The sequence below is a fragment of the Oncorhynchus clarkii genome, chromosome 2, assembly GCF_045791955.1.
Source record: "Oncorhynchus clarkii lewisi isolate Uvic-CL-2024 chromosome 2, UVic_Ocla_1.0, whole genome shotgun sequence".
NCBI lineage: Eukaryota > Metazoa > Chordata > Actinopteri > Salmoniformes > Salmonidae > Oncorhynchus > Oncorhynchus clarkii.
The window spans coordinates 30,971,730-31,043,818 of NC_092148.1; the positions used below are offsets into that span (position 1 = coordinate 30,971,730).

At 42.6% G+C, this 72,089-nt stretch overlaps 3 protein-coding genes and 2 pseudogenes across 3 annotated transcripts; all 5 read right to left on the reverse strand.

Moving 5' to 3' along the window:
• Positions 1-1,594: 1,594 nt before the first annotated feature.
• Positions 1,595-27,219, reverse strand: LOC139366509 (serine/threonine-protein kinase 40-like). Its single transcript, XM_071104063.1, has 11 exons — positions 26,982-27,219; positions 22,851-22,977; positions 22,386-22,471; positions 21,354-21,497; positions 19,997-20,227; positions 19,294-19,346; positions 10,075-10,190; positions 7,969-8,113; positions 7,333-7,452; positions 7,021-7,105; positions 1,595-5,771 (listed from the first exon to the last, which is right to left on the reverse strand). The coding sequence occupies exons 2-11, from the start codon at positions 22,966-22,968 to the stop codon at positions 5,550-5,552; spliced, it is 1,320 nt and encodes a 439-aa protein (XP_070960164.1). The 5' UTR covers positions 22,969-22,977; positions 26,982-27,219; the 3' UTR covers positions 1,595-5,549.
• Positions 27,220-33,447: 6,228 nt separating this feature from the next.
• Positions 33,448-40,310, reverse strand: LOC139377206 (protein OSCP1-like; annotated as a pseudogene).
• A 260-nt stretch (positions 40,311-40,570) lies between these two features.
• On the reverse strand, positions 40,571-42,296 carry LOC139380901 (cornifelin-like). Its single transcript, XM_071124060.1, has 4 exons — positions 42,183-42,296; positions 41,441-41,581; positions 41,150-41,286; positions 40,571-40,880 (listed from the first exon to the last, which is right to left on the reverse strand). Exons 2-4 carry the CDS (start codon positions 41,550-41,552, stop codon positions 40,782-40,784), a joined length of 348 nt encoding a protein of 115 aa, XP_070980161.1. The 5' UTR covers positions 41,553-41,581; positions 42,183-42,296; the 3' UTR covers positions 40,571-40,781.
• Positions 42,297-43,145: 849 nt separating this feature from the next.
• LOC139380909 (small ribosomal subunit protein uS15m-like) lies at positions 43,146-48,613 on the reverse strand (annotated as a pseudogene).
• A 10,261-nt stretch (positions 48,614-58,874) lies between these two features.
• LOC139377216 (granulocyte colony-stimulating factor receptor-like) lies at positions 58,875-67,192 on the reverse strand. Its single transcript, XM_071120220.1, is given in 15 exon segments — positions 58,875-58,975; positions 59,156-59,296; positions 59,721-59,867; positions 60,240-60,323; positions 60,641-60,829; positions 61,354-61,384; positions 61,386-61,538; positions 61,654-61,736; positions 62,051-62,201; positions 62,365-62,528; positions 62,784-62,950; positions 63,288-63,417; positions 66,457-66,573; positions 66,612-66,825; positions 67,127-67,192. Coding segments are annotated over 15 exon segments (1,938 nt in total).
• Between the last annotated feature and the right edge of the window lie 4,897 nt (positions 67,193-72,089).

Here is a 72,089-nt window from a genome sequence, read left to right on the forward strand (position 1 = left end):
GGGTGACACACAGGACACATCAAAACTGGGATGTAAACGGAAGAAAATGTCCTGAAACAGGTTGGGACTACCTGAATCTGTCCAATAAGAAACGCTTGTTTTCGTTTTCAACGGTGTGCCCTAATCAATAGGACCCTGTAGTCAGTTAAGTCAATCATTCTAATCTAAACTACCTGACTGTTGATTTCCAACCTTGGACACTGAAGTGTTTACAATAGACTTTAACATGATCAGTTGTGGCATCTTTAAGACTCCGCAAAATGAGATCATCTTTGTTGACGTTGGAGTGGCATGAAAGCCAAACCCTTATGAGCTAAATCAGGACATCATGACAATGGCGAAGCCAAAGCGTAATGCCTTTTGTTCGGAGCCTGCCAGAGAATGCATCAGCCCAACAGGATCGACAGCTGAAACGCACCCACTTCAATTGAAACGCATCTGCATAGTGAAACATAAATTAATTACTAGAATGGAGGGATAAAAGATCTTCATTCAACAAATTTGGCTGCACCCTCAGAAGGTCCGCTTAAACGGGGACGTCCATTCAATTAATTATATTAATATGGTTGGTAGCTCAGAGCTATTGAGCCAACCCTTGTGGAGACCCCCCTTCTCCCCCAGCTAAGGAAAAAAAGGGTGGGGTACAGCCAAGCCTCCAGTGGCCAAGGCCCAGCCAACTATGACATACTCTAGTTTTAGGGGTCTCTGAGGGATGTGCAAGGCTCTGTAGCGTGTCAAACCCCTCGTCCGTCCACACATACATTGTGCCGTTGCTGAGAGAGTCACGGAGTGATGCGAGGTTTGGCAGGAGCTTAGGTGACCTCTGTTTCAAATCCCTCGGACGTCATCAGAGCAGTTGAAAGCAAAGCAGCCTCACGGCGGAGTTCTTGTACAGACAGGAACTGAAAAACATAAGCTATCCAATCAGTGTAATAATAATTGTCGTTGGAGTCTTTGGCCACAGCTTGCGGCCTATCCCAGAGAGACCAGCTCAGCCGCCACTATAAATAAGATACAAAAATAAGGCCCATCCATAACTCTAAATTATCTCACCAGAATCCATGTTACAGGACCGATCAGGAGCTTGTGTGCATTAGCAAATGCAAAGAAGTGTAAAGAAATTAATCCCCCGCTAGGATGTGTGTTTAAAGGGCTGAGGTGAGGCAGCGGAGTAGGGGCACATAACTGCGGTGCAGGGGGACCAGCAGGGGCCTTCCTGTTGGAGCAAATCTACCTTGGCCCATGGTCCAAAACTCCCTCAGAGAGAGAAAAGACACTGTTTCAATTGAGTATTACACACACACCTCTCTCTGCAGGGAGTCGATACACATTCTGTAACGGCATGAGAGACTGAAGAGTAATAACTACAGGAAGATAACCATTCCTTTCCATTTTGTGAACTGAATACATAGGGTTTCATTGACGATTTAGGATTCAACACTTGGGGTTATCATCATTACTACACAATATCTGGTGTTCTTGGTTATAGATAGATCAAATATAGTTATATTCTTTGAGAAAGTACTCCACCTACTGGCAATGACAGGAAGTATTGTCAACATTCAACGTTTCACATTAAATAAAATGGTAGGAATAGCGTACTTTTCCATATCAAAGTTTATTGCTGACATGCATGTAGAGATTAGATGAAGTACAAAAATATGTCTTTTATACAAACTTTTTTTTTTTCCATCTCTGTACAATTAGCCAGGTTTTTGTATTAGGTGCTCATATCCAACAAAGCAGCTTACAACAAATCCTGCTGGTTTTCAACCATTTTTTACCACCACATCATACACCATCTATTTTCCAGTTGTAATATTCAGCAAATCAAATACATCGTTAAACTGACAGATATTTCCAATATTTTTGAATTATAGTAAAAATGAAAACTTAAGTTGAATGTTCATTAAATGAAAAATCTGTTGTATTATGAAAAACATTAGGTTTTTCCTGTAAGACTCAAATTCCCAATTCTTCCTGGTTGGTTGATTTCAGGCAATTATAATTGTGGGACCACCTTGCAAGTAAAAAATAAAAATCATGCAAAATCACATTTTACAAAGAGCTCAAGATCATGCTTCGTATGGTGCTTTCAGTCCACAGAACATCTATGAAGGGGACAACTTTCATAGACAACTGGGACAAGTCCAACAGCCAAATGTGAACACTATCTTGATAATGCTTCAGATAATACATTACTATCAAGGGTCTTACCTAATAAACCTGCATATTTATATCCAATAGTGGGTTATGGTCACCCTCAAGTAAGACGGGATCACAAATTTGCCTTCAACTTCAGCAAGGGCTGTGGAGTTCACAAAATACCCTTTTCTCATGAACTACTGACACACTATCAACTACAATACTGCTTTTATACCCAGAAATTCACATTGAGGTGGGAAAAAAGCTAACATCTCAAAATCTCATTACATGTATTTATTTATTTTTCTCAAAAGGTGGTGGCTAGCATTGCATCTAATGCATGTCTATATATCATTTGTGTTAAAGCAGGGCTGTTCAAGAGTGTGCAATGTTACAAAACGTTCAGATGAAGATATGATTTCCTGTCATGTTGAATTTGGAATCATGTCAGTTCTATTCAACACATTCCTATCTGCAACATATCACCTTACTGAATGTACCCCTGACCAGAGCTGGTATCGTTCCACTAGATGGAAGCTCTACTGGTGTTGTCGCTGTAATGATGGTATTATATTTACATACTGACCAAAAGTCTGGTATGGGGCGATAAACAGTTGGCCTGGTCCCAGATCTGTTTGTGCTGGTCATTGTCAAGGAAACAGGAGTTGGCAAGTCTGCACAAACAGAACTGGGATCCGGGTAATAAACAGATCACTACCATAAATCATCATAATGCACGATTATTTGTGTAAAAAATAGAACTATGCAGAGTCAGTCTCATTATTAGTGTAGCTTAAATCGACCACGAGTGTGTGGCAATGGTAAAAGAAAATATAAAAAGAGATCTTTAATGAACATGGCTGATGGAGAGAAAAAACTGCAATGGCGGCTCAAGTTTGAATGTTTGGAGAAACAAATGAAACCAGAACACTTCTTGCTTAAAGCTAAAAATGGAAAATAGATTTGATGCCTGAAAATGGACAGTGAATAAATAACAAAATAAACATACATGAAATTGAGGAAAAAGACAATTTACAATGAAATAGGACAAAACTGACTCAAGTTTCTACTCAATGATCAGTGATCAATTTGGATATAAATAGGGTGAAGGTCTAAGCAATGCGAATACCCATAAAGATGGGCAAGCTTATGTGAACAGATGACTAATATTGTTCACGAGTTAGTAGCTTAGCAACATTGGCAGCTATTTTTTGACAACCTTTGCTAACAAATGACAACATTGCCATCTGTCTAAAGTAAATTTGCCGACATAATGGCAAACATTTTTCGTACTAAATATCTTCCTACTTTAGCAATGTCATCGTATTTCAAGGACACTAGTGTACTTTAGACGAAACAGCCGTTAGCGTCTGTGCAGAATGATTGGCTTGATCACGACGTTTGGCACCACTACGGCACCGCCAGCAGAGGGAGGCTTGAGAATGTGCACAACGCGACAGACAACCTCACTGTTGAGTTTTTCTATGAAATATTACACTATTCAATTATCACTATCAACACCATAGTAAGTCTTTCATGCTCAGCTACTACAATATAACTTACAACAGCTAAAAGGGAGAGCTACTATGATCATCACGGTTTCGTTTGATTTTAAACCTGGCTACGCACTAGAGCATTCACGACTAAGACCGGGGCAAAATGAGGGATGCCCATCTTTCATAGCGGACATGCAGTCCAGCCAGTCTTAGAAAAGCCTGTATGTTCTCAGTGTGTGCGAGCAACTGAGGCAGGCAAGATAAACAGATTTGGAAGGATGGTTAGTTTAAGGATCTGCACTGACTCACCGGGCTTCAATAACGTGGCTCTAGTCGGCACCTACCACTGAAAAGGCCCTGGCTTAGTCTAATACACCCCTGGCCCGAATCACACTTATCTACACAATGACAATCACTGGCATTACCATTCATTCAAATTCATGCCCAATACCTGTCTCACAATGATGATGTCACAGGATAAACCGGGAAGTTGAATACCTGGAAGTTGTTCAGTGGTGAACGAGGGGGAGGTATCATTTCCTTGGCTAACAATCAGTTAAGACGTGCCATGATTTCACCACCCCCCAAAAATTAGTGTCCACGTCGTGATTATTAACCAAAGATGCCAATTAGAAGAGCATTAACGGAAGAGGATCAAAATTAAACATCTAATAAACGTCGCCCCATCCAGCTCTTCCAGGTACTTGACACCTAAATGCAAAAAAATGGGGGTGAGAGCAAAAGCAAGAAAACAATATAATCTGCTAGACTTAAAGACAGAAGTAGTCGATTTGGCCACCCTTTGATAGTTAGCATTTTCAATGTAGAATAGATAGAAGGGTAAAATGCTACTTATTAGTCATTAGGAAAAAAGCTTATTCATATCCCACATTCCAAACCATTATGCACCAAAACATAGTAATGCTTTCTGTCTACGGTGACACTACCCCGACAATTCCTTGTTTTCCGAGAATGGTGGACATGGTTTAAAATGCACACAAAAAAATAAAAGTAAAGATTGAGAGAGGTAGATTTGAAGTCTTCAGCTTAGAGACGGGACTAGTCCAGATAATTTTGGTTATGAGGAAACTAAAGAGAGTGAATTACATCCATGATCAAGTGATCTTAGTTTGGAGAGTTGAGGAGAGGGAGGTTAGAGGAAGGTTGCTACATGGTCCTTTTGGCCCTGTATTGCTCAGGGTTTTCAAGAATAAATGGGGGTAGGTAGGAGGGCGATGGCCAGGTCTCAGCAGAGAGAAACAAATGGTGGGGGGGGGGGGGTTCCATGTCCAAACACACACATGCGTGTCTAGTATCCCCCTGGCCTGTACGAGTCCATATGTGCCCATAGCTGGCTGGCTGGCTGAGTCCATATGTGCCCATAGCTGGCTGGCTGGCTGAGTCCATATGTGCCCATAGCTGGCTGGCTGGCTGAGTCCATATGTGCCCATAGCTGGCTGGCTGGCTGGCTGGCTGAGTCCATATGTGCCCATAGCTGGCTGGCTGAGTCCATATGTGCCCATAGCTGGCTGGCTGAGTCCATATGTGCCCATAGCTGGCTGGCTGAGTCCATATGTGCCCATAGCTAGCTGGCTGGCTGAGGGTTCAGTGGGAGCCTTTGGTTGAGATCTTCAGATTCTCCAGCCATGTCATTCCTGTGCACACCACCGACACCCAGACTTGAAGTGTGAACACTATGAGAGGTTGTCAGGTGAGTGATCAGTTCTGCCCCTCAGTTCTGCTGCCCCCCCCCCTCCCGTCTGTTCCCACTCCACCTACCTAACTCTCCACAGATAGGGATCCCTCTACCCAAGGGAGGGTCGGGCTAAGCTCCCATAGATACAAGTTTCAGGGTACCTTCCCGACCCAACCCTTGTCCCCCAGAGGGCAAGGTGATGGGTGAAGGGGCTACTTCCGGAGGAAGCGCTGGGCCAGGATGGCTGCGTCCAGAGGGCTGACGGGTGTGGCATCGTGGCCCAGGCGCCGCACGGGCGGGATGGCGCTGAACTGGCGCTTGGCGAGGAAACTGGCCTTGGCCTCGTGAATAGTGTTCTTCTCCTCGGCCAGCAGCAGCTGCTGGCGCATGTAGTTCTCAAACTCGTACTGTGACGACTCCTCCGTCATTTTCACCTGGGATAGAGAGACAAATGCTTATTAGTTAGTTACACACTGGGTCGTGTTCATCAGGGCAGTGGTTTTCAAAAGTCTTCAGTGACCCCCAGACATTTTACAATTTTGTTATTGATTAGTTTAATCAGGTGTACTAGATCTGGTATAGCTCCAACACATGGAATGGCTGGGTGTCCCTGAGGAGAGGTTTGAAAACCCCTGCATTAGAGGACATGAAAAATGTCTTAAGACATTCCAACAGGTTGGACCAGGTCTACCAAGTCCAGGTAGTCCCTTCCCAGTTTGTTAGTCGTCTTCTGTTTAGTGCCCACTGAACACGACCCTGCTGTTACACAGAGATACTGTTACACAATAAACACAAGTTAGAGAGCCTGGTTAATGATCAAGAGATCAGCATCCTTGTCAAAACAGAGCTGATTAACTTACGCCACCATCCTCATCGACGGGGCTGTAGTGGAGCAGGTTGAGAGCTTCCAGTTCCTTGGTGTCCATGTCACCAACAAACTAACATGGCCCTCTATACCAGGCGGTGTCAGAGGAAGGCCCTAAATTGTCAAAGACTCCAGCCACCCTAGTCATAGACTGTTCTCTCTGCTACCGCAAGGCAAGCGGTACCGGAGCACTAAGTCTAGGTCCAAGAGGCTTCTAAACATCATCTACCCCCAAGCCATAAGACTTCTTTATTAGAACATCTAATCAAATGGTTACCCAGACTATTACACTGCTGCTACTCTGTTACTATCTATGCATAGTCACTTTAACTCTACCTATGTCCCCGCACATGGACTGTATATAGCCTCGCTATTGTTATTTTACAACTGCCCTTTTAATTATTTGTTACTTTTATTTATTATTCTATTTTTAAAAGTCTGCATTGTTGGTTAGGGCTTGTAAGCATTTCAATGTAAGGTCTACACCTGCTGCATTTGGCACGTGTGACAAATACAATTTGATTGTGATTTGAAAATACAGCTTTATGACTGAGAATGTTTGTCAAGCCACACCTGTATACACTTTTGTATTTCTTACAACACCTTTAGATTTAAAAAGACTGGATTCAAATGTGATGAAAGTGCTTGCCTCATGGTGGCACTGTGAGAACAAACACCAAGGCACCAGTCAGTAAGGGAGGAGCATTTGGCTCTGTTCCCCAGAAGGCTTTGGGTGAGCTGAAGTTCTGAGGATTAGCCATGCACTAATGCTAAAGGCTGAAGGAGGGTCAGGGGGTTGTTGACCACAGGGATCTCACCTCCTGGAGATGCTCTGGGTGGCTGACCTGGTCATCGATGTCCGGTACAACCTGAAGAGGACCGGTCAAAGAGGATACCGACTGCCTACAAAGCACACACACAAAAGACAGTTTATCGACACTGGTGATTCTATTGTGCAGCGTTTAAATTAACCTATTATGCTATGTTGCACCAAGTTAAACATCTTGATGGCATTATAGATGATATTCTCACACCAGATGAGAGTATATTGTTAAGCACTTTTTCAACCACAAACCACTACTGCCAATATTTACAGTTCTCTCCCTGTCCACCAGGAGGCCGTGACTCACCATGAGGCAATAATGCCGCTGAGGGACTCCAGGACCTCGGCAGCGGTCAGCCTCTGCTGGGGGTCTAGCACCAGCAGCTTCCGTATAAGACCCACAGTGTTCTCCGACACACGCCCGTCCCTGAGGGGAGAGGGAGGAAAAGGAAGAAAGAGAGAGGGAGAAAGGGGGAAGGGTTATATTTATGCCCTTCAGTACCAGAAGGAGAAACTGTTGAATAATACATAGGAGGAACCAACAAAAGCATGGTCCTCTGTAGCTCAGTTGGTATAGCGTAGCGTTTGCAACGCCAGGATAGTGGGTTCGAATTCCCAGGACCAACTGTACGTAAAATGTCACTTTGGATAAAAGCATCTGCTAAATGGCATATATTACTATTAGTTCAGAACTTTTACGCAAGTCTGCCAAAGTCCTTGAGTAGACCAACTGTCATAAGCATCATTGTAGCGTCTTCCAATTCACACCAACGCAGTATAAAAAGGGCCTTGAGCAACGCATGTGTGGCGCTGAATGGAATGGAAGGTGTCGTATGACATGTAGCACGCAACACTGTATGCATGGAACAATAATGCTTGTGTGGTTTTGTATGGGATGTGGTACTTCATTGGGTGGGGGGGGGGGGGTTGTATGTTGACCTACTCTGGGATGGAGTACTCTGCAGCCTTGATCTTGCGGAATAGCTCCTGAGGTATGCTGTCGTAGAAGGGGAACTGGCCGTAGAGCATGGTGAACAGCACCACGCCAAGGGCCCACATGTCACTGGGCTTTCCGTGGTATGGCCGGCCTGCAAAGGAAGACGTTGGATTAATTTAAAATGTTTCACGAGCTCGGTCTCTTTTCAATTGGCGACAGCCTACATGAGATTACTGTTCTGAACAAAAACAAAAATTGCGCAAGTTTTTGTCAAACGGCAGCCAAGCATCGACAACATTGACACGAGAATAAGACCCTTGATATTTATTGGAAAGGAGCATCAAGCACATTATGCACTTTCACCATCCTGTGAAGTTAATCATTTATTTCATCTGTAGCCTAATAAACTGCATGCTTTTGCATGCAGTCATTGTGGGAAGTCAGTGGGACCAAACAACGTCGTCGCCTGAGTCCAAGTTATCAATATGTTATTATATTAATGAGCATAAAAGCATTTCAACCAGCATTTCTCACATAATTAATTTTCCTGACAATTTTTTAAAAATTTTATTTTTTGTTTTGTCGACAATTCGAAAGTTTACCGTTTCCATCAGGCCGGTTGTCAGACACAAAGTGTCACATGTTCTCACATAAAAAGTTTGGATGGAAACCTGGTTAATGTTTGACGTTTTGCAACTGAGAAAATGACGCTTCCTTAAAAAAACATGTTTTGCATATAGGCTTACATATCATGTAACAGTATGGTGCATGTACATACATGCACCAGTACAATCACACTCAAATCTTAATTCAACCACAAACATCGTTTGTTGTTACTCCTCAACCCACTGTCCTCCTCTAAAACCATACGTAATACCCAGAATATCTCATTATCAACCACATAACGAATGATTAACCAATGGAACACAAACAGAAGACAATGTGACTACCACTCTCCAACTGCAGGTCTAGGCTTATCTTTCCCCAAAAAATTCCCAACCACATCTGGCAATACCGTACCGCCATTATTCTTAAACCTATGAAACAGTAAAAGCATGATGAGTCAGAAGCCAGTGATGGTAAGGGAGGAGCAATGAGCATGGTGCTCTGCTTTAAGAGCAGAGGCAAGTGTTGTTATAAAGAGGTGGCAGCAGTTGCTTCCCTCCCTCCGCCCATGGGGCAATAAAGGTAATGCAGTTGACACACACACACACAGGGGGGAGGGATTTGGAGTAGTTTCCCTCTCGGTGAGTCATCAGTGTGACTCACTAGAGGTCAGTTTCATTGTTCTGTTTTCAACTTGTCAATGTTCCGCTCATATATGCCGAGGTTGTGTGTTTTAATGGAGAGAGGGGAAGCAAACACCAGACAAATCTGCTCTTTTCACACATTTCCCGCCAATTGTGTCTAGACCGAAGGGCTGAGAATAACTTTGCAAATGGTTAGAACCTCAGTGTATGCATGACGTTCCTGCACAAACTACCGAGTGATGGAATATTGTTTGCCGTCTCTGCAGCAAGCGATTAAACTAAATAGCAAAATGTAGCACAGTAACATGTTTGCAATAAAAACCAAACAAATCAACACGTACCATAATACATGGCTTATCACGAGAGAACATCATGCAACAGATGATCAAGTCAATAAATGAAAAAAAAAAAAGCCTGGAGATACTTTCAGCCACTGTCAGCCTGCACTAAATGTTCCAAATTTGCAAAATAGGCGGTGTTGCCTAATAACCGGAAAAACCAACAGCGGACTGCCAAACATTACGCAAGCCTCCTGACTGACTCGCAGATTCCCAGCTCGACCCAGATTAAACTAGACTGACCCTTATTTTCAACCGAACAGTAAAATATAGAACAGGAGCTTATCAGTCAAACCACATTACAAAAATAACATGTGAATTACCCTTGGAAATCAATAGGCCTACATGATTTGCATCCTCTTGTTACATAAAGTAAGCACGGAGATATGGAAGTTTCAATTGAACTGTTATGCGGTTGTGTTTGGCATCAGTCAGTAGCATTCGTGACAGACTTAGAGAACTTCCTTCTCCTTTCCCCTTCACATGCCATCTGTGTGTGTGTGTGTGTGTGTGTGTCCTCTCACCACTCAGTACGTCAGGGCTGATGTAGGCTGGACTTCCTCGCTGGTCCTTCAGCAGGTCGTCCTCACTCACCAGGTGCTTGCCCAGGCAGAAGTTGGTGATGGTAATCCGGTGAGTCCTAGGGTACACAGAGAGACACCAACACACAGCAGGGTCATATTCAGTAGATGAATGAAACTGAGCGAAAGACCAAAATGCAGCACAGTATGCCCTAATGCAGGTATTCCCAAACAGGAGTACAAGTACCCGCAATGCCGTCAAGGGCACGCCAAATAAAAATATGATTCACATTTTATATTTTTTTATAAACAAAAATAAAACTCTTCACATTTTCAAACAGTCCATTTAAACATTCAAACAGCCTGAGTAGCCTCGTTTCACTGTCCAAAATAAAACCATCTAGTGTTCAGCGAAATAACAATGTCAAATACATGTAGTCTAGTCAAATAATTAACATCCTATCACATTAAACAGTCACTCTCTCGCGGGAATTCCACTAACAGTCCGTATGTAGCCAAACGTAGCTGCTGTTCATTCTGTTTGCGCAAAAAATTATAATGGTAAAAAATTTTTAAAATAAATAAAAAATAAAAAAACATTTAAGGCCCGCGTCCACCAGCTCTAATGGTAGTACTGCTACTACAAGCAGTATTACACCTGTTGACAACAAGTTGTTCTGCTTCCATGAGCACCTCCAATGCTAGCATCAGTAATTCTACATTTGTTGTTAGCCCAGCTAGCATGGACACCGACAGTTGCGAATCTGATGTAGCCGAGCTGCATCAATTCCTCCACCGAACAGACAGGGACGTTGGACCATCGAAGAGGTGCAAATATGAGAACTACATTGATTTGGGGTTCACTTATATTGGGAGTAGTGCCCTTCCTCAGCCACAGTGTGACTGTACAGTATACGCAAAAGTACTCTCAAAACATGAAACATTCACTCGTGCGCAGACATTTGAAAAATAAGCCCTGGGAGTTTGGATTGGATTCTCAGCCCTCACTAGCATGAAAACTAAATACAGGCACAGACTGTGGAAAATGATTTAAGACAGACTCTCTCCAAAAACCCAATATTGCAGTTATGTGCATCCTTTCAAGCACACCCTTCTCATTAACCTGTGGCGAGTCATTCACAATTTGGCTTACAATGACAGCAAAAAACAACATTTGAGAGTGCGTTAACCCTGGTGCTAGAGGGGGTAGACAGCTGGAGGTTCAATGTTTGAAGGGGTAGAGGACTATAACAAGTTTGGGAACCACTGCCCTTATATGACCCAGGAAACCACTTCACTTCCTGATTGTTAAAGTTTGCCTCATCATCACAAAAAAAAAAAAAGTGTTAGGTAGGCCTGGGAGACAAAGGGTGCTTCATGAAATAATTCAACAGATGCTGGCTGACGTGGGAGGCATAGTTCACTCACTGCTTAATTTGACCATCACAGTTATCTGACCATAGCATTATGGACTCTTTTGCATCATCTTAAAAGAAACCTAAGGAAGTTTAAAAGAAACGAGACAATACGATCACCACCAGCAGTTGAAGGGACAACTCCAAACCAGGAGGACAGTGATAACTCCAGACAGACAGTCTGGCGCTCAAGCACCGTTGCTAGGGTAAACTCCAGACAGTCTGGCGCTCAAGCACTGTTGCTAGGGACGTCATATTGGTTTCTGTGGAAACATCATAGGCCTATCAGATGTTTGCATGAGTCATCGTAGATAAACTGTTTGTGTGTGTGTGTGTGTGTGTGTGGGGGGGGGGGGCATGCAGGGTTTAAATGGTAGGCCTTCATACAGTATCTGTCCTTTCCAGAACATGGAGAGAAAGAGGAAATTTAAAAAAAGGCTACACTGACAAACATGTGAGTCAACCTGTGGTTTGGGATAATTATCTCGATGACTAATCCTGCATGCCATAGGGTTGACGAATGTGTATGCAAAGCACATAAGGAAAAGTGCACACACAGGCTTAAGTCCACCCACGCAAGCACGCACAGGCTACACAATCACAACTGCAATTTAGCACCATGGTCTACTCAAGATCATGGTCTCACCCACATCCCGTTTCTCCAAGGACCGAGGTCAATGCAGCTTCCCCTATTCTCTCTCACTTGCACACTGTATGCAGTTCACATTCTGCTCACACAGACAGAAGGCCACATTTGGGCTAAAGTTAATTGCTGTGAAGAAAATGCCACATTGTAAAAACATTTTTGAAGAGGAAACCTTTGTCTACAGTCTACCATTTGAGGCTGTTCAAAATGATGTGAAAATGAGCCGTCTATAATGAATTCACAATGACAGGAGGTGACGCTTGAAGGGCTCTCGATAAAAAGCTACTTTATGAAGGGGGCCTTTCTTTTGCCTGCATGCATCACACAACTGCGGTTGCTATTCTTACTCTGTATCCTCTCCATGAATGAGATAGCGTGTTCGCCTCGTGAGAGGGACCCTTAGGACTGGAGGGACCAAAAGAACCACACCGTCTCCACTTTCTGGTCATGTGATCCCAGGAGACAGGAAACCAGAAACCTCCACATCCCCAGTGACCCCCCCCCCCCATCCTGCCCAAAATAACTTGACTGATGGGAAAGGGGTTGAATATGGCATCCATTGGCTCCACACGAAGCTCAACAAATTGCACAAAAAAATAAAATAAATAAATAAATTCAGAAAGTGTCCCTCAATTGAAGCCATATTTGAGATTTAATTTTCAGAAAAACAGAACAGTTGTGAGGTCAAGGACTTCTCTCAAACATTTTGGGGATTTACCTGTGCATGACTTTTGTCCCATCAAACACAATTTACATTATAAAAAAGTCAGGTTTTATAATGTTTAAACACAGATGGACTTCGAAAATCTACTAAAAGATGTTCCTATTTTGGTAACGTTGCTTTTTTACTTATTTGTGAACCCGGCACCATCAACCAAACCCTTTTAAAAATTTGATTTGCAAAGTTTATTTCCAGCATAAGCAAATTCCTGACAATGAAACTGCACACTGAGCTTTGCAGGACGGGGAGAAGTTGGTGGAGGGAAGAAGATTGTACAGGTGTAAACTGATCTTCAGCACAGTCAGTGGGAATATATGCAGAGATGTTGATGTCACTGTCAAGTGTCAGCTGACTGACTGCATACTGACAAACAAGCACTATTCGCAACTCAGTCTAAAGACTGTGCAGAGACGGGAGAGAGAGAGAGATGACCTGACAAGTGCAGCCTCTAAATTCTAGTTTGCAATCAACCAAACATCTTACAAGCCTAAAGTACACCCGCAATGTAACAGTTCATTTAAAAATTACTAGCCTACAAAACACCAGCTATTTAAAACAACTTGCTGGCAAGATGCAATAACAGCCTCATTCCATCCATCCATTTCAAGCAGATAAATTACCTGAACTGCATTTCCTGATGGAAACAGGAAATGCAGGTACATTAAATGTTGGCATGCAATTTGTTTGTTCGACAAGGTTGGTTCTTTTTTGTGTCTAAAATTAATTATGGGAGAAATGGCAGCTTTTACGCACAAATATTTATATGATAGCAATCATATCGATGTAAACTTGGATTCACACGATGATAGGCTATGTTGTGTCGTCCTACCACTAGGACTGGGGAAAGCATGGAGTTTATTAGGCAACAGCTGAAATAAGTTATGAACTTCACAGGGTGGTAAAAGTGCACAGTGATCCAAGATCAAATAGGGGGTGCTTACATTTGTCCTGTTTCACACATGTACAAGTGTCTGGTGTAAAATGGTTTGTCGCATATCCCAAATCTGGGTGAGGCCTTCCTCCATACATCTCTATCCATCCAGCCCCCATACTGTATGCATGCACACTCAGCGAGGACACGTGAAACACGTAGAGCAAAGGCGAAAGACAAAAAAGGAAGACAATGACAAGGAATGGAAGAAAGGAATCGTGAAAAACAGAAAAGGGAGTAACGAGCAGAGTGTGTGAGAAAAAAAACGCTTCTGACAGACAGAGGGAGGGAAAGTAAATAGAGGGCTGGGTGTGTGTGTGAGAGAGAGAGAGAGTGAGTGAGTGAGTGAGAGACGTGTGTGTCCATGGTGAGTCAGCCCTGAGCTATGGAGGGCCTTTGGCAGGCCTCTCCTTTTGTCTCCAGCTGGGACAGTGTTCCACTCGTCTGCTCTGTTCAGCAGCCCCACCGGCCAGAACAAAACACTTTGTTTCATCACCACTACAGCTGCCGAATTGGTGCTCACTAGGGATGCACGATTAATATAAAATTGCGATATTGACATCCAAGTCGCAAGAGGCTGCGATATCGTTCTAGATTCACTATAGATGGGTTAGCTGACAACGTCACGAAAACGATGTGCACGCCTCCATAGTGCAGAAGTCAGCGTGTTGTTGAAATTCTGGATGGCCAGATTGCTAGAAAGAATAAGAAACGGCCATGTGGGGAATCGTAAGTGGCTTGTTTCATCTTGTTTTGGAGGTGTTTTGACTGATTTCATGTTAATGCTAATATGGTAAAAAAATAAAAAATAATCACTAGCTAGCTAACCAATAACTAACAATGTATTTGAGAGACAATTGCTCATGGTGCAAATGTTAATAAACAGATTAAATATAGCTTACATGTTGTCATTCCTAAGCCAACCCCTTCTATTCCCCCCTCCTTAGTTGCGCACGCCTTTATTTTGTTGCTAAACAACCAACCAATCTATGCATGCATTGACTGAACAGAAAGCTCTCAACAGATTTGTCCAAACATGAACGATGTAGCTATTCACTTATATAAAAATCCACATTTTCTATTATTCATTTGTGTAACTTGCTCTCTGCAAAACACTAGTTTGTTGGTCTTACCAAGCTGCTGAATTTAGCCAACTCCAAATCTTGCTAGCAAACTTTTGCTCTAATACAGCTTGATACCAGTGGGAGTAGATCAGCATTGGTTATACAACAGCTTGTTCTTAAAATCAGAGAGGAGAAGATAAAGAATATTAAATTCTTTGTGAATGTACCTATTGAAATCTAATTTGGGTCCCATGGGAAACCCTGACCAACACTTTGGTTCCTACTGTCATACCAACTCCTCCCCTTTTCCCATGAGTTTCATACCAAACAAAACTGCATTCCAAGTGCCCACTGTATTCCAACCACATAAATAGTATGGTCATTCTAAATTGTGTGATGCCAACAGCAGAGCCAAGTGTTTTAATCTATACAGCTCAAATAAAATAGCAATATATGGTACAAAAATTGCACTTTGATTTTTTTGCAGCGCTCACCATTACGGGCACAGTCCGGCTCAGTTCCCAGTGTGTACAGCAGTGTTTCCCAGTCCTGGTCCTGAGGATCCAAAAGGTTGACCACTTTTGTTTTGGCTTAATTCAACAAATCATCAAGCCTTAAATTGACCCGGATTGGGATGCACTGCTGCACAGTATGTTCGTGTGTAATGGGGGGGGAAAGAGAAAGAGAAGGAATTGAGGTAGTAAACACTTCCTTGCAGTGGCTAATATGATTTTAGGTGATGTATGGGCACTAGTATTTAGATATGAATGTATATACATGAATGAAACCCATTCAGACCCATGAATATGCCACTCTCAATTGTTTAATAGTCTACACATAGACATACTATGAGCACATGGAGCCAAGAGGAGGAATTGAAAAAGCCTGCACTCTGTTGATCAGTTACAAAACAGTCACTAGCATACTCCTACATTTCATGGGCCCAAGATAACAGCCAAAAACACATTCACTGTAAAAAAAGAAAAAGAAAAAAAGAAACCTGTGTCTTTAAAAACATACAACAACAAAAATAAAGAAATCCAGCAGGGTTTTGAGAGGCTCTGGGTGCACAATAAGGCTGGGATTTGACAGGGACCTCACAATACGATATTTAGGTGCCGATACGATATGTATTGCGAGTCAATACAGCGATTTTATTGTGATTCAATGCTCCAAACATATCTGCTACAGAGGGACAAGCGAGAGGATGAGTAAACAAGTTCTGATCAGCCATGGAAATAAGTGCTGAAAACAAATAGTCTCCCTATTCACAAAAAGGAGAACTAGCTATGAAGGAAAAATGATTCAGTTTTGGTGCAGGTACAGCAAACTAGCAAGAAAACAATATTGCCACGGTCAAAATGATACAATTACCGTCAAATATTTTGATATGGAAAGGGGGTTCAACTGAAATGTGTCTTCGATATGCAACTATTGATTTGTTCCCAGATCACTAGTGCACAACCCCCCACCGTCCTCACTAGCATGCACTCCGTTCACACACACACTCCGCGCATATGTGCCCCGATCACACAAGGCATTCAAAAGTTAAAAAAAAAAAAAATCAATATTCTCTTCTACATGCATTTTTGTTGTTGCAGAAATGCCTTTTTGAAAATGTGAACTTTCTTAATAAGAAACTTGTACGTAACCTGTAAAATCACGAAGCGTTTTCGCCCTGGAGAAAATACAGAATATTGCCTAGCCATGATTGGTTGAGATAAAGGGTGCGGGTCATTCCCAAGAAAGAGCAATTCTGTCACTCGAGGCTTCCCTGTCACATGGCACGTCCTCTCTGCTACCGCAGATATTTGTAAACTCCTTTGGATTAACTCATTTTCATCAATGACATGCAAAGTGTAGCTACAGCTTTAAATAACAGAGTGGTCCTGAATACAGCTGCTGGTCTCGACACAGCTCTTTCTTCTGTGGCAAAAGTCTACTTTAAAACAGAGTGGAAAGGATATATATTTTTTTATGTCTGTCATGAATCATATTCTAACAGTTAAGAGCTTACAGTTAAAACCAAGAGTTAGTCTCAACTGTATAAAAAAAGTCATTTACATTGTTAGCTAGCTAGACAGTTGCATACAGGTAACGTAATAGGCGGCTAGCTAGCTGAGATGGCCAGTTGCATTCTGCAGTTAGTCGATTGCTGATGTGCAAAGCCATGACGATAATATGCGTGTCAGTTTATTATGTTTAACTAGCTAGCTACCGAAAATAGCCACTGTGGTGCGAATGCTAATCGACTAGCAAGCTAATCAAACCCCAAGTTAAGTGACAGGGACACATTAAATGGCTAAATAACTAGCTATCTACACATGTTCAACTAGCTTAATACTAGCCTTGTTTAGAATTCGAGTGAAATAGTTACTCGTCTCTAACGTGTAGGCTCAGCATTCCCGAACAGTCCCATTAAAAAGTCAGAATGATGAACAAACTTTATTTCAACTTACTTTACCGGTTGTCCACCGATGTTGTCCCTATGTCAGAGGTAATTTGATGCAAAATATCCACAGGGAAGTGTTATCAACCCAACCTTTAGTACGCTGTCTGTATTTCCAGTTGTTATTTTCAAAACCGATGCAATTCGCACATGAAATACAAACCCCAAACACATCCAGCTGATTGTGAGGGAACGTGTCAAGAGGACAACATTCCGGTTACATTTGGTTATTGTTTACATAGTGTATCGCGTCAAGAGATTGAAAATGCAAGTGACAGAAACTACCGGCACAGCAAAAAGTCAAACTCCTATCAACAGCATATACAACCGGTAAAAGTGTAAATATAATTTCATTCAACATTCTGGCTTGTAGAGAATTGCATTGTTTTTTAGGGCGACTTCAGTCAGACAAAAAAATCCATGGAGTAACCATGGTAAGTCTGTTTAGGCAAGATGAATACCAGCCTACTGATAATTGTCTTGTAATGTCTGGAATGCCATTGTTAGGCTGGAAGCCGGTTGTGCGTGTACAGGGCATTTTAGTAACAGGCTATAGGAGGTGAATTAATTCGTTGTTTTTTTTACCTATTGTTCTGGAATTTGTCTTTCAGCAGTGTAAGGAGACGAACAAGCAGCACTTCAGGTATTTTTTCTTTGTACTTGATCTTATTGCTTGGGGTTCAAAGAATGTTATTGCTGGTATGCAAGGTTTTAATGCCTCATCTATTTGTGTCTGCCTTTCTCCTTTACAGCTTAAAATTGTCTGGAGCCTGGTGTTGTGGCCACGGAGCTTTCACTCTGATGGAACTAGGTTTCTGCTGCTGCGCAACAATGATGTCCTTCCTCCCAGAGATGAGCAAGCATCCCCTGGACTGGACACAACCAGGCAAAACATATTTTTGAGAAGATCAGGACTTTTGCAATGAAAAGGCCATAGACAAATACACGTCCTGCTCCAAAGAGCAAGACAGAAATTTGTTCAGTTTGTTCATAACATAACTTGAAAAAAAGTCACTCAAACGATCTCATGAGAAAAGCCTAGATACTGTTTTACCTAAGCCCTTGTGTTAAGTTCTCTAATTTTAGGCCTCTACCTTTAGCACTTGGAAGTTAATAAAGTATTTTAATCTTGAAATATTTTCAGTCACGTGTTGACGTGAATTCTTGGTTGGGTCTTAAGGCTTAACGGGTGTAAAACAAAGCAGCACTGTAGTTCAATGTGAAAGTTTTTTTTAATTACAACAATAGGCAATTTAATACTGTTAATGGTTTGCCTAATTAGGAAACTTGGTGAGATAATGTACAGAGAATTCATTTGGCAATTCGGTGAAAGTATTCCTTTTCTAAATATATGTTTTCCAAGGATTAATGTGGAGCACGTGAAGAATCGCAGCTAAATGTTTGAATGCCCTTCTCCTAAAGGGGATACGTTTATTTCTCCAACTACAGTGTATGATGTACCATTTTGAATCCCAGAGTCTGTACTTTTATTCAATGTAAAACACAACCTCAGATTTTGGGACATAAGACCGAAAGGGGGGGGTTGGTAAGGGGGCTTTATGGATAAGGAGCTGGCTGCATTCTGCAGGGTCTATCAGATCCCGGCAGCACAACACTGTGACCTGATGTGCACTCGAGCCAGAGTTCCAACCTCCAACCATGTGCGGTTCCACCCCCCCTCTCTTCCAGAGAGAACAAAGTAAGAGGGCACGTTCTTCGCACCCTCTTTTTCCTCGCTAGGTTCCCATCACTGCCTTCCAAAACCCGACCACAGGGAATGAGTCACTGACTCGTACGTGAGAGGGGGGGGAGAAAATGTAGAGAGCAAGAGAAAGAAAGAGGGGTGAAGGGGGACTGGGCTGGGATATCTCACTCTTCCTTGAGGCTGAGAGGACTTGACCCTGCTTGGGTTGAAGGCCAGTTGCACACTGGATACACACTGGATGGGGCATCTCGCATGGCTGAACCAAATATGAAAGCGTGACTGAGTCCTTACCGTTTGTTCAGCACCATGTTTCCAAGCTTCAGGTCTCGGTGCACAATGTTTTTCTGCAGGGTGAAAGAGGTAGAGACAGATCAGATATGTCACTATCAGACTGCTGTTGAATGAAGCACTGGTACAAAAGCAACTCAAGTCAATGCTGTTACTGCTCTATAGGAGCGGTTTAGCTTGGATGATGACTCATCGGAGGGGCTACATAACAAAAATGTAACAACATTTTGACTTGTCTGAACATGCCCAAGACTTAAGTTGGAGACCGTAAAGAAAACACACTTACATAATACATCTTTCAAAAACAAATTGTCAAAGCTATGCGTCATCTTGGCTCTCGATGACTATTCAGTCAAGTCAGTGACCAATTACTTGATCATGAAGGTCAGCCTGTGAAGGCAATAGGCACTGACCTGATAATCTGATCTACAAATCATTAAACTTCCAAAACAACTGGCCATCAGATAATGAAAAGTCTGCGAAATCTGCAAAGTACATAGCAGACTGAACCCTAGTCAAGAAGCAGATGGAACGTTCAAAACAGCTACATTGTAGTCGGACTGAGTTGAATCACTGATCTACAAATCCCCTCACATTCCAAATAATTAGGCATACGCATTGTGATCATGATTAGCGATTCTGCGTCTCATCTTCCTCAAACTGATCCCCTCAAACGTGCTGTACGTGTTTTGTTGGTCGGTCTCACCTTGTGCAGGGCCTCCACCACGCGCACCACGTCGTAGAAGATGACGATGGCCTCGCGCTCGCTCAGCCGCTTCTCCTTGATGACGTAGTGCTGCAGGTTGATGAGGTCCGCAGTCTTGTCGCTGAAGTCGTGCGCACAGAGGCAGTCCAGCACCAGGCAGATCCGCTTCTTCAGTCGGCGCACCTTGCCATTGTTGGCCTCCGGGTCCTCCACAATCTCGTACGCCCGGTCCTAAAGTGGACAGGGAAGAGAGCGGGTTGGTTAGGGTGATTAGAGAGGAGACTGTATCCTTTATCTGTGCGTGTTACAATCTGTTGATATGGGTAGTGTTCAGTAAACACAAAACAAAAAGCCACGAAACAGAATAAAATGTTGTCCAATAAAACGTTGGTTTTCTATTGCAAAACATTTTGCTACGGTGTGCCATGAACAATACAACTCTGAGGCATCTCCTTAGAAGCATGTAAGAAATAATATGGATTCTGACAAAAGACATGACAATTGAACGGCATCCAAATCGTATGTGTCATAAGCCATCACCTCTTCCATTGCCGAGTGAAATTCCACTCTGGCTTCAATCAGCTATGAGAGAGAGAGAGAACAGTGGAGGAGGAGATGACATAGGCTCAGTAATGTGTGCAACCATCCCATCTCCAATGTGAATAGAACAGTCTGGGGGGGGGGGGGGGGGGGGTTTAGATGAAAAACAAAGGTCATTCTTCTCTATTCACCTCAGAGCGAACCACTGTCCCCGTCCCCAATGGTATTGGTTTGTCCAGATTTAGATGGCTGGGCCTCTAAAGGCTTTCTGAGACAAATCATTATTAACTGGTCCGCTTGGAGGCGGAATTATAATAAACCAATCAATACCGTTGTTGAAGCCTTGAATGAATCATGCCGCAGCCTCACGGCCCAATGTAGCTATTTTAGTAAGAGCGTGTTGAGGAATAGGGTTGTGAAAGAGAGGCGACAGATGGAACAATAACAAAGTTATAAAGATATGGGAAGGGCGGGAGGGCTGAGTCACTGTGAGAGTGGATGGCTGGGAAAGTGACTGCTAGAAAAAAAAAAGTGTTTCAATATCTCTACAGAAGTATCTCTAAGCTCCACTGGACTTGGATCGTGCAGTGCGGTTGGTAGGGAGGGGGTGCGAATAGAATGTTTTTCCCTGAAGGGGTGTCTTTGGGTCGTTGGTAGAAAACTATGCAAGTCTCTCATCAGAAAGAATAATGTACAATCACAGTAATTCAGTACAGGTCTGTGAAGTTCTCAACATTGAAAGACATTACAATTGGCTGCAGCGGCAAGCGATGTACCTGAAAGTCTGTGGTGCACCAAGTAAACTCTTGCTATTTACCTGGAACAGGCCATGGTGGTGCACCACTCCATCCTGGTTATGGAGCAGCGAGAGGAGGGAGTACTCGGTGTGCAGCAGCATCTTCCCCTGCCTCTCCTCCTGGGTCTCCCCGGTCGCGTCTCCCCGCTCCTCCAGCGTCAGGATCTACAACAGAAAGCAGCAGCAAGGTCGTGTTCATTAGGAACTAAAAGGAAGAAAACTGACTGAAACAGGGAGGGTCTACCTATATTTGTCCAATAAGAAACACTTGGTTTTTGGTTTCCCATTGCAAAACATCTTACTACTGTGTCCCCTAATGAATTTGACCCCGAGGTCACGAGCACAGACGCTCTGGGACTGGGGAGAAATCCCTGAACAATGAACCACATGAAGTCGTCACCCCACAACAATGCCTAAAGACGTACCATAACAGCTGACCCTAGCAGCTGATCTAGGCCTTGGGAAAGAACTTAGGAAGAGGGGGTTGAGAGCCAGAGGGGACAAAACAGGCCTGCATATTTGGCACATCAAATCAAATTTTATTTGTCACGTGCCGAATACAACAGGTGTTTCACCTTACAGTGAAACTCTTACATACAAGCCCTTAAACAACAATGCAGTTAAGAAAACTTTTTTTTAAATGATAATTAAGTATTTACTAAAATAAACAAATGTTTTTTCATGATGGTTTCATTTTATCCAGCGCAAAAACACGTCCCTACATACTACGGTCAACACACTCAGGAGGCAGGCCACTTTTTCGCTCCTCCTCCTAAAACACCTTGTGTGTAAAACAGATTATTGGATTGCCCCAATAAACAAATTGCCTCTACAGTTTGTCTTCCGCCCAAGCACGAGCAGGCTGCTGCACTCAAATAGGGCCGTAAAGAAATAACTCAACACTAACAAAGATGTCTGTTTAGGAAGGTCAAAGTTTCAAAAGGCTATTGGGACACTGTAGCTAACTAGCTATTGTTTGAAGACACTAATTAATCTCCATCAAACAGTGAAAATAAATCATTCAAAAGAAACAGTCTGAGTGTGTCCACTCACCTTTAGCTGGTAGAAGTCATCCGTCCCATCCTTCCTGGCCAGACACTGCACTATGCTTGGCACGGGCGAGTTCCCCAAACGAGGCCCTGTAAGGAAGAAGTGGCAACAGCTGCATGACCAAAAGGTAAGGAGTGTGTGTGTCCTAATGCAAACCATTAGGAGGCATGCAAACTTCAACCCCCTGCTAACATAACATTATTTTACACGTCATCTAGCAGACAGCAGGAGAACTTATGCTAACGTTTAACAAAGTTAAGTTTACATTTTCTGAAAAGATTGAAGAAACAGCAACTTTGCTTAATAGATTCTGAGCCATCTACCCAATGTTAAAAATTATTCACATTCTTGCCTCAAGCTAACTGAATCCCCCCCCCCCCCCCCACCTCTTTCCTAGTTTCCTGCGCACACAGTTGTAAGAGGCCAACCGTTCCCCTTTTCTGCCCCTGCGTAAACCCCATCTCTTACCCAGGACAAAGGGACCTGCCCTCTTGGCGTTGCTTCCAGCAATTCCAGGACAGAGGAGCTTGCTGGCCCTGCCCGAGGTCTCTCCGGCCCCCCTCTCCAATGAGCGCCGCTTAGACATGCTGGAGCTCTGCAGGAAGAACACAGAGACAAAAAGCTAATCAGATAACATCAGATCAAGGTAGGCACATTAAGTGGTGTTGGGACAGAAATGTGACCATAGGGAAGCAAAACTCTCAAACTGATACGGTCTTGATGTTCTTCCAGGCCACTAGAAAAAAATACATCTTGAGTTGCATAATTCCAACACTAAGATTCTGACCAAAATTCTGTCAATGTGTCATACAGTAGAAAATACGTTAGTTCTCAATCATCCCTGAAACTGCATGACTATACCTGGGTCTCTCCAGAAGTTCTCTATTGACTTGGCTAATGCAGCAGACGGTCTTGTGGTATGAGAGAGGAGGGTTTAATCCCGCCCAACCACGTTAGAAAACCGCTCCCACAAGTTTACTAACACAGTGTGAATGGCTAGCCATTATAGGTTCATTCAGATGTCGTCTCTGGTGAGAGAGATGACACCTCAGCTTTAAATCCTCACAATGTGGCAAGCAAACAAAACATCCATGTATTGACATTGAATGACAAATGCCTCGATGCAGAACGCAGTAGGATTACTGCAACATCAAATCCTGCAAGGGTGGAATTCTGGTGAAATGCTAAAGATGGCAAAACATGTAATAGGGCTAGGCTGAATGCTATTTTGTGCATACATGCTTTTTCATTTTATCCTTTGCAATTACTTTCTGAAAATCCTGCTGCAGCTCTTTCACACAGGCGGTGTGAAAGGAAGGCACGGAAAATTGTTAGACTCCAGCCACCCAAGCTATAGATTGTCCTCTCTGCTTCCACACAGCAAGTGGTACCGGTGCATCAAGTCTGACACCAACAGGATCCTGAACAGCTTCTATACCCAAGCCATAAGACTGCTAAATAGCTAACAGAATGGCTACGAGGACTGACCGTGTTAACCCTTGTATTTTTGCACTGTCTATACACACACCCACAGGACTCTCCAACATACATATTTACACTGACACCACACACATGCACTCAGCATTTATGCTGCTACTCTGTTACTGATATATCCTGATCCTGATTGGAACTGACTCTATATAGCTTCTCTCTAGGACATTTTTAGTACTACATTGATAACTGCATTGTTGGTTTGGAGCTTGCAAGAAAGGCATTTCACTATACTAGTGCACGTGACATTAAAACTTGAAACTTAATCTGCACTGGTTTGCGGTTCTCTAAATCTGTGGCCTAGGCTATGTGGTGAGTTATAATCATTGACAGTAAAAGGATACGACTTCCTCTCAGAAGACAGTTTCCCATAAAAGGTTGGGCTCATAGCTTTTTTCATGACAGAAAAATAAATACCAACCCTACCATTTCCGATAAGGAACTGAAGGCACATGCCAGGGGAACCTGTGTGTGACACATCGTGACATCTATTTACAGTAACATACCTACCTCTATAGGACCTACGGTACTCTATCTTTGAGAGGTATTTGTTTTTTTGCTGCCTGTCTAAAATGAGTTCCTAAGTGATAAAACACACACTGGTTCCCATAACAGGAAAGTAATGCTAAGAACCAACTGGGTGGGGGGGGGGGGGGGGGGTGAATCACTCAGTTCAGTCACCCCAGGGTTATCATGGAGTAGGTTTTGTAAAAAACGCTAAAATGTCAGAGGAATGACACCAATAAGAGTGCAAACTGACATGTTCTAGAGTGTAAAAAGGAGGCATCGTTTCAGAGTGAAAACAATGTGCGACTTCCTGTAGTGAAACTGCAGCACAAAGGTGATAGGTCAATGTGTCTAAAGACAGGATTGTGGTGACAGTAGATCTTTAGTGGACACATGCCAGTACAAGTTCAACCCAACTACAGATGTTCCAGAGCGAGTAGAATCGGGCTGATCAAAGTGGGAGCATAGAGGGCAATAACAATTCATTTGAATTACCTGCATGAGTAGACATTGGAAACTGACACACACCCAAAACTCAACTCAATGCATTACTGGCAAAACTAGTCAAAATGCTCACACATTAGCCAACACAGCGAAGCCACGGAAAACAAAACATCTTTCCATTTTGAAACTGTTCCACCATGGGCCACAGTTTGGCTCCGGTGAGGACAGGACAGTTTGCAGCAGTCAAAGTGGGCCTACACAAATTCTCACTTCTATGAGGATTTTTTCAGATACCAAAGAGCAGACTGTCGTAATCATGTCTTTCACCATCTCAACCAGTCATCAATCACCCAGGGAGGCTTATGAACAGTGCTTTTCATGACTCCCAGTCACATGTGCAACTGTAGGAGAGCAGCATATTCTATCAATCAACATACCATTTATTTACACGAGTCGGCTAAACTAAATGTTAGCCATTGCAATTTGCAAAGATGGAATGGTACACAGGGTATGCTGCTAAAATGACTGTCCAACAAGAACTATTATTAACTGAATCAGAGCCGACAGGTTGTGATGTGCATTTCCACAAGAGCACTGTACTGCCCTAAAACCATTTGACAAAACAATTACCTTACTGTAACGCATGCACCTTAGGCTTGCCTGAAATGGGCAGCTCACAACATGACTTCAGATTAGTTTGGCATTTGATGAATGTAAGCCAACTACCAATAGTTCAAGAACCAAAAGGTCAAACCACCCAAAGAAAGCACAATGATATTCAGCGCAATGGCATGCTAAGATGCAGTTTTATCTGATGCTGACTGTACTGAGAGAGAGTAGGAACATAGCCTACTGAATCATATCAGACACAAGGCACCAGAGAGAATCTCCCACGCTGAACATGCGCTCTTTAAATAGCTAGAGAGAGCACACACGGCCACCATAGATGACTGGAGATCCACTCACGTCCTATTATAGCAGCATGAATCAAGCATTTCACACCGTGCTCTGTTGCAAAATAAAATAATTAGCTAAAGCACTAGCTAAAGAAGCCATCTCTAAATAAATCTAATAGAACCAAATATCATTTTTACACGTTCATACCTGGAACCTAGGCTATATCCTGATAAATAATTGAAAAATAATAGTCCAAGCTATCACAATGTTGTCAGAGGAGATGATTCATACAAATCACGTGTGGTCGATGTTGAACAAAGGATTTCTTGACTTGAGGTTGCACAAGTCAATCACCCTCTAACTATATTGGACATCATGATAAATATACCTAGCTAGCTCGTAATGGGCATGTTGATGTACCTGGATGAAACCTCAACTGCCTTCTGGTTACCTGCGCTCTTATGGTTACCTATCATCTTGCAGCTTGCAGGCCATACAAGGTCACCAAAAAATAACTAGAGACATAGGAACGACGACAGCATGTTGCAAGGGGGTGTCAGTTGCAACATTGTATCAGGCGATCATTTGAAACAAATGAAAAGGAGCACGCATCGCAGGGATGCAATCCCCCAAGTGTAGTGTACACGACCCCCTTTTGACTCCTACAACGGACACGAGTGCCAACAATCACCATTTGTCCACAAGCCATTGAGTCATCCTGATCTTGTGTCATGACATGAGTAAAATCTAACTAGGTACCATTTATAGTACCGACAACCCACGAGCGTTTACAAACGAGCCCCACGCCCGAACGCAATGTTGTAGCAAAATAAGTTCTCAAAACGAATACAAATGAGTAAAACACAGCGCATATACAGTGCATGGGAACAGTGGTTATGTTAATTACAAAATAATGTACGATACTCGGCGTCAGCGAAACTATGTTAGGTAGCCTAACTAACGTTAGCTAAACCTGCTAAATTCCATTCGGCACGAGCAACCCAAAGCTAGCCCGAATGACAACAATGCACACCGTTCACACATCGGAACGACCCCAATGACAAATGTGCATATATGTGTGTTAATTTATATTTTCGGTTTTCAATTTACCCACTGTCTGCTAAAAAAAAATACACATTGTGCAGAACGGGGAGTCCATTTAAACAAAGTACATGCTAGCTACTACTAACGTTACTACCGCTAGAGCAAGCTCGTTCGCCACCTCGCTCACTCAGGTCTTTTTTTTCTTTAACAACTTACCTCGAGCTGAAAACGCCGAGGAAAGTCTGCGTTGTAATGCTACAGCATGGACATTTCTTTAAAAGTATTTGATCGGTGCATACGCAGTTTGTTGCCCCCAACCAAAGGAGACCGTATATGGAGGGTTGATATCGCGCAATGTTTGTTTTAGCCACTATTACCGAAATGACCACTCGGGAACAGCTTCCATTCGTCAGCTTTCTGATCGCATCTTTCCATAGCAGCGCCACCTGACAACGGAAATGACGCAAATTGCATGACTGACAGACTTGCCCGGCCAATAAAAATAAAACCATAATTTGATTTAGTAGTGTTGTCTAGCAGATGCAGCTGATTGATTGAGCGTCTGATGAAATGTGTTTAATAATATTACTAGGAATGACATGACGTTGAGCAGTGGTTCAGTGTTCAACTATGTGTCAAATTCAAATTCGATATAGTTTCAAAATGCACAAATGGTTTCACAACTTTGTTTTACACAAATGAAAAAGTAAATTGTGAGCTAGGAGGCAAATATTGTATCCATTCATAACTAATCAGTGGCAACAAAAAAGTCCAGCATTACACTCCATTCACATGCTGTGATATCTCGGTGCCTTAGTGGAATTCTTACCTTATATCCTTGATTGCTAACAATTCCTCCATTCATGAGAAAGGATCTAGCAAGGGAGAGGAATGTCCCTTGAGAATGGAATAGGCTACAATAACTTTATACTCATTTCATTATCCTCATCTCTACTCAGATGGATAGCAGGCTTTTGGTTTAACTCCCAAACATATCTACACCTTCATTGTAATCCATGCCTATCGTACGTATCGTACATATTGTACGAGATCGTTTGAGTATTACACAATTATACATACAGTACATGTATTTGATTGATTAGCAATCTTAGAAGCATAAATGATAGGTGTAGATCCACTCTGAAAAAAGAGTAGTTCCATGTGTCTGAAATGTGCTCCCTTTCCTCCCTGACCTGTTATGCTAACATTTCCTTTGGCCCCCAAAAAATGAATCCTTCTACAAGCAGATCCTACCATGCTGATCCAAATTTAGCATCCCTCTTTTGGAACAATAATCCCTCCCCCACCTACTAGTTTCAATCCAGTGGGTAGGTACAGGGGGATATAACGGGCACAAAGTGATTTGGGCTGCACTAGTCTTCCTGTGTTGACTCAGCACAGCGTATGCCCCTGGCCACATGAAACACTTGTCAGCCTGTGTGGTTAACAGTGTCCAGCCCACAGCTTTTGATGAGGAAACTGTGAATCATACCTTAGGTGAGCTTAGAGGTAGAGAGGGACATACCATGTCATTCTAGTGTTCTATTGAATTATGTGGGAAGTCACCCAGCCTTGTAAGAGTCTGCAATTTGCATCCATGGATATTGCACATTCTCTTTTTACATGCTTTAATTAAAACATGAAACATAATGAATGATTGGTTTAGGAATATAATGTATATTTTTCTTGGTTTGTTTGTTATTTAACCCTTGTTTAAGAAAATAATCAGACTGAGAACACAGGAACAACCTGGAGATGAGTAGCAGAGGAGAGGGAGTGCTTCAGTGACTTTGTTTTCCAAAGAAACCATGCCCTTGGGTAAGGCGCTGGTCTGACGTCTCTCTCTCTCCCCAGCAGACTGTTAGGAAGGCCTCACCTGAATCCCCCACCCTCAGGTCCATTCAGCACAGCCATGTCTCAGCATGTTTTGACTGCTTGGTATGCACTGATCTTGTGTTGCTCTCTCTGTATGTGTGTGTGTGTGTGTGTGTTGTGTGTGTGTGTGTGTGTGAGTGAGTGAGTGAGTGAGTGAGTGATTGAAAGAGAGAATGTGTGGGTGAGTAGTTGACTGAGGGAGAGGGTTCTTCAGAGACATGCCCAGACTATCCGTTTCTCTTTGACATGATTTGTGGAGGCACTCAAATAACCCAAACCCATGCGGGTACAGCATTGTGCTGTTTCTATTGCAATCTTAATTGTAGGTGCAGACAATTAGGGAGTTGAGGCCAAATTTGGGATGGGTGAGATTTGGACAGTGTTTGTTTTGGACAATATTAGGTTTATATGTTATGATGGCTAATCCCATGTTCCATATAATCCTGTGATGTTTTTATAGATATGAGTTGACTACAGTCTTGACAGATTTGTTTCTGGGTGCCAATATTATGAGTTGACTGACTTTAGATGGGCAATGTGGGTGTCTTTATGCAAAGGTAAATGAGTGATAAAGTCACAAACCAGGGAGTGGGAGTGGACTTGTCACCCCTGTAAGGAGAACAACTTTTTCAGTATTGCTCGATTCAAAACAAATTAAAAACTAAATGTATCAGCAGTGTGTGGGCAAGGAGGTCACATTGTGGGCGAGAATAAACTAGATGACAAGAAATGAGGAGCAATATTATCCTCTCTCTTGCCTTGAAAATTACATGGAGGGATTGAATTAATGTGCTGAATCATTGTTCTGTTTGTACTCTGAAGGTAACGAAAACTCCTGAAAAAAATGACTTTCTGCACTCGCATACTGCTAGTCAAGCAGTATAGACATGACTAAATGCAAAAAGTTATAAAGCAACAGCTCCCTCTAGCGACAGGACTCCTCTACTACAACAACAACAACAACAAATGTAACCTTTATTTAACTAATTCTTATTTACAATGACGGCCAAACACGGACGATCCTGGGCCAATTGTGCGTCGCCAATAGCGGCCGGTTATGACACAGCCTGGATTTGAGCCAGAGTGTCTGTAGTGACGCCTCTAGCACTGAGATGCAGTGCTTTACACCGCTGCGCTACTCGGGAGCCCCATTAGTACCCAATCAGCTGTAGAGAAGCACTCTATTGCATCATCAAGGGCACATAAAAGGGCCAATCCACAATTGAAACAATACCAAAGCAGGCACCACACCTTTAAATATAAATGAACACAGTACATAAATTAAACAAAGCTAATGAGAGTTTCATATTTATTTATTTTTCAATCTATGTATTATGACATTTCTCTCTCATATATATATTATAATAACATACAATTGAAGTCGGAAGATTACATACACCTTAGACAAATACATTTAAACTCAGTTTTTCACAATTGCTGACATTTATTAATAGTAAAAATGAGATGTTGCTTCAATCGATCCACATAATTTCCCTCCCTCATGATGCCATCTATTTTGTGAAGTGCACCAGTCCCTCCTGCAGCAAAGCACGCACACAACATGGGATGGTGTTCTTCGGGTTGCAAGCTTCCCCCTTTCTCCTTCAAACATAACGATGGTCATTATGTCCAAACAGTTCTATTTTTGTTTCATCAGACCAGAGGACATTTCTCCAAAAAGTACAATCTTTGTCCCCATGTGCAGTTGCAAACCGTAGTCTGGCTTTTTTTATGGAGGGTTTGGAGCAGTGGCTTCTTCCTTGCTGAGCGGCCTTTCAGGTTATGTCGATATAGGACTCATTTTACTGTGGATATAGATACGTTTTTACCAGTTTCCTCCAGCATCTTCACAAGGTCCTTTGCTGTTGTTCTGGGATTGATTTGCACTTTTTGCACCAAAAGTACATTCATCTCTAGGAGACAGAACGCGTCTCCTTCCTGAGCGGTATGACGGCTGCGTGGTCCCATGGTGTTTATACTTGTGTACTATTGTTTGTACAGATGAACGTGGTACCTTCAGGTGTTTCAAAATTGCTCCCAAGGATGAACCAGACTTGGGGATGTCTACATTTTTTTTTCTGAGGTCTTGCCTGATTTCTTTTGATTTTCTCATGATGTCAAGCAAAGAGGCACTGAGTTTGAAGGTAGGCCTTGAAATACATCCACAGGTACACCTCCAATTGACTCAAATTTTGTCAATTAGCCTATCAGAATCTTCTAAAGCCTGACATAATTTTCTGGAATTTTCCAAGCTGTTTAAAGGCACAGTCAACTTAGTGGATGTGAACTTCTAACCCACTGGAATTGTGATACAGTGAATTATAAGTGAAATAATCTGTCTGTAAACAATTGTTGGAAAAATTACTTGTGTCATGCACAAAGTAGATGTCCTAACCAACTTGCCAAAACTATAGTTTGCTAACAAGAAATTTGTGGAGTGGTTGAAAAACTAAGTGTATGTAAACTTCCGAATTAAACTGTATATATATATTTTTTTATTTTATGTTTAATATTTCACCTGAAAAAAAATACAAAAGTACACCTCATGATAAATAAGTAAATAATTCCATAAATATACATATTGGTCCATCTGTCATATTGCATTACAGAATCAGCTGTTTTGATACATTGTGGTTACATTAGTGTTGTGTCACACTTACTCCATAAACCTATAGCATCCCATTTGATGGTGACATATTGTAATAATTCACATACAATATATTTACAAATAATTTGTCTTCCGTTATTTGAAGACACTAAAGGTCACCCTAAACATACTGTATATATTTATCCCATACAACAACAAAAAATCTAGGTACAGTAGAAGTTTCTCAAAATATGTTTTGGGATCCATGGTTTTGAATTACAATGACAAGTGCACTTGGGTTTCTTTCAGTTCCACCAGTCTCTTTAGGTCAGGGGTGTCAAACTAAATCCCTGGAAGGTCGTGTGTTTGCTGTTTTTTGTACTTTCAATGTGTGTCAAATTAAGGCCTAGAGAACTAGATGAGCAGATACAAGGCGCTCCAGGAATTGAGTTTGACACCCTCCAGTTTAGGTCGTGTTCATTATTTAATTACTCAGTCAGACAGAGTAAATCAGATTAGCAAAATTGTAAATACTGTATTACAGCAGATATGTGATAGAGAAAACAGCATTATATTAACATCATGAGGTGATAATAAATTAAATTTACAATGACTGCCTAGGAACAGTGGGTTAACTGCCTTGTTCAGGGGCAGAACAACAGATGTTTACCTTGTCAGCTCGGGGATTCGATCTAGCAACCTTTCGGTTACTGGCCCAACACTCTAACCACTAGGCTACCTGCCGCCCCAAAGAGAAAGTTGCCATTTATCTGGGAGGAAAAGTAACAAGAAATATTGTTTAACGTGACATCCACGGAATGTCAACTTTAAATACATTGATTGAAGCAGGATCAGCAGAGCCAAAACCATTGATTGAATTGGAACAAATATGTCCCAACGACTCCATTTGATGTTTCAGTGTGACCAAATACAACAGTTCTGTACTATCTGTAACTTAAAAAACAACAACTTGAGATTACCACCATAAAAACAGTTTATTAGGTACACCACCCAGTTCACAAAAAAATGGATCGTTCTTACAGACAGTGAGTCCGATGGCCTGCTATATAAAGCAGACAGACAGGCATCAGGTTACTGTTCGATTGAACGTTAGAATGGGCAAAACGGGTGACCTAAGCGACTTTGAGCGTGGTTTGATCATTGGTGCCAGGTGTGCCGTATCCAGGATCTCAGAAACGCCCGCCCTCCTGGGCTTTTCATGCGCGACAGTGTCTAGGGTTTACCAAGAATGGTGCAACAAACTAAAAACAGCAGTCCTGCGGGTGAAAAACAGCTCGCTGATGAGAGGGGTCAAAGGAGAATGGCAAGAATTGTTCAAGGTAACAGGTGGGCCACAAACAGACATATAACAGAGCAGTACAACAGTTACGTGGCGAAGGGCATCTCTGAACGCCGAACGACATCTCTGTGCACAACATGTCGATCCTTGTCAGGGATGGGCTATTGCAGCCGACAACACCGGGTTCCACTCCTATAAGCTGAATACAAAAAGAAGCAGCGGCTCCAGTGGGCACGCGATCACCAACACTGGACAACCGAGGAGTTGGAAAAACGTTGGCTGGTCCGACGAATCGCGTTTCCTGTTGCGTCATACTGATGGCAGAGTCAGGATTTGGCATAAGCAGCATGAGTCCATAGGCCCATCCTGCCTGGTGTCAACGGTACAGGGTGGTGGCGGTGGTGTAATGGTGTGGGTAATATTTTCCTGGCACAAGTTGGCACAAGTTAGGTCTCTTGATACCAGTTGATCAACATTTGAATGCCAGGATGTATCTAAACATTGTTGCTAAACAGGTGCATCACTTCATGGCTACTGAGGGGTCCAACCCGGTACAAGATGGGTGTACCTAAAAAAAAAAAAAAAAACTGGCCACTGAGTGTATATTCAAGCTTATGAAGTTTCCCCAGTCTCTCTTTTGCAAAATGCACAGTCTTGCAGACAGTTTACAGTTGGTCCTTGCTGAACAAATTAAGTGACCTGCTCACGTCACATCAGCATCGAAAAGCTTGACAGACAAACAAAGATGAGGTTTGTGTTGTGTGTGCTTTTGTTGGACAGCTGCCATATTTGCAGAGTGAGACAGACGGCACAGCACAGCACAGCAGAGCAGACAAGACACTGTCCTACAGTAGAACACACCGTTCCTAACCAACTCAGCCTTGAGCCCTGCCCTCGGATTCTGGTCACCATGGTAACTATCACAGCCCATCCATCATGGCCAGAAGGTCATCCCCTTTACTGCTGGCACTCAATGGGCACGGTTCGCCAGCCTCCTCCGTGAAGTCCCCCATGATCTTGACCAGCTCTGCATTGGCTTGATGTTTCTGAAAGAGAAGGCAAGCCACCAATGGCAGATCTGAAAGGTCTCGTTTGGGGAGGGGCTTATGTTCGATTACGGTACATATTGTTCAACTGGCCCATCATGATCCTAGTGCATGTCAGATAACTTACAATCCTTAGCCTGTCAATTACAGAAGCTATTCAAACTGGGCAGCAGGTCTGATCATGGGTTGTTCGTAAGTGCTAAGAGATGACTGCAGGGAGGGAGTAAGTCTCCTGTGAAAGGTTTTCATGGGGGACCATTTTGACAGTTACACCACAGCATGTACAGTAGGACAGTCTCAATCTATGAAATGCTTCCATATCATCCCTTCAAGTTACAGTGCCTTGCGAAAGTATTCGGCCCCCTTGAACTTTGCGACCTTTTGCCACATTTCAGGCTTCAAACATAAAGATATAAAACTGTATTTTTTTTGTGAAGAATCAACAACAAGTGGGACACAATCATGAAGTGGAACGACATTTATTGGATATTTCAAACTTTTTTAACAAATCAAAAACTGAAAAATTGGGCGTGCAAAATTATTCAGCCCCTTTACTTTCAGTGCAGCAAACTCTCTCCAGAAGTTCAGTGAGGATCTCTGAATGATCCAATGTTGACCTAAATGACTAATGATGATAAATACAATCCACCTGTGTGTAATCAAGTCTCCGTATAAATGCACCTGCACTGTGATAGTCTCAGAGGTCCGTCAACAGCGCAGAGAGCATCATGAAGAACAAGGAACACACCAGGCAGGTCCGAGATACTGTTGTGAAGAAGTTTAAAGCCGGATTTGGATACAAAAATATTTCCCAAGCTTTAAACATCCCAAGGAGCACTGTGCAAGTGATCATATTGAAATGGAAGGAGTATCAGACCACTGCAAATCTACCAAGACCTGGCCGTCCCTCTAAACTTTCAGCTCATACAAGGAGAAGACTGATCCAGAGATGCAGCCAAGAGGCCCATGATCACTCTGGATGAACTGCAGAGATCTACAGCTGAGGTGGGAGACTCTGTCCATAGGACAACAATCAGTCGTATATTGCACAAATCTGGCCTTTATGGAAGAGTGGCAAGAAGAAAGCCATTTCTTAAAGATATCCATAAAAAGTGTTGTTTAAAGTTTGCCACAAGCCACCTGGGAGACACATCAAACATGTGGAAGAAGGTGCTCTGGTCAGATGAAACCAAAATTGAACTTTTTGGCAACAATGCAAAACGTTATGTTTGGCGTAAAAGCAACACAGCTCATCACCCTGAACACCCCATGCCCACTGTCAAACATGGTGGAGACTGGGACGGAGATTTGTCTTCCAACAAGACAATGATCCAAAACATAAAGCAAAATCTACAATGGAATGGTTCAAAAATAAACATATCCAGGTGTTAGAATGGCCAAGTCAAAGTCCAGACCTGAATCCAATCGAGAATCTGTGGAAAGAACTGAAAACTGCTGTTCACAAATGCTCTCCATCCAACCTCACTGAGCTCGAGCTGTTTTGCAAGGAGGAATGGGAAAAAATGTCAGTCTCTCGATGTGCAAAACTGATAGAGACATACCCCAAGCGACTTGAGATGAGATTGTGTTGCCTACTACTTCGTGGCTGAATCGTTTCTGCTCCTAGATATTTCCACTTCACAATAACAGCACTTACAGTTGACCGGGGCAGCTTTAGCAGGGCAGAAATGGGACAAACTGAGTTGTTGGAAAGGTGGCATCCTATGATGGTGCCACTTTAAAAGTCACTGAGCTCTTCAGTAAGGCCATTCTATTGCCAATGATTGTCTACGGAGATTGCATGGCTGTGTGCTCGATTTTGTACTCTTGTCAGCAACGGGTGTGGAGCAGGCAGAGTCGCCAGTCAGCCAGGATCCGCCAGAGCCGCCAGTCAGCCAGGATCCGCCAGAGCCGCCAGTCAGCCAGGATCCACCAGAGCCGCCAGTCTGCCAGGATCCGCCAGTCTCCCAGGATCCGCCAGTCTGCCAGGATCCGCCAGAGCCGCCAGGATCCACCAGAGCCGCCAGTCTGCCAGGATGCGCCATTCAGCCAGGATCCGCCAGTCAGCCAGGATCTGCCAGAGCCGCCAGTCAGCCAGGATCTGCCAGAGCCGCCAGTCAGCCAGGATTTTCCAGAACCACCAGTCAGCCAGGATCTGCCAGAGCCATCAACCTGCCTGAGCTTCCTCTCAGTCCTGAGCTTCCTCTCAATCCTGAGCTTCCTCTCAGTCTTGAACTACCCCTCAGTCCCAAGCTACCCCTCAGTCCCGAGCTACCCCTCAGTCCCGAGCTATCCCTCAGTCCCGAGCTACCTCAGTCCGGAGCTGCCCCTCAGTCCGGAGCTGCCCCTCAGTCCAGTGGGGTCCTTTGTTAGGGTTACTAGGCCAAGGTCGGAGGCGAGGGTCGCCAATCTAAGGACGCGGAGTAAGCGGACTAAGACTATGTTGGAGTGGGGTCCACGTCCCGCGCCAGAGCCTCCACCGTGGACAGACGCCCACCCAGTGGGTTTAGGTGTGCGCCCGGGAGTCCGCATCTTTGGGGGGGGGGGGGGGGGGGGGGGGGGGCTACTGTCACGCCCTGGCCTTAGTATTTTGTGTTTTGTTTATTATTTTGGTCAGGCCAGGGTGTGACATGGGTATTTATGTGGTGTGTTTTGTCTAGGGTTTTTTTGTAGGTTATGGGATTGTGGTTAGTGAAGTAGTCTAGGAAAGTCTATGGTTGCCTGGAGTGGTTCTCAATCAGAGGCAGGTGTTTATCATTGTCTCTGATTGGGAACCATATTTAGGCAGACATATTCTTTAAGTATTTCGTGGGTGATTGTTCCTGTCTCTGTGTTTGTTGCACCAGTTAGGACTGTTTTCGGTTTTTCATGGTTCTTTGTATAAGTATATTGTTCACGTCATCATCTTTATTAAAGATGTTTATAAATAACCACGTTGCGTTTTGGTCCGCCTCTCCTTCACCAGAAGAAAACCGTAACACTGACATCATCTGTCTACACTTTCACATTGTTCAATCTCAAAACTCGCCACATGAGCTTAACTCATTTATTGTGTTTTAGAAACTTAAGCACAGCTGCACTCAATCCCTTGGCAAATAGAGCTGTGCTAAAAGCAAGCTTTTCTAAATTTAGACAGCTGCTCATTCAACACCCTCAGTAATGCAATTAGCTGCAGATATGCAGGTCTAAATTAAGCCGACAACGTCTGCGAAAGGAAAGCAAATAGATGCCACCAAAAAGCACAAAACACAGTAAAAAACAACAACAATGGATACAGACATATTCAATGCATCTAATAAAATGTAGATTTTGCTCTGTTGCAACAAACTTGGCTTTGTTGGATTCCATGTCATTTGGGTGTGGACAATTATAGCTGTGGAACCTGATAAGTCCTGGGATGTGTGTTCCATGGGGCACAGGGCCTGAGATCGGGAGGACAAAACGTCCGTTGGAATTCTGCACTTTGTCTTTGAGGAAGATGGACACCTGCATTTGGTGAGCAAAACATAGTGATAATCTTTGTATACTCTCTCATGGACAGACTACTAAAACATAAATGATACCATAGTTCTGTCCTGATACAACGGGATGCGTGAGATAACGAGCAGCATTAGTTCAGGTGCTTTTGACAAATCAAGATTTCGCAGGTGTTAGGCAAGAATTTAGTTCAGGGTTAACCGAGATTACACTGTGTATAAGTCATTATGATGGAGTTATAATGCATTGTAAAGGGATAGTTCACCCAAATTACAAAATGAAATACTGGTTTCCTTACTTTGTAAGCAGTCTATAGACAACTTATTACAGCAATTCATCATTTGGTTTAGCTTCCTGGTTTAGCACTGTTTTCAAATGCTAATATTTTAGCCGTTGACACAAAGTCATGGTACAATTAACATTTTTAATCTCTGAAACCCATCAAAAGATGCCACACTCCCCCTTCCCAACACACTCATCCTCTGTTGAAAAAGTTAGACAAACAAAGATCATGAACTCACCCTTATGTGCATGTCTTGAAAGAAGATGAGGAGCGTTTGCCGGATGAGCTGAAATTCGCCACTAGACAAGGGTGTGTACATCTATAAATAAGAACACAAAACATGCAGTGAATAAGAGATCATACTGAACACTCAGCGGAGGTTTGAGCAATTGAAGGGAAGTTTATTGTACCTCTATGAGCTGTCTGTATGTCTCGTCAACCTGGCTGAGAACGCTTGCGGTGTCCTTCACAAAATCCTTGATGGTTGAAGGACACAAGGAGGATATCTTTGGCCCGCGGGCAGAGGAGCACCTGGTACTTGAAGGCCATGGTCATCAAGTCATACAGCTGTGCGCATGAACAACAGTCGTATGGATGATGATGGGTTACTGTTATGCTCCAAAATATCTGCTGCCAGTTCATAATGTACACCAGATGGAGCCCTCAGCATACTTGAACAAACTAGGATCATGCTCTGCAGGTGGATTTATGAAACATTTAGGCTTATAACCAGCATTAATACTTCAAAATGCTGAAGATATTCTGTTTGATAGCCTATATAAAACTTTATAAACAACAGATAGAACTCTTCAAAATAGTCAAGCAATGATGGTGCAATAAAAGAGGAAAGCTTAAAAAAAATATAGGTCTACATGGGGTTTTAAGTGACTTGGGCAATTTCCCCAAGTACCTAGAAGTAAGACAATTAAAGCATCACTGGGTACAGAGGAAGTGATTCTGAGAATGTAATGATAAAAATGATAATGTCGTCATGACAGCTACTCAGCTGACTTCAAAATGAGGTGAATGATAGTTAGATGTTGTTAGATAAATCTCTTTCTCAGAAAGGGGATAACAACTCGATGGCCTTTCACTTCCGATAAAGGGTCCTTTTAATCAGGGATGAATTGGACAAAAACAGACTGAAACACAGACAGATTACACATCCTTGTCCAATAAGGAACACCTATTTTTGTTTTCTATTGTAAAACCTTTTGAAATGTTTTGCTACAGCGTGTCCTGAACATGAACCAGGTGACACGATTCCATCCATACCTTGTCCATGCTGGCCTGGTTGAGTCTCATGATGGAGGCATGGGCCAGTCGGTCAAACACAGCTCCTGTGGCTTGAACAGCTCCTCCAAAAACGTTTTATTGAACATGGTGGTGATGATGTCATTCATAACTGGCAGAGTGAGGGCACAAGGTTGAGGTCAGGTCACAATTAGGGAACTGGAATAATGTCGGTCTGTAAAGTTAGACTCATCAAGATGGCATCATCAACATAAACATTAGGAGGTCTTTCCAACTTAAATACATTAGATTTTTTTGTTTCACAAATCTGCCAAGACTGTCATTATTGGCTCTTCCTAACGTAGGCGTGCAAATTGGAAAGAGCCCATGATATAACACCGTCTTGATAGAACTGGGTCCATGTTCAACAAGTGTCTCTGAGTAAGAGTACTGATCTAGGATTAGGTCACCCTGTCCATTAATTATAATCTAAAAGGCAAAACGGATCCTGGATCAGCACTCCTACTCAGATGTATTATGATTCCGAGCCCTGGATTTAACTGTTGATGTTTGTAGATGTGAAGTCGCCCCCTTGTTTTTGATTATGAAAACTGGGGTGTATTCAATACGGAAACCGTTAAAGAACCAAACAGAAGCAAACTGAGCAAACAGAATGGAACGGGGAGGGACCTACCTGAATTTGTCCAATAGAAACTGGGTGGGTGTAATTTGTGGAACGTTCCAACAGGAATCTGTTCCAAAAACTTCGGAAAGTACATGGTTTGCCAACAAACAAACGCATACAAAGTAGCATGATCAGTTCACCTAGCTAATTAGCTGCCGAAAAACGTAATTAAATAGCCCACTCCCTACAACGTTGTATGCTTTGTTTGTTGGCAACCTTGTTATGACGTTCTTGGAACAGATTCATGTTGGAACGTTCCACAAATTGTACCCACCCATAGAAACTCTCGTTTGCGTTTTCTGTTAGGAGTAAGCGGTTTCTGTTGCAAAACGTTTTGCAATAGAATCGGCGTAATGATTACACACCTGGCAGAGTCCACCTTTAAAATCAAGAAGTCCCGTACTCAAAGGAGTCTACCTTTAAGCAAGCAGATGTGCATTCTATAGGCAAGGTTTAACGTCCACCTATTCCCATTTGCCGAAGAAAGCAACAGCCTTTTAAACCATCAGCAGCTTGCAAAGTTATTTGATTGGGAGATAGAAACCGGATTTCTCTTTAATAAAGCCCATGGCTGAAATCTCTACAATCTTGGGGGCAGAGGGAATGAATATCTCTGGGCAAAGATTTCATCCAGATTGTTCTACCAATGCAATACTCTGTTGGTTTCCTTGAAGGCCTCAAAGCAGAGCATGTAGGCCTAGAGATGCATTGCATGTGAAACATCAAAATACCGCTCCTTCTGTCATTCTCTATCCAATCAGCTACAAGTACAATGAAGAATTTGCAGGTTAAAACACAGGCAGGGAGACAAATGAATGTACTCCAAAGAATGGCAACCAGTTTGTGAACACAACAGTTTGTGAACATGACAAAGTCAGTGATTCACCTGTTGGTCACCTGTTGGTCAGGTACAACCAGACAGCTAAACTAGCTAACTATAATGTTACCTTTCTTGGCTTTGTCAGCTGGAATATTCTGAGCTCTTAGGCGTTGATCCAAGATGTAGAGCATTTCTCCACCGAGATTAATAAAAAACAGGGGTAGCGTCCTCGAAGACATATTTGTCGTACTGTGCTGGATAGCTAGCTAGCGAAATATCCCCATTCTGTCTTGTTTAAGCGTATGTAAGCTTCCACTTGGTTGCCAGGTCATGAAGAAAAAGGACCAATCATGTAAGCAAACGTGCAAATATTTGATTTGTTTTTGTTCACCTCAGAAATTGAGACGTAACCGTTCATGCTAATTTAAACCTCTGTGTTATGAACGTTCCTGATACATCAGCCTGTAAATGATCCTGAAAAGGACAACATGCCATTGGAAACAAGAAAAAACGAAACTTTATTGTACATCTTTGGTTCATACATGGTGCTATGATTTCTTTGCGCAGTACTGTTTGAGAGTAGGGGGTCAAATTTAATCAATACAAAAGTTAAAATGTACATAGTATAACAATGACGATTTGTATCAACAATATGTGACATGAGGTTAATTTAACTTCCACTTGAAAATGTCTTCAATTGACTGTACAAGTCAAACGTCGCCATTCCTGATGCGAATTTCACGGGCCATCCTGCACATCTCAAAGAATCCACAGCAACAGGTCATCAACGCATCGTTGCATATCGTCCCCTGTAAGAAAATATGACAATCAAATATGATGAGAATGAATCAACCAAATATTTGACAGTTCAAGTTCCGCAAGCTAGGGAAAACCACTAGACTAATTTGTCAATATGTGTACTAATAAAATGGTCCCTTCCTGTCTTTCATAATAAAAGGGTTAGACTGGCTGGGACAGGAATGAGTTGCATTTCCCCCTAGTGTGCATTAAAATGACATACTGAATGCATGAATGCCTCACCATTCCTAATTTCTTTAGGCTCCTAATGGTAACATACCTGAATCCCATAGGTCAATCTCATGTGTGTCCTCATGGCTGTCATGCCTCCTGGAACACAGGCCAGGCATGCGTTCTCACCATACTTGTTAGCTGTGTAGCAACTCAATGCTAGTGGGCAGATGAAGCCCACGGCACCTGTATGACAACATTTTACCTTATTGTAAAATCCCAAAAACAGGAAACACTTTTTACTTGAAACACATGACAACCATTAAACCCTATGGTATGGAACCAGGTAGGCCTACTTAGTGATGATATTTAAGGTCTTATTATTTGTCTCGATACTCACAGACTAGGATGTCACTGCAGCAGGAGCACAGCCCAGTGCTCCACTCGCCAGTCTGCACATTTGTCCCATAAGAGCCTGCTCCTGGCTGGTGTGTGATGACTGGGTTCGACATGTCAATCAAATGGGGTCAGCTTCAGTCACCTAAAAATGAACCACGTCCAACAGTAAGCACAGTGGTTGAAGTTTGATCATTTCCCCAATACAGCAATAAAACAAAACTAGCAGTATGTAAACTGTTGTGGGATGGGAAATGTTCATTGGTGTTTTTTCCTTCCTTCGAGATAATTGCATATAGGAAAGTTCACATAAAAGTTCCATACACTGGTACTCAAGTTATTATTTTTTTGGTACTCAAGTTTATACACAGGTCCAATCATACCCTGAACCACCATCTTACTTAATATACTGCAACCCTCTTATGTATTGCAATAGGTTTTAATATAATTGCATATGTAAAATGAGACATTGTTGTATTGGCATTTCATTAAAGACTAATAATAACTGTTATATAACTGTTATGCATCATCAAAATTGTACAAGGACAAGACGTTAAGACTCTGAGAAACTACTTCAAATACTTTTTACTCTGGTGTACAAATATGCCAAATGTTGTAGATGATCAATTTGTACTTTTTCGCAGAAAGATGTAAACCTGAACATTTTATGTAGTTTATTGATAAGTAGTTACTCTATTGTAGCTTTTTCTACATACTTGAGAGCAGAGGAAGAGCATGTCACTCACCTATCTTGTCTGCAGCTGAGCTTCTCCAGATCTGAGTCGAAACACTTTAACAGGAAGTTGTGATACTAAACCTGTGAACAAGCGCTGGTTACACACTCCTACTATGTTTCTCAAGACAACTCAACAGTAGTGCAAACACAAAAATTCACAGTAGAACAGTTAAGCTGTTTAATAACCTCACCATTCCTCAGAACTATAGGTTTCAAGGTCAATTCACAGGTGACAGATTGTGAATATAACCTTGGTTTAACATATGAGGTCGATAAACACCCAATATCTGATGTTCTTTCAATTCTCGTAAACACGATTGCAAGCTATGTTCAGGGAAGTCATCATATGATTAATCTTGCACTTCAGTTTCAACCACAGGGCGTAATGTTCTTATTTCTCATATCTTTCATTCGTATTTTAATCAGCATCAAGTAGTGTTTTATCTCTTTCAATTGGGGTAGTTACACTTCACCATACACGTGACTACACGTGATCAAAGTGAAACACGCAACAAACAGAGAGCAAACAAGAGAGCAAACAAATGTATTGTATAATCTATTTTTATTAAATTCAATGATTAATTGTGGGTTTATTTGATCGTCTCAGATCACATATGCTGAGCACATAGATATTGCCCACACCAAAACCACATATCTGCGTCACTGCATTTATTGGGCCAAATGTGGTTTGATGATGCATCAACATGCATTGGGGACAGGAAGAATGAAGACTTAGTGTACTACAAACAATACGTTATTAATGTTTCTTATTACAGTATAGCAATACATGGGAAAATTTATTTTACATGGCCTGGTGGCATTGGTGGGTGGAGATTTCTCCTTAGGACAAATGGAATAGTCAAAAAGGAGCAAACGCCACCCACCTGAGGCACTGTGCCATGCAAAACTAATTTGCCCATTGAGTGCAAGACTGAATGCATCGAGTAAGACAGACATTGGATACTGTAGTAGTTTATTGGGTTCCTGTAGCTGCTGTTTTGGCTGGTTCTGCCAGTTTGGGGGGAGGGGTCTGCTTAATTTTCTTCCTTTGCTCCAGTTTCTGTTTCTGCACCTCTTTGAATACCTAAGAAAGGACACAGTCATATAAACCTACATCAAGAAGCCCAACAACAATGACAACAAAAAAAGTCTTCAACTTTGCCTTGACTTTTACATTAAGTCATGCATTAGACTATTGGTAAAAGCCATGGTTCAACACCCTGCATACAGCAGAAAGATTGACAAGACAATTGCTAGTCTGGTCCCAGATCTGTTTGTGCCATCTTGCCAACCATACAGTACAAACTACTCTGGGACCAAGCTAGAAAATTGCACTAAGTAAAGTGAATGGAGTTTTGTTGTGTACCTTTATGCACAGGGCCTTCTTGGCAGCCAGCGTCAGGTGGCATGTCTGTAGTACTCCGGGGAGAAAGTGTAGGTGATGCCCAGCTGCTGGCAGACATGTTCAAAGGCGTCATAGCGTGTCACCCTGAGGTGCTTGAGCAGCTTTTTTCTGCGGGTCAATGGCCATGAGCATCCATCGCTTGTTCGCTTTGTCCTGATACAAAGATGGGGGGCCAAAACACAGTCAGAGGTCAAATGGAGAAAAAAATTATGCGTAAAGCAAAAACAATATTTAAGGCTTGATTCAAACCGTGGGGCTGAAGAGCTGCACTGTAGCGCGATTGAAATGTAAAGGTAATTTCCGATTGAGCTGACTAATGCAGTGTTCACTGTGAATGAAGTCTCTGCGAAGACGGGAACATTGCCTTTACATTTCTATTGTGCTGTAACGCAGCTCTTTAGGACTACAGATTGAATCTAACCCCTAGTCTGGGAACATGTATTTTACATAATAGAGGAGTTGCTTTTCTTATTAAAAATAGCAGTGATTTTGAGACTGTCAAATCCAAACGGTCTAAAAGTGAGATACAGTATAGTGACAGACTGCCAAACCTTGGCTTCAACATTTTAGCTGTGCTAAAGGATAGTTATATTTTGCAATATGTCTGCAAAAATGTTGGATACAATGTTACGTGTATACGTTGTGACAGTACATTCCCAGCATGCAGCAGCACCACTACTACTCTATCAAATGTCATAGTGGGTGTACGCACTACACAGGAAATCCTGTTGACAAACCTCACACCAGACAGGGAGGGGATCGGAAATTAAACGTGTGGAAATAATATGCATTCACGTCATGGTTACTATAGGGACTTAAAATGACACAGTCTTGCATTTAGCCTTCAACCATACCCACCTTATTATGTTTGTGCAGGTGCTCCTGATAGTTTCGGATTTTGGAGGTCAAAATGGCCACTGAGAAGGTCAAGAAATGAGTTAAGAAGTGAACAAACGATTGCTGAAATAAGGTGGTTCCTCAGAGGAAAAGCACGGTTGTTCACTAGGTCCAAAACGGGAACCTACCCTTGACTTATGTAGAGTTGCGGTCAGCTTCATCCCTCCAGACTTTTGCAATCAGCTGCTCTGTTTTCAATTTCAACTTTTCGCTCTGGTGACACGAAACATGGTGGTTTGATTATGCAATATCCAGCATAGGTGTAGAAAAATGGTCTTATCGTAATGTGAACTATAGCAACCAACAGAGGTATACACAAACTGTAGTTACTCTTATGTAGTTATTCTTATGAGCACAATGATAAAGACTAGATTAATAGAATATAGTCACAAGGTGAAAAGAACATACATGGCTTGCTAGTTCCAGTGTCAGAAGTCTTTTGACCAGGTCATCAGCTCTGTAAACACATGATAACAGAAGAGATGTACAGTGGGGCAAAAAAGTATTTAGTCAGCCACCAATTGTGAAAGTTCTCCCACTTAAAAAGATGAGAGAGGCCTGTAATTTTCATCATAGGTACACTTCAACTATGACAGACAAAATGAGAAAAAAAATATCCAGAAAATCACATTGTAGGATTTTTTATGAATTTATTTGCAAATGATGGTGGAAAATAAGTATTTGGTCACCTACTAACAAGCAAGATTTCTGGCTCTCACAGACCTGTAACTTCTGTATTAATGGCACCTGTTTGAACTTGTTATCAGTATAAAAGACACCTGTCCACAACCTCAAACAGTCACACTCCAAACTCCACTATCGCCAAGACCAAAGAGCTGTCAAAGGACACCAGAAACAAAATTGTAGACCTGCACCAGGCTGGGAAGACTGAATCTGCAATAGGTAAGCAGCTTGGTTTGAAGAAATCAACTGTGGGAGCAATTATTAGAAAATGGAAGACATACAAGACCACTGATAATCTCCCTCGATCTGGGGCTCCACGCAAGATCTCACACCGTGGGGTCAAAATGATCACAAGAACGGTGAGCAAAAATCCCAGAACCACACGAGGGGACCTAGTGAATGACCTGCAGAGAGCTGGGACCAAAGTAACAAAGCCTACCATCAGTAACAGACTACGCCGCCAGGGACTCAAATCCTGCAGTGCCAGACGTGTCCCCCTGCTTAAGCCAGTACATGTCCAGGCCCGTCTGGAGTTTGCTAGAGAGCATTTGGATGATCCAGAAGAAGATTGGGAGAATGCCATATGGTCAGATGAAACCAAAATATAACTTTTTGGTAAAAACTAAACTCGTCGTGTTTGGAGGACAAAAAATGCTGAGTTGCATCCAAAGAACACCATACCTACTGTGAAGCATGGGGGTGGAAACATCATGCTTTGGGGCTGTTTTTCTGCAAAGGGACCAGGACGACTGATCCGTGTAAAGGAAAGAATGAATGGGGCCATGTATCGTGAAATTTTGAGTGAAAACCTCCTTCCATCAGGAAGGGCATTGAAGATGAAACGTGGCTGAGTCTTTCAGCATGACAATGATCCCAAACACACCGCCCGGGCAACGAAGCAGTGGCTTCGTAAGAAGCATTTCAAGGTCCTGGAGTGGCCTAGCCAGTTTCCAGATCTCAACCCCATAGAAAATCTTTGGAGGGAGTTGAAAGTCCGTGTTGCCCAGCAACAGCCCCAAAACATCACTGTTCTAGAGGAGATCTGCATGGAGGAATGGGCCAAAATACCAGCAACAGTGTGTGAAAACCTTGTGAAGACTTACAGAAAACGTTTGACCTCTGTCATTGCCAACAAAGGGTATATAACAAAGTATCGAGATAAACTTTTGTTATTGACCAAATACTTATTTTCCACCATCATTTGCAAATAAATTCATTAAAAATCCTACAATGTGATTTTCTGGATTTTTTTTCTCATTTTGTCTGTCATTGTTGAAGTGTACCTATGATGAAAATTACAGGCCTCTCTCATCTTTTTAAGTGGGAGAACTTGCACAATTGGTGGCTGACTAAATACTTTTTTGCCCCACTGTACTGTATAGTAGAGGTATAGTACAACCGCTGAGTGTGCCTATATATTGTACAAATAAAGACATAGAATAACTATTTTAAACAGCATCATCTCATTGCTGTAGTTGTTTGGACATGGGAGAGTTGAACATACATGAGCCATGTCTGCATGACATAAAATACACTTTGTTTAAGTCTGGACAAATGAAATGTACATACGTTTGAGCGAGTGGAACAGCGGCATATTCCATTTTCAGCATTGTCTGAGGAAGATCACTCAACTGACTTTGCATCACTGATGGAAAAAAACTTAGACAGTAAATATCAAACATCCAAGTGGTCAAATAGTTGGTATAGTTGGTATTAGGTCCTCCATACCTGGCTTCATCTTTCTTATGGCACGGGTATAGTTTCTCACAGGCTGAATGGTGAAATTCCCAATACCTGGTAAGAATTAAACAAATTATCAAACAATACATAATGACTCTTAGTCCATTGCTCTATGAACCATAGGACGGTGCCAGATTTATGCCTGCAACTACACTGAGCGCACGAAACATTAAGAACACCTACTCTTTACATGGCATAGACTGACAAGGTGAACGCTACGATCCCTTATTGATGTCACTTGTTAAATTCAATTCAATCAGTGTAGATGAAGGGGAGGAGACAGGTTAAAGAAAATATTTGTAAGCCTTGAAACGATTGAGACATGGACTGTGTATGTGTACCATTCGGAGGGTGAATGGGCAAAACAAAATATTTGAGTGCCTTTGAACGGGGTATGGTAGTATGTGCTAGGTGCAACGGTTTGTGTCAAGAACTTCAATGCTGCTGGGTTTTTCATGCTCAACAGTTTTCTGTGTGTAGAACGGTCCACCACCCCTAGAACATCCAGACAACTTGACACAACTGTGGGAAGCATTGGACTCAACATGGGCCAGCATTCCTGTGGAACGCTTTTCGACACAGTCTATGCCCCCAAACGAATTGGGGCTATTCTGAGGGCAAAAGGGGCGGGGGTAGTGCAGCTCAATATTAGGACGAGGTTCTTAATGTTTTGTACATTCGGTGTATGTGCCTGCATGAGAAAGTGTCCGTAAGCATGTTAAGCAGCAACATGGTTTGCAGTAAGAGTTAGGATGTCTTACTGTAGTAGTACTTGTTTGATGTAGGCCTACATTTTGTGAACTGTCGTGCAGAGATCATAGAAACAAGAGTTGAGTGTCACGTTCTGCATACATGATCAAGAGTGGTGGAGTGAGAAAAGCTGCTGCACACATTGCAGGGGGCCTGTGGGGAAAATAATTCTGGTTCCCACATCCTCTTCATAAAAACCACTTACTAGCAGACTGACTGATTACATGATGAGAAATGGATTAGTCATATGTCTGGGTTAAAATGGCATTAGCTTCGCACCAGTCTGGTTACAAATTATTCCTTTCATTTCAGCTGTTTAGACAGGTAGCTACTAGCTAAAGTTATCACTACATTAGTATACAATAATGATCTATTTTTATGTCATCTATTTTTATGAAACCATATATTTAGCCTAGTTAGTATACACAGGATGATAAGGACAATGGAGTAGTGCTTGATGTCCCTATACAAAGCCCGTGTCACTGTGTACACAAAGAGAATAACTCTTGTGTACCTGTCTATAAATGTTGTTGTGATTAGCTATCTGTACACTAGATATCCTAGATAATTGCTGCAGTGCCCTCTCCTGGCCTACCCAAGGAAGTACTCGTTACATGACTATTGAAAAAAATAACATTTTTACGAGGTGTTATGATGATGATAAGTGGGTTTTCATGCCTTTTTTCAGTAACGGTTAATTGATTCTTGCTGGGCATGTGCAGCTAGCTAGTTGGCATCGACAAGACGTTTCATTCGGGTATATATATATATTTACCTGTCAATACAGTCTCATTGTTGCTGTGTGAAGGCCCTGTGATGACAGAGGTTGACGTCCCATATTTCAATGTGAGAGACGCACAGGTTCCTTTCAGCCTGGATAAAACACCACATTCTCGCAGAACGACAGATGTCGATTGAAGAGCACTTCTTAAGAGCCATACCTTAAGAGCCATACTTGATAACATGGCTGATTCAGAGATTATTTGATATGTATGTATGTCAGGTATTAATGGTCAAAATGTAATGAGTAAACAGCATTCGTCCCCTACATGAGGATCGCCATTTTGATTAGACAGAACTAATCAGACAGAGAAGTCGATTCAGGAAATGAGAAGGATGCTTGAATAATCTTTCGAGGTCCTGCACACTCACCGTATTTCCCTAGTAAAAATAGCATTTGAATGACCAAAATAATATTTAATATTATTATTTAATATTTTCATGCTATTTAAATGCTCAGAATTGAAGAAATTGTACATTTTCTCTCATCTCAAACTACCAGGAAGCCTGAAAGAACAGGCTGAGTGAGCAGGGTTGCCATGTCTGCAGTTTTCCCAAATGGGGCAACTTTGAAAACTGATGCGGGTAAAAATGTATTGGTCGCGGGTTGCAGGTTTTGGGCTACTTCTAAATTTCACTGTGGCCACCATGGCATCTCTTTACATTTTTGTTTTTATTAATTTCACACTGCTACCCTCTACCCTCCGGAGAGCCTTACGGTTGTAGGCGGAGCAGTTGCCGTACCAGGCGGTGATACAGCCCGACAGGGTGCTCTCGATTGTGCATCTGTAGAAGTTTGTGAGTGCTTTTGGTGACAAGGTGAATTTCTTCAGCCTCCTGAGGTTGAAGAGGCGCTGCTGCGCCTTCTTCACAACGCTGTCTGTGTGGGTGGACCAGTTCAGTTTGTCCGTGATGTGTACGCCGAGGAACTTAAAACTTATCACCCTCTCCCGTCGATGTGGATAGGGGGGTGCTCGCTCTGTTGTTTCCTGAAGTCCACAATCGTCTCCTTTGTTTTGTTGACTTTGAGTGTGAAGGTTATTTTCCTGACACCACACTCCGAGGGCCCTCACCTCTTCCCTGTAGGCTGTCTCATCGTTGTTGGTAATCAAGCCTACCACTGTAGTGTCGTCCGCAAACTTTATGATTGAGTTGGAGGCGTGCATGGCCACGCAGTCGTGGGTAAACAGGGAGTACAGGAGAGGGCTCAGAACGCACCCTTGTGGGGCCCCAGTGTTGAGGATCAGCGGGGTGGAGATGTTGTTACCTACCCTCACCACCTGGGGGCGGCCCGTCAGGAAGTCCAGTACCCAGTTGCACAGGGCGGGGTCGAGACTCAGGGTCTCGAGCTTGATGACGAGTTTGGAGGGTACTATGGTGTTAAATGCTGCGCTGTAGTCGATGAACAGCATTCTCACATAGGTATTCCTCTTGTCCAAATGGGTTAGGGCAGTGTGCAGTGTGGTTGCGATTGCGTCGTCTGTGGACCTATTGGGGCGGTAAGCAAATTGGAGTGGGTCTAGGGTGTCAGGTAGAGGAAAGAATGTGTTGAAAAGTTTACACTCTTAGGGTGCGTTTGTAAATTCACTCTGGTTATCTACTCCGATTTCAGAGCACTCTCATCTGAGTTTGCCAGAGTGCAGAATAACTGATGAATTTACGAACGCATAACACCCGTTGAATATGACCGTTATCAGTAAACGTAGTCAAAAAAAACACAATTAATTTGTTGCCAGCAGCACAGTTAGTCACCAACACTCTACATAACATGAAAATAGACCAACCAGCTCTGCTAGGGGGAGTAAAATGGTCCGAGTGAGGTGTTCTCTCGTTTGTGTATCGAAGTAGCAAACTTTAGCCAGTTAGCTTGGGTGCTTGACGATCTATGTGAGGTCAGAACACTTGGATTAACCCTATTGTACTCATAGCTTCCAGTGTACAGTCGTGGCCAAAAGTTTTGAGAATGACACAAATATTAATTTCCACAAAGTTTTCTGCTTCAATGTCTTTAGATATTTCTGTCAGATGTTACTCTGGAATACTGAAGTATAATTACAAGCCTTTCATAAGTGTCAAAGGCTTTTATTGACAATTACATGAAGTTGATGCAAAGAGTCAATTGACCCTTCTTTTTCAAGACCTCTGCAATCCACCCTGGCATGCTGCCAATTAACTTCTGGGCCACATCCTGACTGATGGCAGCCCATTCTTGCATAATCAATGCTTGGAGTTTGTCAGAATTTGTGTGGTTTTGTTTGTCCACCCTCCTCTTGAGGATTGACCACAAGTTCTCAAATGGGATTACGGTCTGGGGAGTTTCCTGGCCATGGACCCAAAATATTGATGTTTTGTTCCCCGAGCCACTTTATTATCACTTTTGAAATATATCATGAAATATATCATTACACATTACATTTCCTCCCAAATGAGCGGCGTTGTGGCACTAACTGATGGTTGTATGGGGAAGTTGTTTATGGCTCTATCACTTTCTACGTACTGAAGAAAATGAAACAAAATGAATGAAAGCATAAACAAAACAAAATATAGTTATGCCCCCTTAATCATCTAATTGGACTGTATTCTATCTACGTCCATGGTCTTGGCAAAATGACCCAATCATGGCATTGTCTAATGTCATATCTAGGGCTTTCCTCATTTGCGGGGTGTTGCTTAGGGTACTATCCTAAGTTGATAACTATATGATAAGTCTACAGCTGTAAGGCACTAGTTTTGGGCAGTCTACAGGGATGACCTATGGACTTCTGAGAAGAAAACTGGTGAGTGCTGTAACTGTAGAGTTAAAGGCCTCAAAATAAATGTTCAACTTTACTAAGGCTGGTATTTTGCTCGGACCTTTAAGTGATCCTAGCTTAAATCCTAATTGGATGTTCCGTTGTGCATGTGAGTTTATGCTTACGCAAGCACACATGTCAAGGGAAGGAAACCAAGTATCCTGGCAGATTACAACTTGTGCAGAATGAGTCTGACGTAGTCAGGTAATTTTCAGGTCAATGCCTGGATGTCAGTCAGAGTTAGTGTCGAGGGAGTCTGTAATAGTTTTACTACCAGTCACTGTCTTCCACTATTGTAGTGGCGGTAGGTATGAAGAAGTCTACTTCATAGCTATGTTATCCACGGATGAGCGGAAGTACTCTAAGTATTAGACCAGTCGTGCGTGGTGTCATCGTGGTTCATGACTTCTAATAACTTTTCTCCTGAACGGAGGGTTCTATTTATTATTGGCGTGTGTAACCATTGGAAGAGTGCAATGGAGATTCCCTTCCCCGTGTTGCACTCTGAGTAACTCCTATGTCGCTGTTATCAAAAGCAATTTAACTTGTGAGGTTACTAATCCTCTTACTGAGTGTTGCTGGACTGACTGTGGCATTGGTACTGGTACTCAACGGGTCCAGTTGTCCTACCGATTTATTCTGAAATGTTATCCTACAGGAATACATGATTAGAGCATTTTACTAGTTGTCTTGTAGTGACTACTACACATGGCAAGGAACGATTATTGTTGCCATTTGTTTTGGAGGTGGACAAGTCCACTGGACTTCCTTTACGACCAGTGTGGTACACCTCAGTACTATCTTAGATGTGTTCTAAGATAATCCCCGTCTAGGGGCCTGTCCGCTCCTCACTGTTCTCAAAGGGGAGTTTACAGCTAGATTTGATTTATGCTCTGGCGGCCTCGTACGGTGTTGTCCATAGTCTCGACCCCCCCACCAGCCTCGATAAGGCTCATCATGGGCCTGGGCTACTATTCCCCCCTTTGTGTCTCGGGACCCCCCCCACCAGCGGGTGGTGTTGGTATACGAGGCGCAAACGAAAAGTTCGGACCCTATGTACGAGTTGTCAGTGGCCGCGTTATTATGAGAGTGGCTGTAACCTTTCAACCAAATCTCCTGGTGTTTGTGCTGGTTTGTCAGTAACCACCGCGTCTGCGTGTGGCAACCTCTTCAGTACCTGCAAACTGAGACGAGGATATCGGTCTGTGATATCGCAAAGTGTTTCACCAATGGGAGTCATCGGGTCAGTTGCTGGACTGACGCCATTAGTGTCATTGTAAGGGTTGATAGTCACCCACAAAGCGGAAGGTGTGTCATCGGAAGCAGAGTATAGTCTGCGCATCGATGTTTTTCTTGCTGAGACGTCCGCAGTGTTTGCGGAAGTGTCTGAAGGGCAAGAGAAGTTCATCTCAACTACCGTATTGCACAACTGCAAGGAGGAGGGAAGTTGCTCATTCACAGAGACAGCTGGCTCGAAATCATGAAAATAATTTTCAATCAGATTGGCTGATGGAATGTGTCGAGATATCGTTATATCTCCTTGGATCGGATTCTGCACCAAGTGTTTTCTAAACGTCTTTTTCCCAAGGGGTGCTTTCGACAGATACCCCTCGTGAATGACTGCGTTGCAGCTAGCGTTAGGGGAGGACAGTGTGGTCGGTGACCATACCTGGTTGGTTTTCCAATCCATCAATTGGAGTAACCGATCCATCAAGTTTGCTCCAAGTAGCAGGGGTACAGTTTCGAGGCTGGTAACATACACAGGGTGGACGAGCGATACGTCCTGGAAGTGTAGTTTCAGCATGACTCTCAATGTGAGAGGCGAGGTATTCTGAGTGACCCCTCGAAGTGTAGTGTCGCATCGTTCCACTTTTAACGAACGTTTAGTTGGCTTCAAAGCCCTTTTTAGATCATCAAACAATGTTTGAGAGATGAGTGATATTGTCGCACCCGAATCAATTAGCGCATGACAAGTTAAGCAGTCCTCCAGGACTGTTTCCAGGTATGGGCGTTTCGATTCGTGTTTAGTGGACATATTCCCCACAAAGTGGAGGTGCCGTTCGCAACGACGTGATGTGTCAATTCTGTTCAAGGTGGAAGCAGATCGACTTTTCCGATTTTTCAGAAGTTGCTCAGTTCTCTCCACCTGTCCCCTCATGTTAGCCATGTCTGGCATGTGCTTCAGCTGTGCACTGTGGTATTGGACCGATGCCACATTTTTATGGTGATACATCAGTGCAAAATTGGGGAGAACCGTCACAAAGCCTGTGTTTGATGGTTGATTTTGGAGAGCGTTCGCAATTTCGGCTGTTTTTTCGCTAATGGCATAATTAGGGTTGGTTTCGCTGCTGAGTTCAGAGATCAATCCTTTTATGGGTGGAGGTTCACTAATTAGCGGAGGAGTAGTGACCACCTCCTTTGATAGCTTGCACTTTATTAAGTTGTCCTGAAAGTAACCAGTTCATTTTTGGGTGCAATGTTCAGACATTCACTGAAGTAGCAGTAGTATAACACAATCATCCAAACCGGAAAATGTAGGCTACGTTAGTCCTAGAGATAACTGAGATTGACAAGCGGTCATATTTAGCTAACTCTCAGCTGACAGAAACAACAATATGAATGATCTAATAGCAATTACTATTTACAATTCATCACATCACAGGTGAGCTCACCATTTATCAAAATAATTGAATAAAACTAAAAATCTAAAAATTGTAGTAATCCGCAGATGTGTAGTTGATGCGAGCCATTATGTTTTTTTTTCTTAGAGTCAACCAAAGATAATAAGAGGAGACAAGATGAGTTTGGTCTGTTTTCCATGTGCATGTTGAAGGGGGTGTGTCGTCTATGATCATTCACTTCCCTTCATTCACTTCCGGGAAGTTTACATGAAAGATGAGTGAACCATTCCTTCACTTCATTATATAAATTTTGGTCTGACAGATTTTTTTTTCACCTTTATTTAACCAGGTAGGAAAGTTGAGAACAAGTTCTGGAATGGTAGATTTGCAGTGGAAGAATGTGCAAAGTAGATATAAAAATAATGGGGTGCAAAGGAGAAAAATAAATAAATATGATGTTTACTGTCACTCCCTCTCCTGCTTCCTCCCTCCCTCCTGCACTCGACATCGTCGGCCTACTAACCACCTGTCCTGGCAACTGTTATTACGCACACCTGTTCCCCATCATTACACACCTGGTAATTTTGTCCGAGATTACTTCCCCTTTATATAGCCCTCAGTTGACATTAGTCATTAAGTAGTATTGTTTTCTCTCACGTTCTGTACGCTTATCATGTTGGGTCATCGGTATAATTTCTTTATTAAACTCACCTTCTGCACCTGGTTCCTGACTCCCAGCGTATATGTTACATTTACATGACACCCAGAATGCATTGTATGTCAACAAACATGGCGCCACTGGCAAATAGCTTAGCATTAGCTCATCATAATCAGTGCAACCTTCAAAAAAGTATTATACACACATCATAGGTGTCCATTACAATCTATGCAATAATCAGAATGCATTATTTGTCACCAGTACTTGAAAACATGATAAAACCTCTAAATACATTATGCTCTATACATATATACAGTATGCTAGAGTAGAAACAACATGATATACAGAAAATAAGGTACTTACTTTGATAGGAATGCACACATATCCAAAGTTATTATTTGTAAGGAAATCATCAAACAATGCGAGCGCCAGCCAGAGAATATGCCACAGGGAAAATGTTAGCGCAAGACTGCGCAAATGTCTGCATGCTTGATCTGCAGAAACACTGGGAAAGTGTTTGGCCTTGGGCTCTCCTGAAGAGAGAAGTTTGTCTGGCTCAGTAAAGCCTCAAACATAAATTGCCTGCAACAGTGAAATGGGCTACTTCTATGTGAAGTAATAAGGAGGCGGAACAACCTCAATTCATACTGTTGTTCAGAAAATACAACTTGTTAGAAAATAATTTGAAATTCACAAGTTGAAACAGCCTATAAATAATTAGCAGGCAGCGCAGGATAATTGTCCTGTGCGTAACTATCACATTTTGGAACAATGACTGCATTCTGACATCACGTGCACAAAACAACTCACACTGGGGCGACCGTTAGAGATATTTGGAACTCACACATGAAAAGGTTACGTGATGAATAAGACTGAATGAGATCATAGGTAATTCAATAATAAATATTGTGCTGCACCTTTAACCAATAGCCTAACAAATCAACAACTCTTGAAAAAATACAATAAATGTCTTTGTTATCCTCTATATCAAATTTCAACCAGCCAGCCTGAGCAGCCTGTCTAGTCAATAACGCAACTCTCTCCTAACACAATTTCCTTCACAGTTCACTCCTTACATTTTTTTCATTCCCAAGGGAAAGGTTTGGAAACAAGAACAAAAAAAACACATCAACTCAACTCAACTATACATTCAAACACATAATCAGCAAATCCTCCATATAATTCATCTCATAGGACTAATAGTACTGAATAACTATTTTTACTTGCACACAATATAGCTGGGTCGCCCCATCCTGTCCCTAAGGGTCCACTGCCCTGCAGCGCCCCAACCCAACACACCCCACTCAGCTTTAGGATCTTAGTGAAACATTCATTATTGCGTTTCTTAGCCGCTATAAATGCTTGGTTGCACAGTTCCTTCAGATAACAGTTTGCAGAATCAACATTTCCAAGCAAACAAAAACAAGGAGAAACGACAATCTGTAGACATGCTGAGATAAAATAACATACTCTTTGCCAGAATTCAGCCAGCCTTCACAAGACTTTTGCATCAGAATTAACATTTCCAAGCAAACAAAAACAAGGAGAAATGACAATCTGTAGACATGCTGAGATAAAATAACATACTCTTTGCCAGAATGCAGCCAGCCTTGTTACTTCCATCAATGTAATTGTCTGCATCATTTCCAATCCCCCATATCTTTTTTTGGTAAATAGACATATCCATATAGATACACATATGCATACATATACACATAGATACAGACACATACCTATATAGAAGGCTGGTTGAATATGTCCCCTTTTGTGTTTTACACCTCCAGCAGAGGAATGACATTTCTTAGTGCATGTAATTCAGTTTCACTGACGTACAGTACATTCATTAACCGCAGCAATTTATGTCTGAGAATATACAGACATGATTGGGCATTCAAACATATCTGTATCCATTCATCATCATCAATAGTTTCTACCAGGTTTTCCTCACATCTTTGTTTTACATGTTTTGTGTCATTGAGAAAAGCCTCTATCAACCCTTGATACAGTTTAGAAATCAACGTTGGAGGTTTGTTAGACTGCCTTAAAATAGCATCTGGCTTGTCCAGTGTTTGTTGCACAGAGAGAATAAAGTGTTGTATCTGAAAAATGTACCTCACCTCTGTCACATACTGGTCTTCCCTGGCTGCCTGACCCTGCTGAGTCCACTGTCACCATCTGATCTTCTTAAAATGAGGCATGGCAAACAATGACCTTGGAGTACATTTATACATGATATTATCCAAGAACAGAATCAATGGTTCAATAATTGAAATGACCAGATCCCAGAGTGTAGCTTTAAGCTTTAAATGCTGTTCTGTAGCTACTGTAGGTCTACCCATCAATTCCAGATGGAACTTTGTATCATTCACTGATATTGTTAATATGCTGCAAAATTCTCCTGAGCTCCGTAGACGGGTCTTCCCTGGCTGTCTGATCCTGCTTAGATATGATGAGGTTAGTGTTGTGTACTGACTGCACTAGAGGGCTACATCCCACGGGAACTGCGGTCCCGACAGAGATCATTGCGGCACGGTCAGCATTTTTCATGCTGCGGACAGGAGCGGGCGGTCAGACAGATGACTTTGGGATGAAAATATTGTTGTTCTCCCAAAGCTTATTTGGAAATGTTAGTCTACCTACTGTATTAAAAGGACATATTTTTTTGCATTACTCACACACTCAGTATTCGCTGCTTCAACTTCAGTAGCCTGCCTCTTCTAGTTGGGCATGAGAGTTCAAGTGTGCCTGGTATGTGTGGTCTAACTGAAATAGAGTAGGCTGCCTACATGGGGGGAGAATCACGTGGCAGTCAACTTGAATATGAAATTTACTTAAATCCAATTAGACTGTAGTCTACCACAGTGAGAGTAAATAAATATTGCTAATGGAACGGTGTGGAGGGCGCTCAACCAATGTGAGTCGAAGTACAATAACAACAAAGTAATCATAATTGAAAAGGAAAGAGCACAAGGTGCATATAGGTTAGGCTAGTATGAGGAGCGAGCTTTGTGCCTTTTCATTTTCAATAAACATTCATTACCTATTTATTTGTCTTTGCCTGCAAATCGGCCTCCTAAAAGATAGGCAATTTCCAATAGACCTATGCAAAACGTAGCAAGTGTTGCTGTCAGTCATTCTTGCTGCTTTCAGTTCAGTAGCCATACCTACGAGATCAGGTGCGCATTTGGTCTCAAATAGAGTAGGCTATAGCCTATGCATGAGGGGATAAGCACAGAGCAGTTATCTTTCCAAGGAAATGTACCTCCTAAATAGGCCTATGAATAGGCTATAGTTTACTACATTTCCTAGAAATAGGCCTAAATATTTATTTCCCATATTTCTTTGTCTGAAAATCTTCCCACTCCTAAAAGGTAGCTCAAGAGAAAGTGTAAGTCTCTCCAACTCTGCTCTCTTCAAACCTCATCTAGTATATTGGCTGATTTAGCCCTGTAATACAATACAAGGGCCATGTGAGAACTTCTGTGAATTTAACCTTTATCTTGAGTTATTTTTGCTCATTTGATATTGCCGAAAGGTCGCAAAATTGCTGAGACCATGGCTGGGTTTGGGACCAGTTCTTCTGGTAGGGGGTGGGAGTTGGACAGAAAGCCAGCAGGTACAGGTGGGAGTGGGATGACGAGATCGTTCCCACAGACCTCTACTGTGCACCATGGCAGTGACGCATTTAAAGCATAAGCTGTTTGTTACTGTGTCAGTGTGAAATGTAGATAATTAGCTAGGGAAACTGACAGATCAGTGACGTTTCATTGCCAAACCAAAAAAAAACTCACATTGCACTGAAAAAAACTTGTCTTCCCAACTGCTCAGAGGAATCCGTATGGTCCTAAAGTCCACCGCAGCCACTCTTTTGTACCACATTGCAATGATAGAATTGGGGGGGGGACAAAAATGATATTTCAGAATGTGGGGGGGACATGACCCTCCTGTCCCCAGTGAAAGTTGCACCCCTGTGCATGGGAATACTTGGGAAAAGATTTCCAAATTAAAATCACATGGAGCTGATGTTCTGGTGTTTTTACAGTCTTATGTCCAACAATGAAAATGCAAAAAAATTAAATTTATTTTTTTATTTTTTTGCTCAAACTTGGGGAGTCAAATAAAACCAACCGTGGCCCAAATTTGGCACAGTTGGGGGATCCCTGCCTTAGAAGCTTAGACATAATATAATAATATATATTTTTTTGTTGCATTTTCATTGTTGGACATAAGACTGTAAAAACACCAGAACATCAGCTCCATGTGGATCTTGGGCCAAAAGCACATTTTCAACCTTCCGATAGGAAAAGAAACTTGTATTGTTTTTAAATAGCACAAACACACAAGTATTTACTGACATGAAGTCAATGTTGAGTTCTCACCGTTCATGTGTTGAGAAGCAGGCCAGAACTGAGATAATGATGAGCAATGACAGCTCACCACCCGAGGAAATAACTATCAAGATGATAGCAAAGGCATCTGAAAATATTTGCATTTAGATTTAGGACACATGTTTCAGACAATTTCCTGATACAGTATCTGACCTCACATAGGGTGGAGCGCCATGAGTTTGGCAAGCGAGACTAGTCCTCAAATAACACTGCATATGACTTGTATTTAAAAGCACTTTACTCTTATTGACAAAATTCTAATACCAACCCATTGGTTCAGCTTTGAGGGTAACCTCTGACCCGTTCAGACTCCCGCCACCTGTGCTAACCATAATAAAGGCTTTGTATGAGGAGGAAGGGTCGAGCTCTCTTAGAACCACCCTCCTCTTTCCCAGCTCAGCAGTCACAACTGTAAAAGAGGGACACAGCAACTGCAGTTTGAGGTTACATGTTTATTTATTTAACCAGGCGAGTCAGTTGGGAATAAACACTGGAAACACTTTATTTGGATAGTCCATCTGTAGATGCTCCGCTAACTATCTAACCTCAAACCTAGCTCTAGCTCTAACACTAACCTTAACCATTATCCTAACCCTAAATGTAGCCCTTACCCTAACCCTTATTCTAAACCTAACCACAACCTTAGAAAGCAGTTGCTTATCAACAGCAAGTTTGTTGATCATATGACCATCTGTAGAGCATCTAGACTATCCATATACAGTGTGACCTAAATACTTATTTACAATGACAGCCTGGCAAAATAAGGCTTTTGCATGAACTGTCAGTCATCTATAGCTGTATCATCAACAGCATCGCAATAAGCATCTTTCCACCTTTGGTGTTTTCCTGCTCATCCCAGTAGAAGACCTGGGAGCTCCGCACGATCCCATTCCTCTGGAATAGCGGAGTTTCCTCCCAGGTAAGCTCAATACGAGAATGCAACGTCTCCCGCACCCTCATTTTTGGGGCGGCAGATGGGGCTGCCAGAAACAATAGAGAACATTGAGGAATATATGGATTAAATGGCAATAAAAAAAGTGGCGATTACCATATCAATTATATAATGTCATAAACCTAATAGTGTTCTGATTTGTTGGTATTGTCATGCTGACAAAGAGCTACAATGTATGTGTTTGATATAAATAGAATATATTAAGCTTATAGTAAATGGTGGAAGCAGAATGCAGAGGTGTAATTTGCTCTATGTCTCCAGTAGAGGGAAGCATTGTGCCACCTTTCATCAGTATGTTTTGCAGCTGATTCGCACCTCATTGACTCAAAGGAAGCCTGCAACACCTCCTTTGATATTGTAAAGATCGTACAAAGTCCAAGGTGTAAGGGTTAGTGTTTACCCTCGACGGTTTGAGGAAGGCCAATTCCGTCCTTATACCTAGGATATACAGAGATCCCATAGGGATTGTATGGCTCGATGCTCTCTGTAGACAAGAAGAAAGAGATAAGAGTGGATCCAAGTCCTTAATCTCATAGCACGTGGACAAATCCTGCAAAGAAAAAGTCTGCACAAATCAACCCAAACAACAAACTAGAGAACACACTCACAAGCTGATACCGTAGATGCAATTCAATTAAAACGTCATTGTCCCTGCAGATAAATTAATTGTGCAGCCAGGAGAATTGCATATAAAAGAAGTGCATAGTCCTCCAACAAACTTCTAACACAGAACTAGAGACATGACAGATGAATGAAACCACAGTATATGTATGTATACCTTATAACTGACATAAACCATACCTAATATTAGAGTGCTGGATTGATTCCTGTCAATGTGGTCAAACAAGATGAGGGAAGGGTCCATTTTCCACAATGGCCTCCACTCCACCACATAGCCTGTGACACTGGATGAATGTATGCTTGTCCACTGGACCAGTAGTGATCTCTCATCATGAGGAAGGACATTGACGTCAGAGACTGCTGCCAGAACTGGGGACAGATGCAGAAATTTACCACACAATATGTCACAGGTAAGCTTAAAGACACAGATTGAGTCCCAAATGACATCATATTCCCTGTATAGTGCACATAAGACTCAAAAGTAGTGCACTATATAGGGAATAGGGTGTTTGGGATGCTGACACAACACACAGAACACCTGCTTATACATAAATTCTGATTTCTGAATTGACCCCTAGCCTAGATCAGAGGATTGCATAGGTGGATGAAATATGGTGACATTTCCACCCAGCCAATCAGATGAAGCTATTACCATAATGCTGATATATATGCAATCCTCTCAGATCTACAGGAGTGCCTAGGGTGTAGGGGTTGATTTGGAATTCAGCAACAGGGATATTTAGTTTTCGCTCTGTACTGAAAGTGCTCTATCTTGAAAAATTTACTACTGACATGCTATTGGGATTTTACAGTGGACAGGGGACTGAACAAAATGCTAAAAGATTGTGTATAAAGATATATTTTACTCAATCTAACCAATAATAAAGCTTTACCTCTGTGTTGAAACACCTCCACCTCAGTAGGGGCTGGATGTCCCTGCAGCGTTCCCAGCACTGGCAAGCTGGAAAACACAGTGGCTATCCAATGTGACGCACAACTGTCCCTTTGTCATGGGTTGTCTCTGGCGCGAGACAACACAAAACAGGATCTTGCCATTGGCATGGAACTGCTTCGATGGCTACAAAAGGAAGAAAGGAGATGAAGGAGGAAAGGCAAGTTGTGTACCACTATCACAGGAAATATTCAAGTTTGTGACGTGTCAAGTTTGAGTGTGTTCTGTGTGTTGTTCTTACCTTCCAAAACAAGTATACACCGAGATGTTTTTGCCTCTGCTCCCTAGATACCTTCATCCAAGAGTCGCGTGGTCCGGTGGGAGCTGAAAAGAAGCAGAAGTGGCCATTTTGAAACTCATCAAATGTCTGTGCCTCTCAGTTGTGTGAGGAGAAGAGGAGAATTCTTCCAGACTCGACAGGTGTGGGCTAGAAATTCACTACCAAAGAGCTAGTAAAATACATAGTCAATACATACATTCTGCCAGAGCTGTAAAAAGTGGTCTAGAAAATGTGGGACATTTCATTAGCTTTGTGAAAAGCAAGCCCAATGAATGGAAGAATAAGAAATAGATTAAAAGATTTGTACCATGGGAGTGATAAATTACATTACATTAAACAGAACTGATGCAGGACATACCCCTCTCAAGCGTGACTGCAGTATTGCTGTTACTCCATTCGCTCCATGGACTCTGGTGATAACCGACCCGTATCTGGATGTGGTACTCTGTCCCGTGGAGCAGACGACACACCTCCATGGGTCTCTGGCGCATTAAGCGGGGCACTGGGACCTAACACGCACACACACACACGCACACACACAGTAATGTAATCATTTTTATGGTTACCTAGTACAGTTGGTATGATCATTTATTGTTAATGTTGTTTAATCCAAATCATTTTTGTTCAAACGCTTGCAGTATGTGGACACTTAGGAAATGTACATTCCCTTACTGGTTCTTCACTCCACTGCTTGCTGTTTGCTGTTTTCAGTCGCACCTCCAAGGTCACAATGGTCACCCACGCTTGCTGTTCAGAGAGACCCCAGCTGTGCCTTAGGCAGCCATATCTGTTTGGCTCTGCTTGGACCTTCAGAACTTTTGGAGGGTCAAACTTGGCTGCAATATGAGAGTTATATTAGAACTCCTATGATGTGAATAGCTTCGTCTCAATACAATGCCACAAAGTACTTGTACCATAAGGTTCTGGCTTTTAGGTTTAATGAATATAGTGAGCTTCAGAATAACTGTCTTTACAGTGTCTGTATTAAGACAGCTTCAGAGTCACAAGTGACACCAAGTCCGTATGACTGAGGCTGTCCTAATATGGACACCATATCCTGTAAATCACAGCCCAAATCATTACTTTCTTACCTGACTCCATTGGCTCCAGAAGCAAAGGTGTTGAGGTGGCTTGACCCAAGGCATTCACCACCTTGACATATATTTCTATCTCTGAGAAGAGAACAAAACCAGTACGTGGTATACTGTAGTGATGTACCCCTGGCGGCATCACGTAAGTGTTGCTCTCTGGTAAATCCCTGTTTAGATGAAGAAATAATACAACTTCTTGAGCAAATAACAGTTGTGCATCTTCCCCTTTAAGATCTTTGGATAACCTCCACACCTATGCATAGTGATATTAGTAGGTTGCCACAGAAAGTATCTTTGAAGTAACATCTAAACAGGTTCTCTTTGAATAACCACCACACATATGCAGGCGTTTATAGTACAGTGGCCCTAAGGGGCAAAGTAGCTAGATTGTCCAAGAAAGCATTTAATAAATAGCATCGTAATTACAATATACATTTGACATGTAAATGTATATTTAAAAAATACAACATATTCACTTGTTCTCTACCAATAGCCACTTGTTACCTGATCTCAGTGTAAAGAGTGTACTGTGTGGGCAGGTGGGTGTCCTGTCCTGGGTCCCATTGGCATGAGAGGGTTTCCAGTTTGGTAAGGTTAGTCAGGCAGCTAAGGTTTTATGGTGCTGGGGGTGGAACTATAGAAATAACAATTATTGGGGTGAGCACAACAATGTTAAAGTTAGTTAGCGCTCACCCCCTCAGAGCCTGGGGGGTTCCTGTCTTTCTAGGGAGTTTTTCTTAGCCACCGTGCTTCTACATCTTATTGCATGCTGTTTTGGGGTTTTAGAATGGGTTTCTGTAGAAACACTTTGTGACATCTGCTGATGTAAATAGAGCTTTAAAATGACATTTAATTTGATTTTGGAACAGCAAATGATAAAATCTTCAGAACTGTTTTTATCAGTTCAGGTTTTTATTCTTTATCTGAGGTGAAGCGTATGTTTAAAACATGTAAAGGTAGATTCAGCGACATGAAGTAGATGCAGAAAGTAAACAGCATTGTGGGTCAATTTCTGCAATAACTAAGAGGCTCAACTTCACAGCTGTTTTGGTCCTGTGGCTACCACGCTGTAGCAGCGTGAGGCGAACCCGTGCACATGCCAGATACTGTGTGTGACCGTGTGAGAGCGAAGTCTTGCATCGCACGCTCATCTCAATAGCCGCTGAGTCTACCTTTAAAAACATTTGAATTTATTCTCATTTTATGTTCAGTATACTTAGATTTCTCAGGGAGGTGTGGCACTGCAAGAAAGAACTGCATTTTTTCATTCCAACATTTACATTTTTTTGGGATAAAATAAAGAAATGTCAGTCTTTACCATGGTCCCCATCTGTAATATCTTTATGTGGGGTAAGGGATATCCCTTACTGGAACGGCTTTCTTGTGGTGAAGTAGAGGCGGACCAAAATGCAGCGTGGTGGTTATTCATGTTCTTTAATGAAGGAACTATACATGAAATAACTAACAAAACAATAAATGTGCGAAAACCAAAAACAGTCCTATCTGGTGCAAACACAGAGACAGGAACAATCACCCACAAACACACAGTGAAACCCAGGCTACCTAAGTATGATTCTCAATCAGAGACAACTAATGATACCTGCCTCTGATTGAGAACCATACCAGGCCGAAACATAGAAATCCCCAAATCATAGAAAATCAAACATAGACTGCCCACCCAACTCACGCCCTGACCATACTAAATAAATACAAAACAAAGGAAACACAGGTCAGAACGTGACAGTACCCCCCCCCCCCCCCCCCCCCCCCCCCAAAGGTGCGGACTCCGGCCGCAAAACCTTAACCTATAGGGGATGGTCTGGGTGGGCGTCTGTCCGCGGTGGCGGCTCTGGTGCTGGACGTGGCCCCCACTTCACCATAGTCTTAGTCTGACTTATTGTCAGCTTCCGTGGCCTCCTAACCATGGCAACCCTTCAATGGACTGAGGGGTAGCTCGGGACAGAGGGGCGGCTGCTCGGGGCAGAGGGGCGGCTGCTCGGGGCAGAGGGGCAGGGGCTCTGGCGCCCCTGGGCTGAGGGGCTCTGGCGCCCCTGGGCTGAGGGGCTCTGGCGCCCCTGGGCTGAGGGGCTCTGGCGCCTCTGGGCTGAGGGGCTCTGGCTGACTGGCGGCACTGGCGGCCCCTGGCTGACTGGCGGCACTGGCGGCCCCTGGCTGACTGGCGGCCCCCGGCAGACAGGTGGCTCAGATGGCGCTGGGCAGACGGGAAGCTCCGGCAACGCTGGAGAGGAAGGCTCTGGCAGCGCTGGACTGAGTAGCTCTGGTAGCGCCGAACAGGCGGGAGACTCCGGCTGCGCTGGAAAGGAGGAAGGCTCTGGCAGCGCTGGAGAGGAGGAAGGCTCCGGCAGCGCTGGAGAGGAGGAAGGCTCCGGCAGCGCTGGAGAGGAGGAAGGCTCCGGCAGCGCTGAACAGGCGGGAGCCCCTGTAAGGATGAGCCGGAGAGACAGCCTGGTGCGGGGGGCTGCCACCGGAGGGCTGGTGGGTGGAGGTGGTGACGGATCGACCGGACTGTGCAGGCGCACTGGAGCTCTTGAGCACCGAGCCTGCCCAACCCTACCTGGTTGCATGCTCCCGGTCGCCCTGCCAGTGCGGCGAGGTGGAATAGCCCACACTGGGCTATGCAGGCGAACCGGGGACACCACGCGCAAGGCAGGTGCCATGTAAGCCGGCCCAAGGAGACGCACTGGAGACCAGCTGCGTAGAGCCGGCTTCATGGCACTTGGCTCAATCCTCACTCTAGCCCGGCCGATACGCGGAGCTGGAATGTACCGCACCGGGCTATGCACCCGCACTGGGGACACCGTGCGCTTCACAGCATAACACGGTGCCTGTCCGGTCTCTCTAGCCCCCCGGTAAGCACAGGAAGTTGGCACAGGTCTCCTACCTGGCTTCGCCACACTCCCTGTGTGCCTCCCCCCAATACATTTTTGGGGCTGACCCTCGGGCTTCCTTCCGCGCCGCCGTGCTTGTCTCTCCAACTCCATTCTCCTATACCCCTCTTCGCACTGCTCCAGCGAATCCCAGGCGGGCTCCGGCACTCTCCCTGGGTCGACCGCCCACCTGTCTATCTCCTCCCACGTAGTATAGTCCATACTCTTGCCGTCCAAAACGTCCTCCCATGTCCATTCCTCTTTTCGCTGCTGTTGCCCGTTACCACCGCTTGGTCCTGTTGTGGTGGGTGATTCTGTAACGGCTTTCTTGTGGTGAAGTAGAGGCGGACCAAAATGCAGCATGGTGGTTATTCATGTTCTTTAATGAAGGAACTATACATGAAATAACTAACAAAACAATAAATGTGCGAAAACCAAAAACAGTCCTATCTGGTGCAAACACAGAGACAGGAACAATCACCCACAAACACACAGTGAAACCCAGGCTACCTAAGTATGATTCTCAATCAGAGACAACTAATGACACCTGCCTCTGATTGAGAACCATACTAGGCCGAAACATAGAAACCCCCAAATCATAGAAAATCAAACATAGACTGCCCACCCAACTCACGCCCTGATCATACTAAATAAATACAAAACAAAGGAAATACAGGTCAGAACGTGACACTTACTCTGAATGATAATGGAGTTATGGTAGACTATAAATACAGCACACCACTGAACAGGGATAAACAAAGAAAGAAAAAAAAAAAATCTCTCACATCCAGCTTTTATCTCCACTGCTCCTACGATCTGGCACGGGAAGGTGTGGAGGACACAGCACGTGAGATATCCACTGGTGTCCGTGAAGCTAGGTATAAACATTTGAGTTCCAGCCACTGATTGGCCACAGAATATAAAACTGTGGAGATCCGACCACTTTCATTGGCCGCTGCAGTGTTTCTACCACTCTCATTGGCTGCTGCAGAACTGCTGGGAATAAAGAGTTGGTTGAGGTGCCAGACAATGTGAACGGCTTGTCCCTTTATGAGGGGGCAGTCATCTCTGATGACGCAAGAGGCAGTCACCGGTGACCCCAAGGCCACCACAGGGGTGGAAGTGTGTACCCGCACAGATAGAGATGTGTGAACCTCTGTCAGGAAAGGAAAGAGAGCCAAGAGCAGATCAATTCATCAGCAACATTGAGGGAGGTGGAAAAAGGGCTCTTTAAGCCACCAAATAAATTACTTATTGTGAGATACAGCTCCATATTTCTTGCCTATATTCCCATGTCTCAGTGAAACTCAAATTACATTGATATTTTCAAGATTTACATTTCAAAACAACATTTTTAATACATTGGGATGTGAAGTGTCTATTCTATTGTCTTTGCTACTGCTGGCAAGGTGTTGCCATTTAGAGAAGGTTATTTATTACAAAGACGGCACACACATCTTTCGCTCCATTCACAAATGCCAGCAGCAGCGTAGCAAACATTGTAATCCAGGCTGATGCCATGGCGATACAAACCTGTGAGAGGGGAAGATGTGAAATGACTGATTTTGAAGAAGGGTGAAAGTACATTGCATTCAATGGAATCAAAACAACATTTGAAATTCCGGGGCTGTTATTGATGGACAACAGTGTATAAATAGCAATGGAAACGATAATGACTATATTTTTTCTAACCTGAACATACTGTTGAACATACTGTTTGACACTACAAGCTGACATGAGAGAAGATGCATCATACACAACTGACACGGAAATTACGAGGGAAAAAAAAAGATTAGACAGCTGTCTATAACAAACAAGCAAACAACACTGGGATACTCACAATTCCACAGTCATAGGAAATGTGTTAATTACTTAAAGACTTTGATTCTAAAGTCTAAAGATGAGTGCACCAGTCACCAATGGCAAGGTGGCCATCAGATGATTCCCTCAGGTCATGCTTGTGTATGTTCTTACATATGTTCTGTGAGGAAAAAGAGAGGATGGTTATTTCCTGTCTGTCATGTGGGACTGTCCCCTTCTGGGAGTTGACTGGGGGCTGCTGGGTTGTATTCAGGTACACTCTACATTTGGGACGCACCCTATGTAGTGGATGCATGATGCGAGGCCATTGAAGTCTTCTTCTATTTACTGCTTATCAGCTGTCTGCATAAAGGCCTCCACTTCGCTCTTCCTCCTTTGCAGTATTTCGCCTAATTATTATTGCAGGGCGCTAATTGCCTTCGGCTCCTAAATGTGCCTTGCTGCCTTGAGAGAAAGAGAAAGTGACAGAGAGAGAGAGAGAGTGACAGACAGAGAGTGTGGGAGAACGAGAGACCTAGAGCAAGATGGACAGAAAAAAGTTATTACATTTGAACGCAAATGAGAATGCCATTTTCCATTAAAGGAAAGCAGGGTTATGATATATTTTCCATCTATAGGCTAACTTATCAGTGTAATACAAATGTCAGAATGTTCAATAAACAAGCTTAATTTATGTAAATGTTTGAGTACCTTTAGATGCCATGGTTATTCTATGGAATGCCTATAACCATGGATTTTGGATTTTATTGGATTTTGGATTTTATAATGTCATTTATGGGGTGGACTTTTGTGACCTAAAAGGTTGTTTCCCAAAATACCTATACTGGCACATTATTCTCACAAAAGCATCTTACTGTTTCAGAGTGATTTTGACACCCGTTGTTGTGTAATGGATGTGTGATAAAGATAGAATAGAGTCAAGAACAACATCTCAACATGTTCTATACCTTGTTCCTCTGTCTCTCCTTAAACATGTTCTTCTCTTAAGCCATTGTGGTAAATGTTACAACAGTCCCTCTTTCTCAATTAGGCAATAACCTCTAACAGGGTAACAAAGTTAAAGCTATGACTATTTCTCTGCAAATCTTCAATTGTACTTTTAGTTAATGTGGTGAACAGATCAGAGATATGTACAAATCCTTATTTGACAATCTGTCCTTTAATTTTCCATTAGAGGTATATTCTCTGCTGGAACGTGACCTGAGACAGTAGACCTCACAATCAGTAATAATTTGTCATAAAAACAAAAGGTCAGAAAGAGGAAAATAATCTCTTTCACATCGTCTTTAGCGTATATTCACAGCACATAAACATGTTATACCTGTCCCAGAATGAGAGAGATAGTTTTTTCCCATTAATATTCCAAAAGAGTATAAGTGGTATGAGGGCAGATCAGCTAGTAGTGCCAAAATGGTTGTATAATTGTTACATTAAAAACTGAAGACATTTAAAATTAGATACAAATACTGATGATATAATACACTAAATCATATTCAATCATTTGACATATCCACAAAGTTGAACAGGGAGATTCAATTTCCTAATTGGAGCTTCTCAAACTCACTCACCAACAACAGATATTGTGATCTATTCCCCCCTCTCTTCTGTTAGATGCAGGTGAATCAGAAGGAAAGGCTTGGTGGGTAGAGTGATTCAGAGATAAAGAAAATCAATTAGAGAGCAACACCCCTCACCACACAGCCCCGGCACCCAGAAAGACTGTCATCCGACTCTGGTGTAGACAGGATCAGATGGAACAGTGGCGGAATGGAGCTCAGGTTCCAGGGCCACTTGAGTTGAACAGCCAGCCACATCCTTATTTTGAATTCACCATATACAGAAAGATAACATGACGTGGGGTGGTGGGGCCCATAACAGTAGAGATAGGGAAGTCAAGTTAAACGTCTTGAGATTGCTCATTAAGTTATCTTGGAAACCCAGAAGGAACATCTCACGTAATTTAGTCAGATGCTTGATGTTCCGTGCGTGTCACGGTCGTCCTCCTCTTCATCTAAAGAGGAGAGGCGAAAAGGATCAGAGGACCAATATGCGGCGTGGTAAGTGTCCATGGTAAATCTTTAATCAAGAAAGTACTGAACACTGAAAACTATACAAAACCAGTAAACAAAATGACAACCGTGAAGCTAATGTGAGCTGCGCTGAAACAAGCCATCAACATAGACAATCACCCACAAACAAACAGTGCAACCCAGGCTACCTAGGTATGATTCTCAATCAGAGACAACTAATGACACCTGCCTCTGATTGAGAACCATACTAGGCCAAAACATAGAAATGCCCCAAAACATAGAAAAACAAACAGACTGCCCACCCAACTCACGCCCTGACCATACTAAATAAATACAAAACAAAGGAAATAAAGGTCAGAACGTGACAGTGCGTTTGTCCACAAGAGATTAATACATTTGTCAAACTATTTGAAATAAAGATTATTATTATATTATAAGTATTTCACATTTGGAGGATCATAGGTGTCAATTGTCACTGTCCTCTTCAAATGAAGGACAAGCTAATCCAACTCTTGTGGAGGACAAAATGTACATTTTAGAGCTGGAAAGTAAAGACTGTCAAATAGATATTATTGATTATTATGTTATCTATAGATATCCATGTATTACTTGAGAATGGTTTTGTTTTGAGCTCTTTCATAGAACATTCTGTCAAATGTAGGCATATACAGTGCCTTGCGAAAGTATTCGGCCCCCTTGAACTTTGCGACCTTTTGCCACATTTCAGGCTTCAAACATAAAGATATAAAACTGTATTTTTTTGTGAAGAATCAACAACAAGTGGGACACAATCATGAAGTGGAACGACATTTATTGGATATTTCAAACCTTTTTAACAAATCAAAAACTGAAAAATTGGGCGTGCAAAATTATTCAGCCTCCCCTCTCTGATCTCTCCATCCCGGATCCGGTATCAGGAATACAGACTCAAGCTCATTACCATAACGCAACGTTAACTATTCATGAAAATCGCAAATGAAATGAAATAAATATGCCATCTCTCAAGCTTAGCCTTTTGTAAACAACACTGTCATCTCAGATTTTCAAAATATGCTTCTCAACCATAGGAAAACAATAATTTGTGTAAAAGTAGCTAGCTAGCGTAGCATTTAGCGTTAGCATTAGCGTTAGCATCCAGCACGCAACATTTCAACAAAAACATAAAAGCCTTCAAATAAAATAATTTACCTTTGAAGAACTTCTGATGTTTTCAATGAGGATACTCTCAGTTAGATAGCAGATGCTCAGTTTTTCCAAAAAGATTCTTTGTGTATTAGAAATAGCTCCGTTTTATACATCACATTTGGCTACCAAAAAAACCTGAAAATTCAGTCCTCAAACCGCGAACTTTTTTCCAAATTAACTCCATAATATCGACTGAAAACATGGCAAACGTTGTTTAGAATCAATCCTCAAGGTGTTTTTCACATATCTCTTCATTGATATATCGTTCTTGGAAGCATGGTTTCTCCCCTCAATCAAATGAAAAAGTACAAGCAGCTGGCAATTGCGCACCGAATTCCACGCAGGACACCAGGCGGACACTTGGAAAATGTAGTCTCTTATGGTCAATCTTCCAATGATATGCCAACAAATACCAAATACGTCACAATGCTGCTAACACCTTGGGGGAACGACAGAAAGTGTAGGCTCATTCCTTGCGCAATCACAGCCATATAAGGAGACAATGGAAAACAGAGCTTCAGAAATTCTGCTCATTTCCTGGTTGACGCATCATCTTGGTTTCACCTGTAGAATGAGTTCTGGGGCACTTACAGACAATATCTTTGCAGATTCTGAAACTTCAGTGTTTTTTCTTTCAAAAACTGTCAAGAATATGCATAGTCGAGCATCTTTTCGTGACAAAATATCGCGCTTAAAACGGGAACGTTTTTTATCCAAAAATGAAATAGCGCCCCTAGAGATCCAACAGGTTTTAAGTTAAAACTTTGTAGCGCCACCTTTTGCTGCGATTACAGCTGTAAGTCGCTTGGGGTATGTCTCTATCAGTTTTGCACATCGAGAGACTGACATTTTTTCCCAATCCTCCTTGCAAAACAGCTCGAGCTCAGTGAGGTTGGATGGAGAACATTTGTGAACAGCAGTTTTCAGTTCTTTCCACTGATTCTCGATTGGATTCAGGTCTGGACTTTGACTTGGCCATTCTAACACCTGGATATGTTTATTTTTGAACCATTCCATCGTAGATTTTGCTTTATGTTTTGGATCATTGTCTTGTTGGAAGACAAATCTCCGTCCCAGTCTCAGGTCTTTTGCAGACTCCATCAGGTTTTCTTCCAGAATGGTCCTGTATTTGGCTCCATCCATCTTCCCATCAATTTTAACCATCTTCACTGTCCCTGCTGAAGAAAAGCAGGCCCAAACCATGATGCTGCCACCACCATGTTTGACAGTGGGGATGGTGTGTTCAGCTGTGTTGCTTTTACGCCAAACATAACGTTTTGCATTGTTGCCAAAAAGTTACGTTTTGGTTTCATCTGACCAGAGCACCTTCTTCCACATGTTTGGTGTGTCTCCCAGGTGGCTTGTGGCAAACTTTAAACAAC

What these genes read in the sequence shown, in the direction of transcription:
- LOC139366509 (XM_071104063.1), bottom strand. Translation starts at nt 22,968, where the DNA reads ATGTCTAAGCGGCGCTCATTGGAGAGGGGGGCCGGAGAGACCTCGGGC. An exon ending in CAGCCCTGACGTACTGAGTG is followed by an intron (nt 8,114 to 10,074) that starts GTGAGAGGACAC and finishes CTTCCTTTGCAG; the next exon opens with GCCGGCCATACCACGGAAAG. An exon ending in AGCGGCATTATTGCCTCATG is followed by an intron (nt 7,106 to 7,332) that starts GTGAGTCACGGC and finishes TGTGCTTTGTAG; the next exon opens with GCAGTCGGTATCCTCTTTGA.
- LOC139380901 (XM_071124060.1), bottom strand. Translation starts at nt 41,552, where the DNA reads ATGTCGAACCCAGTCATCACACACCAGCCAGGAGCAGGCTCTTATGGG. An exon ending in CTGCAGTGACATCCTAGTCT is followed by an intron (nt 41,287 to 41,440) that starts GTGAGTATCGAG and finishes GTTGTCATACAG; the next exon opens with GTGCCGTGGGCTTCATCTGC. An exon ending in GATTGACCTATGGGATTCAG is followed by an intron (nt 40,881 to 41,149) that starts GTATGTTACCAT and finishes ATTTTCTTACAG; the next exon opens with GGGACGATATGCAACGATGC.